This window comes from Fistularia commersonii, chromosome 8, assembly GCF_037954325.1.
Source record: "Fistularia commersonii isolate RoL2024-O1a breed Wild chromosome 8, RoL_Fcom_v1.0, whole genome shotgun sequence".
Taxonomy (NCBI): Eukaryota; Metazoa; Chordata; class Actinopteri; order Syngnathiformes; family Fistulariidae; genus Fistularia; species Fistularia commersonii.
This window is the reverse complement of record NC_141291.1, coordinates 9,056,851-9,120,793: the sequence shown is the minus strand read 5'-3', so window position 1 is coordinate 9,120,793 and position 63,943 is coordinate 9,056,851. Positions and strand designations below refer to the sequence as shown.

At 42.2% G+C, this 63,943-nt stretch overlaps 5 protein-coding genes across 18 annotated transcripts; 2 read left to right on the top strand and 3 right to left on the bottom strand.

Annotated features, from left to right (window-relative positions):
• Positions 1 to 5,610: 5,610 nt before the first annotated feature.
• Positions 5,611 to 35,121, bottom strand: myom1b (myomesin 1b). 13 transcript variants are annotated; one of them, XM_086151008.1, is made up of 41 exons: positions 34,972 to 35,117; positions 34,457 to 34,665; positions 32,720 to 32,854; positions 32,450 to 32,624; positions 30,709 to 30,866; positions 30,423 to 30,515; positions 29,843 to 29,931; positions 29,644 to 29,685; positions 27,770 to 27,931; positions 27,513 to 27,674; positions 24,426 to 24,567; positions 23,827 to 24,026; positions 23,553 to 23,606; positions 23,319 to 23,443; positions 23,017 to 23,200; positions 22,738 to 22,912; positions 22,366 to 22,487; positions 20,575 to 20,592; positions 18,849 to 19,045; positions 18,639 to 18,765; positions 18,199 to 18,383; positions 18,009 to 18,123; positions 17,776 to 17,932; positions 17,590 to 17,696; positions 17,462 to 17,506; positions 17,245 to 17,381; positions 17,021 to 17,165; positions 16,442 to 16,501; positions 16,282 to 16,349; positions 15,738 to 15,851; positions 15,378 to 15,440; positions 15,003 to 15,090; positions 14,619 to 14,657; positions 14,427 to 14,532; positions 14,160 to 14,323; positions 13,600 to 13,636; positions 13,367 to 13,389; positions 11,787 to 11,842; positions 11,445 to 11,660; positions 7,113 to 7,254; positions 5,611 to 7,014 (listed from the first exon to the last, which is right to left on the bottom strand). In XM_086151008.1, the coding sequence occupies exons 2-41, from the start codon at positions 34,597 to 34,599 to the stop codon at positions 6,785 to 6,787; spliced, it is 4,800 nt and encodes a 1,599-aa protein (XP_086007134.1). In that variant the 5' UTR covers positions 34,600 to 34,665; positions 34,972 to 35,117; the 3' UTR covers positions 5,611 to 6,784. The 13 variants fall into 13 exon arrangements, with proteins under 13 accessions (XP_086007134.1, XP_086007138.1, XP_086007135.1 ...); XM_086151012.1 differs by lacking the exon at positions 34,457 to 34,665 and having other exon boundaries at positions 34,972 to 35,121; XM_086151009.1 differs by lacking the exon at positions 20,575 to 20,592.
• A 3,630-nt stretch (positions 35,122 to 38,751) lies between these two features.
• Positions 38,752 to 41,363, top strand: myl12.1 (myosin, light chain 12, genome duplicate 1). Its single transcript, XM_086151007.1, has 4 exons — positions 38,752 to 38,884; positions 40,240 to 40,439; positions 40,534 to 40,695; positions 40,806 to 41,363. The coding sequence occupies exons 2-4, from the start codon at positions 40,256 to 40,258 to the stop codon at positions 40,976 to 40,978; spliced, it is 519 nt and encodes a 172-aa protein (XP_086007133.1). The 5' UTR covers positions 38,752 to 38,884; positions 40,240 to 40,255; the 3' UTR covers positions 40,979 to 41,363.
• Positions 41,364 to 42,370: 1,007 nt separating this feature from the next.
• On the top strand, positions 42,371 to 46,043 carry fastkd3 (FAST kinase domains 3). 2 transcript variants are annotated; one of them, XM_086150328.1, is made up of 8 exons: positions 42,371 to 42,443; positions 42,785 to 44,217; positions 44,334 to 44,419; positions 44,933 to 45,107; positions 45,185 to 45,251; positions 45,406 to 45,520; positions 45,697 to 45,828; positions 45,960 to 46,043. In XM_086150328.1, the coding sequence occupies exons 2-7, from the start codon at positions 42,810 to 42,812 to the stop codon at positions 45,793 to 45,795; spliced, it is 1,950 nt and encodes a 649-aa protein (XP_086006454.1). In that variant the 5' UTR covers positions 42,371 to 42,443; positions 42,785 to 42,809; the 3' UTR covers positions 45,796 to 45,828; positions 45,960 to 46,043. The 2 variants fall into 2 exon arrangements, with proteins under 2 accessions (XP_086006454.1, XP_086006453.1); XM_086150327.1 differs by lacking the exon at positions 45,960 to 46,043 and having other exon boundaries at positions 45,697 to 45,944.
• Positions 46,044 to 46,321: 278 nt separating this feature from the next.
• On the bottom strand, positions 46,322 to 48,928 carry chmp5b (charged multivesicular body protein 5b). Its single transcript, XM_086150326.1, has 8 exons — positions 48,755 to 48,928; positions 47,923 to 48,027; positions 47,774 to 47,820; positions 47,595 to 47,688; positions 47,440 to 47,511; positions 47,063 to 47,171; positions 46,741 to 46,856; positions 46,322 to 46,651 (listed from the first exon to the last, which is right to left on the bottom strand). The coding sequence occupies exons 1-8, from the start codon at positions 48,821 to 48,823 to the stop codon at positions 46,601 to 46,603; spliced, it is 663 nt and encodes a 220-aa protein (XP_086006452.1). The 5' UTR covers positions 48,824 to 48,928; the 3' UTR covers positions 46,322 to 46,600.
• Positions 48,929 to 50,421: 1,493 nt separating this feature from the next.
• LOC147231839 (delta-type opioid receptor-like) lies at positions 50,422 to 55,038 on the bottom strand. Its single transcript, XM_086150325.1, has 4 exons — positions 54,830 to 55,038; positions 54,430 to 54,682; positions 51,769 to 52,121; positions 50,422 to 51,496 (listed from the first exon to the last, which is right to left on the bottom strand). The coding sequence occupies exons 2-4, from the start codon at positions 54,669 to 54,671 to the stop codon at positions 50,967 to 50,969; spliced, it is 1,125 nt and encodes a 374-aa protein (XP_086006451.1). The 5' UTR covers positions 54,672 to 54,682; positions 54,830 to 55,038; the 3' UTR covers positions 50,422 to 50,966.
• Between the last annotated feature and the right edge of the window lie 8,905 nt (positions 55,039 to 63,943).

The window sequence follows — 63,943 nt, the reverse complement described above, 5'->3', positions numbered from 1 at the left end:
AAGGGTCACAAAAAGGGGATCTGTAAGTGTATCGTGTGTGTGTGTGTGTGTGTGTGTGTGTGTGTGTGTGTGTGTCACTAAGTAAAGCTGATAAATTTGAACTAAAGCAAAAGGGATAATCAGATGATACAACCAACTTTTGACTGTGGAGTATATTATAAAAATATAAACATTAAAATATATTTTTTTAAATCTATTAAATGCAACTCAGTAAAATAGGGATAAATTAAAGTATTTCTAATTTCAAAGTCATTTCTTGCTGATTTATAGGTAGGTTTGATATATTTCACACCTTATGTTTTCTGCAAAAAAAGATAATTTAATCAAATAAATCAATAAAAATGCTGGTTTTAAATAATAAGATAGATAGCTAAATAAAACAAAACAAAAAATATTAATCAGAACTTCAGTTGAGATTAGCTTTGTCATTAGAACATTGTTGATTTTTAGGCAAACGGCACACTATAAACCAGGTATGGCTAATAAAACTACATCCTATAATAAAGATAAAAATTAGGGTTTATTTTCATGTAGTGTTTGACATGATTATATGCTGGATTATGTATCCGGTCAGAGCGGAGAGCTCCCCTCAGTCTCAGCGCTACAAAATTGCTGCGTGAAAGTTAAGATTTGTTGAACTTCTAACCTCGACTGCTGAAATTATTGTATTTAAAACTTCAGAAATCAGTCTTATTTACAGGAAGTAATAATTCAGTTAAAAGGTAATGTAATGGCATAGTTAACCTCAATTTAAATTATTTACAAAGAAAAATGACAACAAAAATAGAACTGCTATTATACAGTGAGGTACTGCAAATGCAAAATAAGAGCAGTAAATCCTTTGAATATCATATTCCCAAAATGTGTATTGAAAACCTTTTGCTGTTATTATGAAGGGATTTTTACCCAAAATAATTAGTAAAGTCAGTAGAAAATTGCATGTCTCTGCAACATAACCAGATTACATTTATTTTGTATCCTGACACACACTTTTAACATGTTTTGCACCTCCCTAGAAATGTTAAATTGTTGGAGACAAAATTTCATTGACATACTCCTGGGCAAAATAGCTGCTGAGTAATGGCGGGTTTAACAAACTGGGTTGGTGAATCAGAATTGGAACCCGTCGGGATTGAGGTCAGGGTTTAACTAATCCAAATTTTTTAGAAGCCAATGATACTAATTCCTGTGCAAAGATTGGCCACTCAAGAGGGAAAATGCAGTTCTGAGGCTGGATCTCTAACAACTGTTTTATAAACATCATCCAATGGTCGAACTCAGTGGTTTGGTGAGGTCAACCATACACTTCCAACATTCACACATCCCATTCTCCCATGGGTTTTCAGTGTACACCCTCACACCTAGACACAGTCGCAACACAATTGCATTTAAGCCTCGTTTAACATAGCAGAATAAAAAGAGTTAATACAGGACAGAAAAACATCAGTTTGAGTTATCTAATAAACACGAATATTAAGGTTTATTAAGGTGCAGACTCCAGTCCCTTAGCTCTACAGAAAACCTGTGTGAGTGCTCCATGAGAACTCAGCAGCACTGGGGGGGGGGTTCAGCTGGGGTTACGCCGTAAGCTGCAGACCCTCATGCTTCTCTGACTGTGCACGAATACGGAGTTTGAGCCTTAAACCACCAGTTTGTGCCTTCAACAGGTGCTTTGTGTGAACCAAACCCAACCGCTATCCTGTAATGGGAAAGTACATGGAGATCTCACATTGCAGTTTTAACGTCTACGATTTGTTTTGGAACCTATGAACTGTCTATTGTTTGTAACAGGATAAGTGGTAGATGCAGAACAGCCATTGCCAGGATACAGTGTATGCTCACAGTATTTTCTTCAATCCCGTTGGAATGCAGTAACCACACAAGAGTATGAATTTACTGTATATCCAGCCATTTAGTTGTTTGTTTGCGAGAGGATCCCTAAGTGTACACGATGGTGTACTGTGTCTGCTGGTTTTGCCCCCAGTGAACCGCACCTCATTGTAGAGTGAAAATACAAAGCTCATATGACGGACAAAGGAGACCTTTCTAGATGAAAGCCATCGGCTAGGATTGTGGCTGATGCGAGGCTACGTCTCCCCAATGAGCTGACTGCTCTATCTGCATGATGTGTGCTTCAGCTCTCACAGCACTTCAGTGTGAGCTCTCTTCTCTGGAGCTTTCAGCCATGTCTGATAATGATTGCGTGCTTCTTTATTGTAATCCACAGAGTGTGGTGTACCATGAATAGTTGCATATTAGCACAATATTACAAAACTGACATTTTGGGTTTGTGTGTGTGTGTGTGTGTGTGTGTGTGTGTGTGTGTGTGTGTGTGTGTGTGTGTGTCTGTCTGTCTGTGTGTGTGTGTTGGGTATGAAAAACACCTTTACACACAAAATTTCTATTCAGGGTTGTGAAATTAATCATGCCACATCAATCAGAGGAGCAGAAAAAGAAAATCAGTGGTTTGTTTTTGTTTGCTTGTTCATTTCCAACACTCAATCAGTGTATTCAAAATACATTAGCACATAATTGTATATGAATCCATTCAGAAAGTTTGATCTATTTTCCATGAAAGGGAATTAATGGCAAAGAAACGATAAATATGAGCATTAATTGAGACTTCTGGTGTTATTTCAAGATTTCACAACACTTTAATTTCTACACAATAGTAAGATTGCATGGAGGATCTTCGGGCTCATATTAAACAGTAATCCACCCATGTTCTGGGATACAGTCTGGTTAGAATAAGCCGTGTCACTCTGTGGGGTGAGATCTTAAGAAGTGTTAATCCTGTTTACGAGATTAGCTTTCCACGTCTTTGCATGTTTGTCTTCGCTCACTGCGTCCAAGCTTCCAACATGATCCTGCGTTCGCCAGCATTTCTTTACGGCAGCATGGGATTTCCAGGGTTTCACCACTTGCTTATTTAGCCTTAATAAGGAAGGCGAAAGTTGCATGGGCATCCTTATTATATCTTGAGTCAGCTATATTGTCCTTGCTTTAGCATAGAGAGGAACATCTGAAAGCAACACAACAGACTTCCTCAATACGTCCTGTATCATCTTTCTATTAGTGTTCTATTGCACTAAGTGTATCTATATTTTGAAACATGCAGTTGTGTGTCTGGAGCTTCAGATTTCACTTTTCGTTATTACACCTGCATTATTCACAATGCGGGTCGTCATCAATGTATTTTAATTCTAAAATAGAAACTATAATCCGATGCAGACTTTGCGTCAGGCCGCTGAGGATCCCTTTAACTTAGGAATTTTCCAGTAAACGCGGACACTGGCTGGCAATTCGGAAAACACGGGATATTTATCACATAAAAGTCAAAATTAAATGTCTTTTAAACGACGTGAGCATTCAAATCCTTTGGCGTGACTAACTTTAGTGCTTAAAGGCGCTTGGAAGCAATATTACTAAAAAAAAAATATTCATGTTTATTTTTTTCAAGAATATTAACAATAACTTTATAGCTGTATCCCTAACGATATTTGATGTCAACCGGGTTCTCGCGAGATCACCAAGTTAGCAAAGACATGAGACGTGAAGAAACACCGATGCGACCTGTTTCATTTTTTTTTTCCTCCCTTTTTCGAACATTCTGGATGGAGCGGAGGCACCGTACCTTCCTGCCGGAGGATCCCAGCTCGTCCGCAGTCTTTCACCCTGTCGGCTGCTTCTCCTCCTTCTTCTGCCCGTCTTCCTCCTCTCCTCCTCTCCTCCTCCTCCTCTTCTGCCGCCGCCGCTGCCACCGCTGCCGCTCATCGAGCGGGTCACGTGATCCGGCTGAGCCGAAACCCTACGTCACTGCAGCGCACGCGGGCGCTCGGCGCTTTCGACTGTTCCATTTATTGGGAGAAACTTTATTTAAAAAAAAAAAAAAAAAACATTTTAATGAAGGATTACATTTATTTATTTTTCTGCTTCGTCATTTCTTCTTATTCTTCCGCAACATTTTTACTCATTCACCAAATGTATTATTATTTCAGATTTAATTTTTTTTCCCAGGCATTTTATTGCATTACTATGAACAGGTTAGTAGTAATTATCAAATTAAGCAAGTGTTTTCTGATTTGATTTCAATGCTTAATGACATAGTCTTCCATAAAAGATGCTGTGTAACTGTTTTTTTTTTCTTTTTTAGACAAGATGTTATCTTATTAAGTCTTTCATAAAACTTCAACTGTACGCTCACACTCACCTGCTTTTGCAACCAAGATTGGCTTTTCTCAAGGCACAAATCTCCTTCCAGGTGCATGTTAAACTGCAGAAAACATCTCAGGGGCATGAAAAATACCCTTTGACTCCAGGGGGGGCAAAGACAGTTCTCTTGTGTTCACCTTCCTCCCAGCTGACTGGAGATGTTAAGTCATAAATCCATTATGATCCATGCTGAATTTCAAAACCTCAAAATAGGTTATTATTAGTTGCACTCAAAACAAAATGTTCTCCTTCTGGGTGGATCTTGTGCTTGTGAGTTATGGCACTATAATGTTACCAAGGCCCGCTGTGCAAATCGGAAATGTCTCGAGGTTAAGTTCTTCTTTGGTGATGAGGCTACACCAAGCAACATCACTAATTATGAGACACCCCTGAGATATTTTTCCTCAAATCATTAGTTCATCAACAAATGAATATACCCATGAAATAGCCCCAATGAGGTCAAACGCCACATGTTGGTGTTTTTTGTTTAATGTAAATCTATCCCAGTGTTAAAGTGATGCTGTAGGTTTGCAGGGTGAAAGAGTGAAACGGTTGGGTTAACCCTCATATTATGTTAAGGGTCAATTTGACCCTTTGGGTCAATGGGTGAAATGGGTCAAATTGACCCTTAACATAATATGAGGGTTAAGGATGCATCAGGCCTAAACAATCAGAAATTTGGGAAAAATAAAACCAGCCAAGTGTAGGTTACACTTGCAGTTAGCAGGCTGGCGGAGACCTGTAGGTGATGATGTCTGAACCTAACGAAGCCTTGCAGCAAACAAATAAACAAATGACCAAAAGGTCTGTTTTCCATTTATCTGGGTAATTTATGCCAGTTTAATTCATAGGTTCCCTTCTTTCCTTAAGATGTAATTGTTTATCTCACAGAAAATGTGTGAGGTCAGAAACCTGCTTTATATCAAGACAGATCATCTCGTGAGAAGAGGATAGGTATCCGTTCTGCAGGAACACAGAACATTGGTGTAATCACTTAAAAAGACATGTGTTCTCATAGCTAACAGAACATTCATGTAGACATTGGGAAAGTTCAATTAATTATGCTTTGTGATATATTCATGACTAGAAACAGGCTCTGGAGTGAAACGTGCCCTCATTAATCTTGTAATTTACTGTTTTACCTCCCTGTTCATCCATCTGGCTGTCAGATAAGAGCAACATCCCAGCAGGTGGGTGAGGATTTCAGCGGATTTGCCTCCAGGTCAGTTCAATAGGCCTGTTATTGGGGCGAGACTGAATCTGTGTCCTGCGCAGGAGGGCAATGGGCTAACAGGGAGTCTTACAAACTGACAGGGAAAAGAAATCCATTTTCAATCCTCGGAAATCGAAGATGATATTACAAAAAATAGAAGTAAGGGGACAGAATCAGCCTCACACTGCTATTGAACAGCGTATTAATCAACAGTGATATAATACAATACCCACAAATTCACCGTTAGATCAGGAGTTGTTCTAGCGGTGCACCGACTGTGTCTCCTCTCTGCTGTCCTCAGTGGACTCGTAAAAACTTCTTAACTTTAATCATTTCTGCCTGATTTCTCTCCAAGAATGTCTCCCCGTCTCCTCCCACTCACCCCTCTGATCGCTGTCAACCTTTTTAAAAACACATATCTTGTCTTTAATCAGAGAGAGATGAAAGAGATGCACGCGGTAAGGAAAACAGCAAAACAACAAAGAGGCCATAAAATATAAACTGTGATTTTGAACAGTTAACACGCGGTTAACAAGTTATTTAATTTGTAGGAGAAGTAGTAAAAAGTGTAATGTCAGTACACAGGACTGTCTCAGAAAATTCAAATATTGTGATAAAGTTCTTCTGTACTGCAATTACAAAAACACAAAAATGTCATACATTCTTGATTCATTACAAATCAAGTGAAATATTGCAAGCCTTTTATTATTTTGATATTGCTGATTATGGCTTACATCATAAGAAAACTCAAAAATCCTATCTCAAAATATTAGAATATTGTGAAAAAGTAATTTTTGTTTTTTTTAATTGCATTACAGAAGATAAAATAACTTTATCACAATATTGTAATTTTTTGAGACAGTCCTGTATATGACTTGTAATTGACCATCAACAGTGAGCAGATCTGACTGTTACATAAGTCTACTAAAAAATGTCCCCGTTTCTATAAAAATCCTATCTCAAAATATCAGATTATCATGAAAAAGTATTTTTTGTTTATTTAATTGCATTACAGAAGATAAAATAACTTTATAACAATATTCTAATTTTCTGAGTCAGTCCTGTATATGACTTGTAGTTGACCATCAACAGTGAGCAGATCTGACTGTTACATAAGGCCACTAAAAATGTCTCAGTTTCTATAAAAGTTAAAATATAAAGAAAACTAAATGACCGGCAGGCAAGTAGTACGCCGAGAAGTGAGAGTCTGTATTTGACAACCAGCCTGATGTCTCTACAGCAGGTGAGGAGACGTGTCTGCACGTCCGTGATTCTACACTCTAAATCAGAACCACCATCTATATATCAGAGTAAATCTTATAACCCCACGCTTTTCTGCAAAATTCCATCAGGCAATGCTTAGTTTTGCTGCGTCGTTTCTGTCTCCGCATTCGGTGCAGGTTGCTGCGGCGCCTCAGTCTGCGGCTCCACCGATTTCTCATCTGCTGGCTGTTCAGCAGCTCCTCCAGCTTCATCCTGTGACACTTCACCTTTACCCACAAGCTTTTCATCCATCACCTCCTCACTTTCCTCCTTCTTCTCCTGAGTTTCTGCCATCTTTTCTGAGGAATTTATTCTAGCTTCAGATGCTGCAAACAAGTACAAGACAAAGTCACGGGGATGATGATGATGATTTTGATGTTTTTTATATATATATATATATATATATATATATATATATATATACCTTTTCTCTTGTTTTTTGCAGTTCCAGTGACTGCCGATTTTGTCTTTTCTTTTGGGCTCTTTGAACCGTAGACAACGTTTCCCTCCGCATCAGTCAAATATGAAGTCACTCCTGAGTCAGGTGTCTCCTCTATGACCTCCAACTGAGATGGAAAAAAAGAAAATAAACACGCCATCAGATTGTATCAGCTCCGAAATCAGAATTATCAGAGGGAAGCCTGCTACTTACCCAGGTGTTAAAAGGGGTCACAACTAACAGTTAATGCCAAAGCAGTCCAGTTGACTGCAACATTATAAAAGTAGAATTAACTAAAATGCCTCCATTTCATCTAAATCTGGATTAATCAGGGCATTTCTTCCTGAAATTGCTGGAAGGGCATGCGTGTTATTCCCTTTTATAACTGCTCATTTTACTGCTTTGGAGGTGAAGGCTAGCAGTACAAGATGGCTTCCATATATGAAATTAATATTCTTTACCTTTTGGCTGCTCCCAACCTCCTTCACCCAACCCTGTTGTCTGGATCCTCTTCTCTCACACCAACTACCGGTAACTCGTTCACTACATCCATAAATCTACTCTCTGGTCTTCCTCTTGACCCCTTGCTTCGCTGTTCCAACCCTTGCATCCTTCTAACAATGTATTCACCATCCCTCCTCTGCACATGACCGAACCATCTCAGTCTGGCGGCTCTGTGCTTATCTCCGAATCTAATATGTGCTGGCCCTCTGATGAAGTTATTCCTGATTCTTGTTACTCCCAAAAACACAATCAACATCTTTATGTCTGCTACCTCCTGCTCTCCTTCCTTTCTTTTCCTCCGTGCCTCTGTCTCCAAAGCATACAGCATTGCTGGTCTCACCACTGTCTTGTACACCTTTCCTTTTCATCCTGGCTGATGCTCTTTTACCACTCCGGACACTTTTCTTCACCCGTTCCAACCCACTTGAACATGTTTCTTCACCTCTTCTCCACCCTCACCACTGCTCTGGACTGTTGACCCCAAGTCCCTGAAATCCTCCAACTTCTTGATCCCCACTCCCTGGAGCCTCACCGTTCCACCTGAGTCGCTCTCATTGACACACATATACTCTGTCTTTCTGTGACTAACTTTCATTCCACTCTTTCCAGCGCATACCTCCACCTCTCTAGAGTTTCCTCAACCTGTTCTCTGCTCTCACGACGGATCAGAATGTTATCTGCAAACATCATGGTCCATGGAGATTCCTGTCTAATCTCATCTGTCAGCCTGTCCATCACCACTGCAAACAAGAAGGGGCTCAGAGCTGATCCCTGATGGAGTCCCACCTCCTTCTTGAACTTCTCTGTTACCCCTACAGCACACTGCACCACTGTCTCACAGCGAGCATACATGTCCTGCACCAGTCTAACATACTCTGCAACTCCAGATTTCTTCATACAATACCAGAGCTCCTCTCTTGGCACCCTGTCATATGCCTTTTCTAGGTCTACAAAATACAATGCAGCTCCCTCTGGCCTTCTCTGTACTTCCCTATTAGCATTCTCATAGCACATACTGCATCTGTAGTAGTCTTTCTAGGCATGAAGCCATACTGCTGTTCAAAAATGCTGACTTCGGCTCTGAGTCTAGTTTCCACTACTCTTCCGCTTCTTTATTTCCTCTCCCTGTAGCCTCACTGTTTCACTTGGGTTCCTCTCATTCACACATGTGTATTCTATCTTGCTGCAACCCTCATCTCTCTCCTTTCCAGAGCTAACCTCCACCTCTCTTGATTTTCCTCCACCTGCTCCCTGCTCACACTATAGATCACGTCATCTGCAAACATCATGGTCTATGGAGGTTCCTGTCTAACCTCATCTGTCAGCCTGTCCATCACCACTGCAAACAAGAAGAGGCTCAGAGGCGACCCCTAGAGTAGTCGCACCTCCATCTTGAACTTCTCTATCACACCTCACCACTGTCTCACAGATGGCATACATGTCCTGGACCAGCCTAATATAGTCCTCTGCGCATCCCCCCCTCATACAGTTCCATCGTCCATTTATCTGCACCATTTCGTATCCTTTTTTCTAGATCTACAAAGGCACAGTGCAGCTCCCTCCTTCTCTCTACTTCTCTACGAGCATTCTTATAGCAAATACTGTATCTGCAGTATGTGATACATTATTACATAATTGTACCACATCATATATAAAAGAGACTCCTCTGCTCCAAATGATTAGAATGATTGTGTGTATATATATATGTTCATTATAACATATATATAATCACACAATTGATTAATGTCATCTAAATTTAATAAATTAAATATATTAATGAATTGTTCACGTAAAATGTTGCTGTTTTATTACAGGGCCTGTCTTAAACTGTCTCTCATTGACTCTTTTAGGGGGCGTGCAGCTAAGACATCCTGTAGCCACTGAATTGCTGTTAACGCAATGTTCACTTTGACCTTTTAACTCTCAGTTTGATTGTAAACAGGCAAGAATATAAAGACGTGTGCGCCCATTTGCAGAGATCGTCATCCACTGCGGTCAGGAAGTCCAAACATCTGTGGAACACGCCCAGAGATAGATGGCCTCCATTGTCCCAAAGGTGTTCTAATGCTATTAATAGTTAAATGTAACATTTCAATCCCTTTTAGTAAAAACTTACTGTTTCCTTCCTTAGACACATCCCATCTTGGATTTATCAGTCATCCGTAAATGGTCGTTCATCACCCCCTGTCTCACTTTCCAAAGTGTGACCAAGAGGTTAACACCACTTTCTTGCAATCCTCGTCCTGAGGAGGCCTCATGTGGTTTGATGAAACTGTGACCGAGTATCTGGTTCCCTCACACCACATGATTCAACCTGATACAATCTTTTGTTGATGCCTCAAACCAAAGCTGTGAAGGAGACACACTGTTCGGGCCGGACCCGAGTGCCTGCTCTCATAATTAGTCAGGACTTTGTCTCTTTAAATCTCAGCTTGCTCCAAAAAAAACATGCTTGGCCCTATGTCATTCATACTTTCCAGTCAGTGAACCTGAATAGAGATGTGGACCTGCTGATCCACATGCTCTTAACAGGATTTAGCGTGCATGTAAAATTGCCCGCAAGCATGATCCATACAGCGTATCCGAGGAGCAGGAAGATAAGAAGCCCATTTCGTTCTTGATTCTCCATTTAGAACCCGAAAGGTGGAAGTCATGTTATTGCTATTCTGTCTGCTCTCTGGGACACCGAAAAATACGACTGGCTTCAGGTGCTGGTATTAAGGAAGTGCTGGGATTGCGGTTGGGGTTCAGCAGAGATGTCGTATCCATGCAGTGGTGGGTCTTCAGGGGGTCCAAGTGTACAGAAACCAGGATTGGGAGTAAAATTAAAAAAAGGGGGACAAAGTAACTGTAAAGAGAGTGGATAAAGGAGAAGGTCATGGGTGGAGGGTTCAAACCAAAGTGAGACAACTCAGTGAGGAAGTGGAGGAAGTCCATGCTTGTTTTTATTAGTCTCCAGACACAGGGGATAAGAAGTGATGCATCAAGTGACTTTACAATCTTCCACTTAAGTGACATTGTTATTATTATCGTCATCACAGGTAGAGGCTACATCCGGAACAGACGACAACAGAAACCGTAACCATGGTGATCAATGCGGACGCGACAACATGGAGAGGGAGGGAGGCAGTGGATGTCATTCCACAGTTATAGCATTCACGGAAAAAAAAAACAAGACCGCGTTTTACCTCATTTTCTACAATTTTCAGACTCATGCCAGGTTTCTATACCCAGCTGTGTGGTTTTATTGTTTTGTTAATATTGGTCATCTAACACCAGGAAAGGCAGTCTCGGGTTTTCGTGGAGAAAATGTAACTACGGGCTGTTGATTCTTAAAACGGGCGTCTCAATGGCATGATACAGAAGCAAGAGAAGATTAAATTTGCCGATCTTAACATCGTGCTTTTGACCATGACAGGGGTCATTGCTGGAGAAAATGGGATAAGACGCATGTGGATAATAGAGACGTCCAAATCCACCGGGAGATCTCCCTCAGGGTTTGTCCCGCTGCATTTGGCATGGCTCTTTACATGACACTTTCTTTGTTGCTCTTTGAAAATGGGAAATCAGATTGAGTTATAGCTGATAGCACCCTGCTTAATTGCCTTTTAGCCTTACTTAGACTGTTTAGCACCGCTTTAGTTGGCTAATCCCTATGCAAACAAACGTCCCCAAATCTTTTCTTCCGCAACTTTAACCGTCCTCAGTGTTTTTTTTTTTGTCTTTTTTTTCCCTTTATACATATTTACTAAGAGAGTTGGCCCGCTTTTACTTTTTCTTGCCGCCCGCCTCTTCAGGGTTGAAGACACTTACGGTGAAGTCCCCGCTCTCCGTCCCGTACTTGTTCTTCACGAAGATGCTGTACTTGCCGGTGTCCGAGGCGTTCACGGCGGTGATGGTGAAGCTGGCGAACTTGCCCGAGGCGAACTTCAGGATGCAGTGATCGTCGGACGTGAGCTCCTTGTCGTTCTTCAGCCAGGTGACCTCTGGCACGGGGTCACCCGAAATATTGCAGGTGAGATTGAGAGCCTGAAATCCGTCACATGTGTAATTATCAAACAAAAGCAGGGATATAATACAGCTAAGTGTTCTCGTGAGGAACATTTAAGGGGACGCGTTCTTTCTTTCATGCTAGCGTTGGTTGCGATAGTTCACCTTGCCATCCTGTATGGTCACAACATCTGGCAGACCTCCAGCCACCCGAGCGCGACCTGAAACAGAAGGGAAAGGTGGATGCAAAAAGGAAATCAAAGAAAAAAAATATGTATATAGATCACACATTTTACTTGTTTTTGAGTCTTGGTGGAGATAAATGGATTTTTAATATAAAAGTCTGTGTGTGGAAGAAAGTCAATACATTTCCATCTCTATCCTTAATCATCCAGACCTGTTGTACATCCTTTCCATAATTATCTCTCTGTTTCGCCAACCTGTATAGATCGTTTTCTCCCTCCTTAGTGTCCAGCCGAGCATACAAGTCATTGTTCACCCTTTTTTTTTGCCTTTGCTACTTCTATCTTTGCCTTACATTGTATCTTACTGTACTCCTGCCTGTTCTCAGTATCCCACTTCTTTTTTGCTAACTGCTTACTCTGTATATACTACTACACTTCCTTATTCCACCTCCAGGTCTCCTTATCTACTTTTGTTCCAGATGATGCACCAAGTACTCTCCTACCTGTCTCCCTAATAACACTAGCTGTTGTTGTCCAATCATGTGGAAGCTCTTCCTGACCACCCAGAGCCTTTCTCAATTCCACCCTGAAAACTATACAACCCTCCTCCCTTTTCAGCTTCCACCACTTTGTCCTCTGCTCTGCCTTTGTCCTCTTGATCTTCCTTGTCACCAGACTTGTCCTACAAACCACCATCCTATGCTGTCTGGCTACACTCTCACCTACAACTACTTTGCAGTCACTGATCTCTTTCAGGTTACCTCGTCTATACAAGACGTAGTCTACCTTTGTGGTCCTACCTCTGCTCTTATAAGTGATCCTATGTTCCTTTTTTTTTCTGGAAAAAGGTGATCACTACAGCCATTTCCACCCTCTTTACAAAATCTACCACCATCTGTCCCTCTGCATTCCTATCCTGTATACCAAATCTGCCTATGACTTCTTCATCTCCTCTATTGCCTTCACCATGTCCATTGAAGGCTGAACCAATTACTATTCTCTCATCTCTGGTGATATTCTGCATCACTTCATCTAACTCATTCCAGAACTCCTCCTTCTCTTCAAACTCACATCCCACCTGTGGGGCATAGCCACTAACAACATTGAGCATCACACCTTCAATTTCCAATTTCAGACTCACAAGTCTATCTGGCATTCTTTTCCCCTCAAGAACATTACCTAACAAACTCCTCCTTTAAGATAACTCGTACTGTACTCCATTTCTTCTCTTGTCAGTACCATGATAGTACAACTTAAATCCTGCTCCTAAGCTTCTAGCCTTACTACCTTTCCACCTGGACTCCTGGACACACACTATATCCACCTTCCTTCTCTGCATCATGTCGACCAACTCTCTACCTTTTCCTTTCATAGTCCCAATATTCAAAGTCCCTACTCTCAGTCCCAGACTCTTGCATTTCCACCTCCTCTCCTTCTTTGACATGCAGTGCTTAGTAATAGATAAAAATTAAAAAAAAAAAAAAAAAAATCAAACAAGGGTTTCTGTCATGTTGCATCCACACCAGAGCCTGGGGACACTATTAAACATCTGTTACTCACTTCTCTCTGCGATCGCAGCGGCTCTGAGGATCAAAAAGGGGAAACGAAAGTTAAAATAAGAAGCAAAACACTCGACCCCCTTGTTTCCCCTCTCGTAAGACAAACAACAAATTGAAAGGTTGTTTATTTGAGACAATGACACAGTGCTGTGGGAGTGATGGTTTCCGTGGCTGCCACTGAGATTGTGGACAACTGAAGTAAATAACAATAAGCCCTGATGGCCGGTAACTTACTTGAGTCTTTGGAATTCTGCGAAAGCGTCGTCATACGCTGAAAAACAAGAGGAAAACATCTGTGAGGGGCTTGAACAACAACATGTCCAATAGGTGAGAGTGGAACATTTTAGAAATTAAACATTACAAATGAACTTTTGAATAAATTTAAAAAAAAATCAGAAATGTCAGCTGGAAATGATTCTGATGATATCAAGTTATTAACAAAGAATTAGCATAATAATGATAAGAAGAAGAAAAGAAAAGACTTTACAAAGAAATAAATCCGTAAGCCTGTGATACTAAAGTAGAATTATGTATTTCAAGTACCTTGTGCATGAAAACCGACAGACGACACCAGTTTTCACAAGCACTTGTTCATTCATCCATCCATCCATTCATCCATCCATCCATCCATCCATCCATCCATCCATCCATTCATTCATTCATTCATTCATTCATTCATTCACACACCTAGGCAATTTGAAGAAACTTAGAGGTGCCCAGGTGTTCCATGACCCCCACCCATCCCGTACCCTCTGGAGAGCTCTCCGGTATTCACAGGAACCCCATCATCTCACCTTGACCGGCGAGCTCCACCGTCCTCCTCAAGCCGCCCTTTCCATCGTTGAACTCAATGGCGTACTTGCCCATGTCCTTCTCCGTGGGATCCGTGATCTGCAGCCACAGCTGCTCTCCCACCACACCGCTCTTCAGGCGGTCGGAGAAGGCGATGGCCGAGTCCCTGTCGGGAACGTTGCAATTTAAACACGTCGGCATGATCTGCATTATAATTGCAATGGTATGAGAATTGCATACACATGTTAATATATTGATCGGGGGCGTACTTGTAATGCCATGTTACTTGGAGCAAATCATTGTAGTAGCTGACAAAGGTGTAGATTCGTATTCCTTCCTCGGTGCTTGTGATCTTGAGCGGGGTCGAGGAATTGGCTGCCATCGCACACACAGACGTCAGCGAATAAGAACGATAAAATCAAGCACTTGGAATAGCACTGTCCTGGTTTCATTTTCCTTACCGATGAAGCCAAACACCTCGTTCATCAGATCTTTGAAACCTTCAAGAGAGAGTTGATTTAACAACAGTGAACATCTTCGTACTCCATGCCATAACCCATGAAAACACACTTTGATCATTAACTGCGCTACTGACTTCACATTGCGACATTGCCACTTTGCACATTGCTTTTATTTCCTACTGTATTTTAAGTAAATATATAGACATTTTTAGATGACACATTTATACTTACAGATTTTATTTTATTTTATTTTATTTTATTTTATTTTATTTTATTTTATTTTATTTTATTTCATTTCATTTTATTTTGTCACTGTCTGTTCTTTGTATGTTATGCTGCTGCTGCCATATAATTTCCAAAACCTGGGATCTCCTAGCGGGTCACCTTGATCAATCAAGCTCAGCGTGGAAGTGTCCTTTCCCCTGTCGTCCTTCAGAACCACCTCGTACACGCCGGCATCTTTCTTGGAAATCTGACGGAAAGAACATCCATCAAATACGACGGCCAAGATTGTCCAGACGTCACCCACATCATGTCTAAAAGTATGAATTGTACACAGTACGTCCGAAAAGGCAGAGCTTTTCTATTCTGCTATGGGTGCTGCAGAGGACACACATACATATGTATACATATATACCACAAAAGCAAAAAAAAAAAAAAAAATCCAACAACGTAAACAAGCAGACGCTGATAGAAAAAAAAATAGCATTCGCAGGCAAAACTGGACACTTATGCTGGCAACTGATAACTGATCCCAACTTTTACGGCTCTCCAGCTCTCCGCATCGTGGGCCGTGACCGCTGTGTCTGCGGGTGAGCTGCGCTGAAATGGGACACATGTGACAACACGTTTATTTGTTATCGGAGCGGCCCGGTGGCTGTGAGTTGGCGCCGCCGAGACAGACGACAACGGCGACGTGAGAGGTGACAAGACACTAAAGAGACAAGGAACAGACGGAAAGAGCTAGGAAGGGTGATGCGACAATGTTTTGGGAGTGCAGATGTTATGAGAGCTGAGTGAGGACAAAAGAATACAGAGATAGAGTAAACACATAAAGGTACATATATACACATATGATCAACTTGTATATGCTGTTTTTTTTCCTTCTTCCTTTCACACCTCAGCTATTTCCAGTTTCAGAACTCCCTCTGTGAAGCCCAGGTGCTCATCCGCCTTGATCTCGTGTCCGTCCTTGTACCAAACTGCTGAGGTTTCCTTCTTCATGTTTCCAACCTACAACGCAAAAAAAACAAGAGGAGTACTTAAAATATTCATTTGTTCATTACCTATATCGGAGCTGTCATTGGATGAGGTTGACCTTGGACTGGTCACCGGTCCGTCACATGGAGACAAACAACTATTTACTCATTCATTCACTCATCATATAGACATAATTAACCATTCACTCACTCATTCACTTGCACATTTAGCCAAATAACCATTCACTCACTCATTCACACATCTTGGCAATTTCTCCAATTCCTCTGCTGTATGTTGATTGGAAATTGGACAACATGGGGTTGGAAGAAGCTCAGAGGTCGCTGGATGTCCCACGAACTCCATCAATCCCACACGTTGTGTAGAGACATACAACTATTCACTCACTCTTTCACCTCATGCCAAAAAACAAACAAAAAAAAACCAAAACAAAGGTTGGGCTCACCTTACACTTAAGCACAACACAGCACTCTGGTGTCACCTCATAGCCCAAATATTCAATGAAGTGGGGACCTGATGGAGATGTGGCTGTTAGGAACTGAGACACATCCTGAAAAATGAACATTCAATGTAAAATCTGAACACCCTGTGAAGAAATGCAATACCTTGTTTTCTGAACCATTCTTTCCTCTGGAACTCTGATTCCTTCTGCAGGTTTTTAAACACTGCCAAAAAAAAAAAAAAAAAAAAGAGGAGTGACGATGAACTTTACTCGTATCACGTTTGATATCAATACACCTGAAAACATGTGAGGATAATGTTAATGTAATGCTGACTAGCTTTCAGATTAATGGATCATTCATTCAGTCATTCATTTTTTACACCTCTTATCCTGCACAAAGGGTGACCGGGGTCCTGGAGACATGCAACCATCTGCTGTCAATCATACATCATAAAGAGACATATAGCCATTCAACCTTTCAGTCAAAAGTCTGGACAATTCAGGGTCTCCAATGAACCTCCTGCATGTTTTTGGACCATGGAAGGAAACAGGAGAACCTGGAGGAACCCCATGCAGAACATAGAGACTCCACACAGCAAGGCCCCCTTGTAGGAAGCCAACCAGAGACCCATTATTGGATCATTGGAAGGTTTATTCCCAATAAGGGTATTTTATATTGGATTTAATTACCCTAAATGATAGATGCATCAAATTAAATCAATATATCTTTGAGAAGAAATACCATCCCCAATGAGGACCAAGCTGGATTGGTTTGTTGCTTTCCCATCCTGAAGTTGGAAGGTGAAGGTGCCTTCATCAGATGCGGTCAGAGACTCCATAACCATCTCTATCACACCGGTGTTGTTGTCAAAGCTCATCTTGTATTTCTTCAAAATAAAAGCAGAAATGAAATTTACAAAAAAACCCAATCAAACCTGGGTTTCATTTCTTGTGTTGTTCACTAACCTCCCCTTGAGAGAGAACGTTGTCATTGAAGACATAGTCAATTTTGCCGTTGGAGGTCATTTTCTCCGCCTGCAGCCAAAAACGAACTCTGCCCTTCTCCAGTAGCTCCACCGCCAAGTCAGACTTTAGGGGAATAACTGATGTACAGCAAAGAGAGAGCGAGCGTCAAGTCCTGGATTTGACGGATTTGATCTCGACTCGCCGCTGATATACTTACTGGGGAATTTGTGATCGTGGCTTATTACCAGGAGCTTCTTCAGTTCTGTGAAAGAGAGGTTTTCAAAGTAGAATCTTATCCTGGAAACAAGTTTTCATTTTAATCCTTCGTGTTGGGATTTTTTTTACCTTCTTCAGAGAGCGTGTAGCTTGAGGAAGCGCCATCGGTGTGTGTGACAAAGCAAGAGTATATCCCAATGTCCTCTTCCCCGGGAGAGTTGAAAACGACCTTTGACCTGCAGGGGAGAACATTGTTTTGAGGTAACTGGTTAAAGATACAGAGAGTCAGCAAGGAGAATTCTACTGGAATCGTACTTGTTCCCCTTTGTCTCCATAGTCACGCGAGATGAATCTGGAATCTCCTCGTAATTCTTAGACCACACGAATTTGGAGTCAGGGGTAAGATCGGCGCACTCGAAGTTGAGGGAGATGACCCCGTCATCATCCACGTCCACGACAATCTCCTTGGTGCCTCGAAAACAAACAAAAAAAAAAAGGTATTGCAATGAAGTTTGATCTGAACTCCTCTCATTTCTTCTCCCTCCTACCAGGTTTGGTCAGCGCCTGGACCGGCTCTGTGACATCTGAGCTTTTTCCAACGCCGGCCTGATTCTGAGCGCGCACACGGAACACGAACGTCTGCCCCTCCTTCAGGTTCTTAATCTGCATCGCGGCAGAAATCCTTCATTACAAGTGCTGTCATCGCGTTTGGAAACGTCGAGCGCAAACGTCGCTGACCTTGAAGAACGTGTTCTCGGTCGCCATGGTGTTGACCCCTCGCCATGATTCCGTCGGCGCATCCGCCTCCTTCATGTCAACGTAGAACCCGTTGACAGGATCCCGGCCCTGGTACACCGGTGTTTTCCACAGCAGCACCACGGAGTCACTGCGCACTTCTCTGATCTGGAGATCGTGAGGAGGCCCTGGGGTGCAGAGCAGGTGTCCAGAAATTTTGCAGAAATGAATGAGCCTCAAATTAGATGATTGGGAAAATAATCCATTGGTCGCATTGATTTCATTTATCATTCAACCCAGAATGGAAATATATTTTTGGCACTTTTTGCCAAGACTGGCAATTGTGGCTACACGTTATTTCCTCCACACATCACACGGCCATCGAGTTTCATTCACACGGATTAATTTGTTGATGCACACATTCAGCTTTTTGAAAATCTTACCGGGAACCGCAATCGTCCACTCCTCGCACAGGAAGGTGTCGCTCGGCAGGGATGGGATGCCAACCCCTGCCATATTGGCTGCTCGCACCTGGAACTGGTACTTCTTGTTTTCCCTCAGGTCAGACACCTGGAGAGCAAAGAAGAAGAAGATGACGATTCGTAGAAAGCGCGATGGACTTGCATTGAGGACCACATCGGATATGAGCTCACCCGGTAGGCCCTCTCCGTGACAGCTCTAATGTTGGCCTCATGCCACTTTCCGGGCACTCCGTCAATGACCTCGCGGTAATCTACAAAGTATCCGGTGATATCGGCGCCGCCGATGAATGTTGGCTGCTTCCAGGCCAGCACCATAGAGTCGCGCACGCACTCCAAGACGCTGATACCATAGGGTGGAGCGGGGGAGGCTGATGGGGGACAAAATGTAAATGACCACCATGTATCTCAGCAGGGAAACCTGCAATGTGATGAGGTGCTACAACGAAGAGTCGCCAATTCCCAATAATCCGATTTGATTAGCACATTTTTAAAAAAAATTTAAATGTGTTTGGTTCTAGAGGAACCAGAAAGTGGCAGCAACATGCACCTGCAATGGCGACTACATTTAACTTCAGTGTAAGTACTTTTGCAAAGTATTATATGCTGTATTCGAATTAAACCTTTAACAACAAGTTGCCAATTTTACAATTTTACATTAACTAGGTCAATGTGTTTTCAAACAGACTCATCATTTCCTCGCGGATTGAGCCGGGGTTAGCTACCACCTATTTCTCCAGTCCACTAAGGTAGGCTAATGACAAAATCATTTCTGAGATTTGGTGGACAGGCACACTTTGAGATTTCTCGAGAAAAAAAAAACAGGGGGCGTGCAGCACGGTGATCATAAAACGGGGTGTTGTTTACAAAACCTGAGAATGTGACACCCTCTGATATTTGGACTGAGGAGCAGGTCCAAGATGGAAATGTTAGAAGTGCACAGTCTACTACAAAAAGGTCAAAGGTCATCTCCTCCCTGTTCCAGCACTCGGAATCAAATAAACGGGCTAGTTCAGTGTTCACTGCGGGCCAGGTTAACAGATTATAATATATGTCCCCGCCATGCTTCCTCCAAAATAATATGTTGAAACATACTGGTTTGAGAATTTGGTCATGAAAATCTTTGAACACAAGCGACTTTCACGCTTGGACATTGTGCTCTGGTGTCGAGTGGACGACCTCCCCCAAGATCCTGTGAGTCTACTTGTTAAAGGCCAGTGTGCACCAAGAGTGGACCGACACCACACCTTGAGTGAGGAGGTTGTGTTGAGCCGAGGGCGCATCTACGCGTGTCAAGTTAAATCCCAGTTAGGAGGTGATTCAGTGTCTTACCTGAGACCGCATTTCCAGTATGGTTGAGCCTTGCGGGACATGTACATTAATTTTACCATGTTTCTTTATATTACATGTTGACCGGTTTAAGGAGTTTAAGGGGATAATGTGGTAGGTGGTGTTTCATTTCTTTTTTTTTTTAAATGGTGCTCACCTGTGGACTCTCTCCCGAGCCTCGCTGTCTCCTGTTTAGTAGAAGCATCTACAGAGAGCTCGCATGCTTGCCTGACCTCAGGCTCATCGGCTGCCTCTGCAACCTGAACCGCGGCACAGGCCGGATCTATGTTTGCATTTGGGACTATGTCAGTAAGTGAATCGGTCTCTGAGACGAGGTCTTTTGCCAGGTTAAGGGCACAGGATACACTGCCTCTCTTGCCCCCTTTGTTTTTACTGTCTGCGAGGCCAGAGCTAGTGTTCCTGGCCCCCTCCTCTCTGACTTCAGTGTCAGTCTGAGCTTGTTGCAAAGTGTCAGGGGAGGACTGGACAGTTTCATGCTTGTCCGTCCAGTGTGGCCTGTGCACGGTTAGTTGGCCCAAGTTACCCCCCGGACCCGTCTCCGGCAACACACCGTGAGGGATGCCGCCCCCTATAGGAGTTAGCAGAGAAAGGCAAAAGAGCTTTTTAAAAGAGGCAAAACATAAAAGCGACGCACACTAATCTCAGTCAGACATCATCTAGACATAAAAAATAAAAATAAAGCAGATGAAAATTTGCATTTTAAGTATTCATTTAAAAATACCTTCAGGTAAACCGTGTGGAAATGAAGACAAATGGCCGACATCCAAGTGAGGGCGCAAGCATATGAGCTGATTGAAAACATGCAGGCTTTTAGAATCAGTGAGTTTATGTGAGCAGGCTTTGTTCCAACCCTTTATTTTTAAAATGAATTTACACATTAAAAAAACACTGTGATGAAGTATTTACACCAGTGTATGTTTATCTCCAGAACTTGGGTTTGAATTGCATCTGTGCAAATATAAATTGTCTTATCTGCATGAATATATATATATATATATATATATATGTATATATACTGTATATCCAGTGTCTCCATCACGCCTTAGAAATTTGAATGTAAAATATGTAAGATACCTTTAGGTTTTCCAAGACTGCCCAATAAGACATTGGTACTTTTACCACTTCTGTTCAGTATAAGTTCAGGGTTTGGCACAAAGCCGGCCAGAGGAAGGTGCAAACTTTGCAATGAGTTTTTTTTAATGACTTGTAGGAAGAACATGCTGCTGAGCAGAAAGAGCGTATTTAGCAGACTTTAGTGTGGCACCAGTCTGTGTTTATAGTACGTGAGCATTGTAAAACAGATAAGCTGCATTGCTTATTTACGTTTGTGTAAGCGTTTTGTAACTGAGGATATTTTACATCATAAATCTGCACTAAATAAATATATTTTAGATTTTTTTCTCTAAATCTGATGTAATTCCATGAATAAACCCACAATTCATTGTGCTTAAAATTAGTCCCCCGTAATAGATATTCCTATCCACGATCCTGGATTGTCAATCAATATCACTGATTATTGGGAAAAAATACACTGATTATTGGAAATCCACCATAATCTGGTCACCTGTGTTTTAGTGAGACATTGATTTTTTTTTCAAAGATTGATTTTGTCCTAATTTTAAATTGAGCATCTGGATTTAAATCTGTTTAACATTTTTGAGAGAACAATAATGATGTTGTTATTTCGAATGCAGACTATTTTTTCTCACAACATTGTCAATCACTCTTGACGCTATGGCTCTCAAGGCTTTGCTGAGAATCCATGGAACCCTTCAGAAGGCCCAATGTAAAGACATTTTGAACAGGACAATACCACAGCGCTGTTAGTTGCCGGGAGAGGTTAAGGAACCGCAGGGTACCAGTGAGATGGGGAGAGGCCTATTGGAGGAGGTACCTTGAACACCATGTGGGGTTGCCGACACATCTTGTGCCCGGAAGTGGTGAGAGAAATGGAGGGGAGGGTGGTGGTGGTGGTGTGTGATACTGGCCTGGTTTGCAACAACCACTGAATTGGATCACGCTGACCCAAATTAGAGGAAGTGTACAAGTCCTGACCCTGAATCGGGCTGTGCAGGGGGGAGGAAGGAGTTGTGGGGGTTGAGGTGGCTGAACGGAGTGGTGGGTAGGTGGAGCATACAACAGTACAGAACAATGTGACAGGGTGGCAGAGGGGAACCATGATGTAGAAAAGGTGGAGGTGCAGATGCTGGCAATATAAACAACTGAAGGTTTATAGCAGTATAGAAATTTCTAGGCAAAATAAAACTCAAATCTACTTCTCTTACACAGCCGTCAGTCGTTTGATTATGTGCTTTGTGTCAGAAATCAATAGTTTCCTCACCAATCGCGGCCTTCACTTCCACGGGCTCTGATTCTGGGGAGAACTGGCTAAGTCCAGCAGCATTTACAGCTCTCACCCTGAACACATACTTCTCTCCTGTGACCAAACCATGGCAGATGAACCTAAAAGTAGGGAGTGAAACTATTACATTGCATTCATAATATTTTCAACATACTGCATCCATTTTCTGTCCTATACACGGCATTGCAGGAAGTTAGAAACCAGCCTTAAGAGATTCAACGAAGGAGGACTGCTTGTTGATCTCTTTATCCTTCAAAGGTACTGCCAGTCTGGACTCAGCAGTTATGCTAACCACATATTTTTGGTCCTTACGAGGAACAAAACAAGCACAGAGCCACAAAATCACATTACCTACTGCCCTTTACAGGTTTATTATTGCAGGGCTCCCAGACATTGCTGCCAACAATGGTGCCTTCAATGTAGTAACCAACCAGCTCTTTGGCACCGTGGGATCCTTCCCAAGACACAACGACTGATGTGTCCGTGTTCCTAGTTGGGACAACTTTGCTTGGAGCGGGTGGAGTGTCTGTGGGCGAGAGAATTTGACATCTCTGTGGTTATAGATTCTTTGGATTCTTGCGAGTTCTGGTAATGCAAGTATACAATATTTTCTAAAGTGCAGCTTCTTACCAAGCTTGTCACCAACTGTGATGGCTTCAGTGGGGTCCGAAGGCTCGCCGACACCTGCGGCATTGCAGCAGCGAACGCGGAAGGAGTAGGACTTCCCCTCGGCGAGATCAAACAGTGCAAAGCGAGGAGATTTGACCGGGATTTCTGTGTTCACGCGTTGCCAGCTGTCTGTACCGGAGACACACTGGCAAAAAAAGACGTGAGAGAAAACATCATCTAAGAGGCATCTTTAATTCAGACGCTAAAATGTTTTTGCTCATCAAAGGTCCGTGGAGAATTGTGATGTCAACAAGTCGTCATACCTTCTCCACATAGTACATGACCCCTTCAAGTCCTTTCTCTCCAGGCGGCTTCCAGCTCAGCACCACATAGTTCTTGGTTGATTCTGTGACTTGCAGCTCCAGAGGTCTGCCAGGAACGACACCCTCTGGTGGCCAAAAGACCAAAATTCATTTGTGACACGAAAGCAAAATATTAAAACGTGACCATGGCGCTCTTTGAGGCATAAGTTGTGAAACTTTGTGAGAAGTTTCTACCTGCAGGCTCCTCCTCTGTGACAATAATTTGGCCAGTCCAGGGAGCAGAGGTGCCTGAAGACAAGAGAAAGGTCAGTTATCGGAGATTTCTCACATTATTATCTAAAAAGTTGAAAAAACAAAACACATTGTGCCCGAGCTTATCCAAATCTGAGCGTCTTCATTGTAGTCCATTTACTGCGTCTAGTAGCCATATGTCAACAATGTTTCCTACAGACATGATTTAACCAATCCCTTGTTTATACGGTGTGGCGGCAAATGAGAGCCGCAGTACCTCTTATACGCGCACGGTCAGCCGGGTCCATGGCAGCTACTGGCTCAGACACTCTGGACGGGCGGCTCATGCCGCTCTTGTTGACTGCTCGCACGCGGAAGGTGTAGGACCGCCCTTCGACCAGGCCGGTGACGGGGAAACGGGCAAACTTAACCGGGATGTCATTGCACTGGATCCAGCGGTTGGTTCCAACTTCACATCTGCATCCATATTCCAACGAAACTGACTTTTATTTAGTCATTGTGAAGTGAAATATTAACGGTCATGAGTTTTTCAAGGCAGTTGAAATGCTTGTTTGTCATCCGATACATCCCAATGTGTTGCCATGTATTAGTAACAATACATAAGATTTTAATGGTAAATATGAACTGTAAATCAAGAGCTTGATTTTCAAATTGGTGGTTGTATCTAATATTGCTATCAGATCGTGAACTATTTTCATAATTACAATTTCCTTACACCAAAGTAAGTAATCAATGCAAATTACGTTTTCATTGGGCCCCTTATATTTTCATGAACTTGTTAAAATCAGCTGACACTAAAACATGGTAAATTCGTGCAAAAGCTGAAGGCAGCAGATGTTGAATGTAATGTCAGACCTGTCCACGAAGTATCCCAGGATTGTGTCTCCGCCATCGACAGCTGGCTGCTTCCACGTCACGATGATGTAGTCTTTATTGGCGTCCAGGCAGCAGACATCCAGAGGGGCCCCCGGAGCCCCCTCCACCTCGGCGTCAGCATCTGACACAGCAACATGAAGCATTAGCTGGCCAACCGCTTGCCTCCTTCCTGTCTGCTTCATTCTAAACAGTTTTTATGTCATTTTATGGCATATTTACTTATAAAGATTCATTTAGTAGCTAGTTATTTACCAAATGAGCTGCGCCCCATCATGAACGACAGAACTTGATTGCAGAAATATAAGTGATCCCGAAGCTAAACACATTTGCAATTTGTCAATCATAATAATTCAATGTCATATTATATGTCAGTATTATAATTTTATGAGTATATAATACCAGCTATATTTAAATAGGTATAATCCCGTAAATATAATACTATTTTACTAATTAGATATAGATGAAATGTGTAAGATATGTAAATAGTTGAATGTGTCTCTTTATTATTTGTGTGATGAAAAGTGCTGTATGAATATCATTATTATTTATTGATTGATTGATTGATTGATTGATCTGTATCATCATTATTATTATTGATTATATCAGGGGTCCCCAATCCCTGGTCCCCGGTCCCAAATGATCCGGGGACAGGTACCAGTCCCCAAAGACAATCTGTCTTGGTGCAAATTATTGTTTTTTTATTAGACCTTCCAGATCTCATTTTGAAAATCGGCATCGCCTTTCTGCCGCGCTTAAAAGTGTCACGCCATTTCACACAACATCTACCACAAGCTAGCCCTAGACAAAACTTAGCCAAAAACAAAAGTTGTTGGAGAGCTTTTTCAGACAGAAACAAGCAAAGGATAAGCATCGCAGACTGCCAGCAAAAAGAAAGCAGCATTTAAGTTACGGGCTCATCGCAACAGGTGATACACAAGCTCTGCACTCGCTGTGCATTACTTGCATGAATGGGTAGCTAATGATGTTATGAAACCCTCAAAACGTTTTCTTTATTTATTTTGTTATCTATTTATTATCCTTATTCTAGTGCAAAATTATTGTAACTCCCTGATATAAAGTGTAATCATTGTCTTCTTAAAATCTTCTATTTGGTCTTCCTCTAGACCTCCTGCCTGGCAGCTCCTCAAGTACCTAAAATCCTCCAACTTCTTGACCACCACTCCCTGTAGCCTCACCATTTCACCGGGGTTCCTCTCATTCACACACATGTACTCTGTCTTGGAGCAGCTAACCGTCATTCCACTCTTTCCAGCACATACCTCCACCTTTCTAGATTTTCCTCAGCCTTTTCTCTGCTCTCACTACAGATCACAATGTCATCTGCAAACATCATGGTCCATGGAGATTCTTGTCTAACCTCATCCGTCAGCCTGTCCAACCCCACTGCAAACAAGAAGGGGCTTAGAGCTGATCCCTGATGGAGTCCCACCTCCATCTTGGACTTCTCTGTTACTCCTACAGCACACCTCACCACTGTCTCACAACTAGCATACATGTCCTGCACCAGTCTAACATACTTCTCTGCTACTCCAGAATTCAACATACAATACCTCTCTTGGCACCCTATCATATGCTTTTTCTAGGTCTACAAAAACGCAATGCAGCTCCCTCTGGCCTCCTCTGTACTTCTGTATTAGTCTTCTCAAAGCAAACACTGCATCTGTGGTACTCTTTGCATCTGTAGTACTCTTGTAAAGTGTAATCGCTGTATTCAGATTAAATACAGTGAACTGGCATAAGTTTTTATTATTTGAACTCCCATTCCTCTAACCAATCTACGGAAACATTTTCATGCATAAAACTGGTCCCTTGTACAAAAAAGGTTGAGGACCACCGGATTATATGATTATATTACAGTTTTTAAATGTCATTAAGGTCCTCTTTGGCCCCTAATGATAAGTAAATACAGCACTGTAATTTCATTACTGGCCTCTTTGGCCCCGCTGCACGTAAGCTGGAGGTAATCGCTCAAGCATAGATAAATATTGTGGAATAATATGTTGTCAGACTTCAAGGGGGGAAGACCTACAAGGAAACCATGCTTCGCATTGTTTGTCCATCAAGAAAATCCATAAGGTGGGCTTTTGTGCCAGACCTCATTCCACAGTTGAGCTGGCTGAAAATAGCGCGGCCTCAGCCGGGCTCACACAGTCTTTTGTCACGGAGACACTGACGCCGCGCTGTTATCTCTACCGGGTAACCCTGAGTTGGTAATGGAAGAACAACAAGGTCAGCTTTCCAGAATGGCCATTCCCACCGTGTTTCCACCAGAGGAGTGAGTGCCGTCCCGGAAAGAATGTCTCGGCAGCCGGCAAAGATAAGCTCCGCTGATTGCTTTTTTTAAACAACAGCCCGTGAGGTGCCTCTTGTGGGTTTTTTATTAGAACGATCCTATTTTAAACCACTAACTCATATTCAAACGCTTGAACTACAGTAGTGAATGTTAGGCACCAGAGGACATTGTGGTGTGTCTTTAACCTTTTGATTTAGTGACACATCAGCGAGTGGAAACATCTGCGGGTGCTCGTCTTACATCTAGGTAATAACGTTTACAAACTATAGTGCAATTTGACCGCACTGTGAAATAACAGCATATTTTTGTTGTGTTTACATATTTTTAGTTTTAGTTTATATACAATAAACTGCTCAAGTACAGGATATAATATTTTTCAGTTTTTTTTTTTTTGTTTTTTTTTTTTTAATGAATATATACGTTCATGATAATCTTACTTTAAGCATGGCTTTAGGGGGTCGGACTCCACCAAAAGTCATGTGATCTTTAATCGCCATCTCTGCTTTACTGGGTTTCTGAGCCTGATTTTCAAGCACGGGAAACGATCCATGTTTGAACCTGTGCAACAAAATCCATACTCTTTGCGTCTCGGTTGTTTCTTGATTACTGACAGATTTAACGTGAGGATACTGTGACATCTTAGTCAATGTAAAAACCAACTAATAATCAATGTGTGACACCTAAAGTATCAATTCAAGCGTTTTGAAGGGTTTGAAGGGCCTCCTTGAAATATCCATCGAGGTCGCATTCACCTCTGACGAAGACGTAGGCAGAGTAGGTCTCGTATCCGGACTTAGTGGTGACGCGCAGGGTGTAGAGCCCCTCGTCCTCCTTGTTCAGGTGTGTGAGAGTCAGCGTGGCCCTGTCACCGCTCCAGTGCATGTGTGTCCACTTGGTTGGAGCCAGAAGAACATCTAGAACAAGAAGAGAGCGGATCGCATTTAGATTAACATGGATTTCCAGATGAGAGGAGTGATTTAATCCAGTTATCAAGGAAAGGTGTACTCGCCATCTCTGTACCACTGGATTTCCGGCTGGTAGCGGTGAAGGGCCGGGTAGATGATGACCGTGCATCCCAAGCTCATCGTCTCTCCCTCTCGCCCGAACGACACACCGAACTGGTCCACGATGTGTGTCTTAAAGTTGATGCCGTACTCCGAAACGGGGCCGACTGCAGGCAGGGTTACATTATTGCCATGTTTTGTTTTTTTTTAGAGTGGTGAAATGAGTTCAAATAAAATAACTTGTCTAAAAAAAAAATACTGTAGACGTAGAAATTGTATAATTCCAGTCAAATTGTGTGGAAAAGAAATAAAAACATGACATGAATGCTTAACTTGATCTAACATGGCAGGAGATGGATTAGATGTTTGCATTAACAATGAATAAAGTGACACTAAATCTATTTTATAGTGCAGTCATGAATTATAGTCATGCAGCAATCACAACTAACCTACTTGATTGGCCATGAACCAGAAGGCGTGATTTGTTGTGGTTTTAATAATTCAACATAAAGTATCAATATAACCTTGTGCTTGAATTTTTTTTTATTTATTCATTCATCATCTGTACCATTTATCCTGCAGTCCGGCAACTAGGGTCTATCCCAGCTGTCACTGTGCAAGAGGCAGGGGAGGAATTCCTATATTATTATTACTATATTTAATTGCCTCCACAAATTATATTTGAAATGTCTCTGAAAACCTCCATGTCTTGAAACTCTTTGGTCCTGCAGTCTGAATCACACGGAATAGTACCCTTCAGAAGAAGCGTAGCATCAGGTGAATATTGTCTAATGGCACAAGCGGGAGGTGATGAAATTTACAGTTAGAATATGGTGAATTCTACATCCCTGAACAGACAACTGTGGGCATGCAGAGACACTCGGTGGATGTGAGTCAACCACATTCTACGACCCTGTTACCTTTAGTAACAGCTGCGGCATTGGCGCAGACGCATCGGGAGAACAAAAAAAAATTGTTAATGCAGAGCCCCGTCATCCACGAGGATTTGATATCAACAAACCCAACAAAAATATCAATATATCTCCAGCAAAATGCAAAGATCCAATAAGAAGCCTGAAAGATCAACTTGGACTTCAAATTCTGTAATCCTAATATTTCTAGCTTCATGTCAAAGTTGTTACTCATCTCAGAGGGTTCAGTGGGGAGTTTGCGGTACATTCCTGCTGGGGTCGGGGTTGGACACTGGTCAAAGATGGAAGGGTTTGGTATGTTTATTAGTTTTTGTACAGCATTGGGTTGAATGGTGCTGCTATGTTAGCGTGTTGTGTGTGTGTGTGTGTCACTTGGGGGACAAAAGTATGGATTGGGGGTAAAGTCACCTTAGTTGGAATATGGCGAATGTTTCGATTGTGCGATTGTGCGGGCCTGGCTTGGGTTGTTGATCTCTCCAGGTGGGTTCACATGTTGCAGATGTATCTGATGTGTGCGTGTTGATCTCAGCATGTGCTGTATGCAGGTGAAAGGTTGTGTCGAAGCGCCCTTTTTCTGCTCCATGACGGTTGAAGATGGGCTCTTTGTCTCTCAAACACCCGCCCTTGCTGGACAGAAGGTGGACATTATAATCGCCTGTTCGGACTCCAACTCGGGTGAGTTCCCCGATTTCTTACCCGTGTTCCCTAAATGACTCACTCGCTAACACAACGAACGCTCGCAACTTAGACTGGCAACCCAATGGCGACCCTAGCAGGAATATACCAGACACTCTCCACAATCTGTGTGCACTTTAAGGAGCCTCTTGGAACGTCTTCACATCCAGTTATCAGATAGATGCCTAGCTAATAGATACGGTGGGTGGGTTTATTTTATTTCACACAGTGAATTTAGTAACAAATCATGAGCCAGATTAGCCGAAACTTACGTCGAGGTGACGGCAGGGACTCGTCAACTTCACCTTTGAACCCTGAAGCATAACAGAGTCAAGTTTGAGTAACGTGACAGGTGTTACATTTCATATAAAGGGGCGTGGCTGAGTTATTATGATAGCTTAATTGTAAGTCAGAAATATTATGAAAGAAAGTAATAGGATGGCTGTTTTTTTTTTTTCAATGATAACCTACTCTTCACAACAACTGAGGCGAATGCAGACAGCTCCCCCTGGGAGTTCATGGCAGAAGCGTGGTACTGCGCCGTGTCGTCGAAATCGCATCTAAAAGATGGAGAACGTGGAGGGATCATGCTGTGCGTTAAGGATTTGCTTGTCCAGTCATCCCCCCTCCCGTCGCCAAGATAAAACCCCAGTCCTCTCAGCCATGTAAATAATACCATCCATGTGAGCCACGACCGTCAGGCATTCGTTAACTCTGCGCCAGGAATACCCTCGCAGTAAATAGACACCGCCGGTGATGTCATTTGCACAAGGTGTTCTTTTGCAGAAAACAAAATGCAGGCTTTGGTATGTAAGTATTACAACATAAATGTATTTGTTAATGTTTATGGCTTTGGGTCTTGGCTGAAACGCCCGTGGCCTTTTAGGCATTTCTTGAAGTTCTTGAAGTTCTCAAAGACTCTTTAAGAATATAAGATTTAGCGTCTCTTCTGTCTAAATAAAATGTATGTATAATCTTCAAAACGCATAAATACGACATAAGATGAAATTAAAAGCCATAAATGACAGACCTTTGCAGAGGCAACACCCACCTGTTGATCTCCAGCGAGTGCACGCTGTATTTGCTCTCCAATTTATACTTGCCAGGGTTGGCAAGGGGGTCAATGGCCACATTGTTTTTGTACCTTTTGTGCGGACGTAAAGAACACGAGGAGAGACCAACACAAAAAAGACAGAACTTGAAAAGAGTCGACAAGAGGGGGAGAATTCATAAACCAGGGGTAGAGCAATGGAATCCACAGGAATAGGCATGATGTCGAAGAGACAGACATGAAGGTTGATCATGCTTATGTGTGTGTGTGTGTGTGTGAGACCTACCAGACGACCCGCGGGTCTGGCCAGCCGCTGACGGTGCAGTGCAGCCGCACACACTGCTTCTCCCATACAGTGTGGGAGCGAGGTTTAATCACAAACTCTGGGGCGTGCATCAGGCTGTCTCTGTTCATTCGCTGAAAGTGCTCCTCGTGTTCATAGATCTACCAGCGGAGTAAGCTTTTGTCAGAAAACGACCTCTTACTGTCACACAAAGCCATGAAAACACACCTCCCGCTATCTCGAAGGTGATGCAGAGTGCATGCTCCATCAGAAAAAAAAAACACACACACACACACAAGAGACTGAAGATACACAAAGTGCAAATGGAGGATGCTTCCCAGTCAGCCGCGTGCTTTTGGTGAGGGTGAATGTTGTCTGTTATATCCTATGATTAGCCGCGGGTTTTGTGGCTGCTTCAAGTTGTGCATCCAGAATCTCAACACATAATATAAAAGACACCCCGGGGACGAGGCCGCCTTGTGTCCGAAGGAACCGGATCGCCTGAGGAATTTATCACCCTGTAGTAAGGCTATCTGGCAGTGAGGACAGATGAATACACAGAGGCTGGGGTCACTGTGCTTTTAATGATGCTCCGTGAATGACTGCGTAATGCCTCGCATAATTACCCGAGGAAACACATACTCCGGCTCCCTTGTGTGCAGAGTGGCAACAACTCTCACTTAGGCACAAATGCTCTGCATTCCTTGGGACTGCTTCACTTCCTTATACAAATGTCGGTGCAATATCGAATTTTTGCTTTTGTTCATGTATCGACTTTTACTACCAATTCTGAGAAAAAGCAAAAATGTGCTGGACTCTAAAGGCTGGTAGGGAAGAGGTAAGGTTAATAGATTGCCTCTGTAAACGCCCAGCCTTACCAACAGCACATATTACGGTAACTTGACGCGAGAATGCGAGAGGATGGTTGGATGTCGCCATATGTGGCTCTGTGATGGAGCGGTCCAGGGTGAACCCTGCCTCTCGCCCAATGACAGCAGGGATAGCCTCCAGTCCTGAGAGCAGGATGAGCAGTATTGAAAACTAATGAATGGAAAAAAAAGTTCTGAAATCGAATATTTATTCACATGTGCCCAGATAGAAATATCAATGTGTCCGAGCAGGGGTTTGTGTTTCAACAGACTCTAAGGTGGGTGGAGATGTGACCTTTGTTTGGAGATGGGGGTGCACACGACGTTTGGGATTCCCTGTAGCGAGACGGCCCCTGAGAACGTTTTTCACTGGCATTTGTTACGACACGCGGTTGCAACGTCTGTCATTTAGAATTTCCTTCACCCACAAAACATTCGTCCGCATGTCGGAGAATAGCCTGTCTTTGTCTTGGGTATGTAGTTTGTATCGGTTTGAACACTTTTTGATAATGTTGATCTGGATTCTTATCATTTTTTCTTTTACAATGTTATGATATGTTTATTCTATACTTTATTTTTATCTTATAGCTGCTGTTAAAATAACCAGTATCGAATTTAACCAGGTTGACAAACATGTAGCGCAGTATCTTATATGCCAAAACATTGTTCATATTCATAATAACGTCTACACTATCATTATTTCTTAGCATTACTTATCTAAACGCACTGCAGACAGCAAAGTAAGACTTTCACTGTACAGGGAAACACGTTTCCACACCGTACATATGACAAAAAAAATTTGAATTTCGAACCTTTGAATCATTTTCTCATCAGTTATTCTCAGTGTATTTTCACGACAGATATCCCCTACTGACCCTTTTGTTGAGGCAGATGCGTTCAGCAGACTCACGCGTGGCCTCCCTCCTGGAGACCTGCTGTGACCTTTCCATCTCCAAGCCACTGGTGAACAGATCCCTGCGGGCAACGTACGTGGAGGTGTCCCTGACCCTCGACTCCATGGTATTGGAAAATCCCAAAGCGGACTCTTGACTAAGAGCCGGCAGAGCAGAGACGGACGTTCAGAGGGAAGCAGAGCATGGAAGCTGAAGCAGATACGGCAAGGACGACCCTGAGGATGTCCATACCTGCCCCCGTAGATAGGCACTACGTAGCCTATGATTTGGTTCTCTTTATCCACAGCCAAGTAAGTAGGTTTGGCTCTCTTTGCCGACGGGCTCAGCCTGCTCTTGTCCAGTCCGGTGTACGAGGACACTTCGAATCTGGCACATACGGAGCACAGTCAGCCGCTCTTGCGACCAAATGATGCAACTTCAACAACATGTGGGGATGGATTCGGTGCTCAGGGGTGGATAAGTCAAATGGTTTAGTGGGAAATGAGTATAAAACGTTTTTTAGTTTTGGTATCCGAGCACGGACCAAGAGACCTTGAAAGAGGAGAGAAAAATCTATTCTGACAAAAACAACCCTGAATATACGCCATACAAACCCGTGTGATACTTGCGGGTTACAGTGCGGTGCCCAAAATCAGCTAAAACAGTTCCACAATGGCATCTTATCAAAATATTCCATCTTTAATCGAGGGAGAGCAGGAAAACGTTTTCTTCTCACACATGTGAAATCCCCACAAAGATGTCCTGGTGAGGGTTTTTCAATGAGTCTGTGTGTGTGTGTGTGTGTGTGTGTGTGTGTGTGTGTGTGTGTGTGTGTGTGTGTGTGTGTGTGTGTGTGCGTGTGTGCATGTGATATAACTATAGGGCCCTGATACGGAGGTGATTACCAGACATTTGACAGGTCAGTCGCCCCAATTCTTCCTCTATCTATCTGGTTCACCATTCCTTTTCTCTGACCACTTATTCCCCTGAGGGTTTTCACCATGTGACCGATAAAACATCTTCTTTCATAACATCCACAATAACAGCCATCACCCTTCATTTCCTTTCTTTTCCATCTCCACACCACAACATGGGCCGGTGTTTGGCATGCTGAATACCAGCCGCTGGGTGTAAAGTCAAAAATCAGTTGGTGTTAGTTGAACCTAAGCCTCCTGACCTGTTCTCACTCCTCACACAAGTGTATTTAAAGATGGCCAGTGTGCTTTAAAAGACAGGATCCCGTGAGGCCGGGTGTTTTGTTTTCCCCCGCGCATTAGTATGGAGGAGCCTTGAGCGACTGACTATTGCCGACATTTACCGTCCAACCCAAACGCATGTTGTTCGGGATACTGAATATTCACTGCTAGGAATGTGATGGAAAATAAAAATAGAAAGTGTCGCTCTCCTTGCAAACAGGATATGCGTGGGTCAAGGTCAATTTCAGTCCGTCCCGTGCCTCGACTTGCCACTTATATAATAGCCGGTGTCATAAATAGAGCGAATACTGGATGAGAAAGACCGGGATCTCTTAGAAATGCAGAGGCGGGCGTGTTAAAGGGAAGAGAGTGTTAGCTTTGACCTGTGCAGGCGGGGTTTCTCTCAGCCGACATGCACGGAGATCAGGGATCATCATGCAGGGTTAAAAGTTTGTTTTTTTAACTTGTAAAGAACAACAATCCTCAGGTGTGTGTGTGTGTGTGTGTGTGTGTGAGGGTTGATCAGGGTGAGAGTTAACTTGGTTGAAGATGATAGTTACTTGGCGAAGACTGGCAATAAGGCAGCAGAGCAGGAAAGGGGATCCTCAAAGCTGTGACAGGGAAAGTGATCCAACAAGGGGCGATGGAGGTGAACTTGATCATTTGGGGCGGGCGGAGGGTGGTGGTGGTGGGGGGATGGATGGTGTTAAGGGGGCAGTAAGGCTTCCCTGTGGCAAAAACGGTGGATTGGTGAATTCCGTCCTCTTTTCCTTAGTTCGTTCCTCCTTCTTACCCCCTGCTCCCTCTGGTGCTGGAGCTGCGGCTGCCAGCAGTGAACCTGCTGCTGGACTGGTACTGGCTTGCTCTGGACTCTGCCTCCCTGCTGCGGCAGCCACGGGCATAGTGGTGATGCTTTTGGTAGTACGATCCAGACATGTCGCAGGCCTCTCCTCTCAAGAGCCCTGAGTGGCAAAGGTCCTTCTTGTCTATCTGTTTGTCTCCCTGATAGGTTAGTGTCCAAGAGCAAGTGGAAGGACTATTATAATAATATAGGTTTGAAAAAGAAAAAGGATAAATACATAAACATTGCTCTCTTTTGCACTGATAGATCGGCCATGCCTGTTTGATTTAGCATGTAAGAGAGACTATTTTAGCTAAAGTCTTAAGAACATTTTTGAAGAAAATTTCAGGAAACCATTGCAGCATCAGCTAATGCAATTCGTACTCAGGCAATCAGGCAACTTTCTGAGCATGCTGACAGAACAACGATCTGACCCCTCACATCTTTGCGGAGGAGTTTCCACTTACCCCTGACCAAAAGCCTGAAAGTGCAAGAAACGAAGGAAAGCCGATGGTTTAATTCCTCAGTCAAAGCCTGATCTCCAACCACAAACCTCCAGGTGGGTGCGTGCAGGGCTGCAGTCTATGCAACAAAAATAATATTGGCCATCGCCAGAGTGTCCAGGCAGCAGTCACAGCCTTTTATGGTGAGGGTGGAGATAAATATAGCCAAGAGGAGAGTGGGGACAGTCGTCTCCCAGTGGTGCGACACATGTATGGATGCACAGTTCGGCCAATGAGCATCCACGACTGATAAGCAGGTAAAGACAAGGCATTTCATTGTTTGTTTGCATCGTTTAGGACTCCGATCTCGATGGCTTTGCGTGAATCCATTTATTCATAAAAGACTTAAAATCTTCATTTTTTTTTAAACGTACACCTGTGTTTACTTTCAATAAAAACTCTAATGTTCAACTCTTTAGAACTTTTAGTAATACAGAGATATTTTTTTTTGACCTTTTCATCTGACAGCCTTAGTCTTGATTGAATATGTTTTCTCTATTTGTAAGTCAAACCCTTACATTTGAAACTACAATGTGCCATTTCAAGTTGGCACCCCGTGCCTTAGCTTTAGACTCGCTTTCGGCTGCAACCGCTTCCAACATTGTATGCGCTATTATTATTATGCTATTGTTGTATGCTACTTCATACATACAACAAATGCCAGTTACCCACTGCCTCATTGTCACTCTCGCTTTCTGTCACTCTCCCGTTCGGGGAAGCACAAAAATACTTCCTCTTGGCTTTTGATGTCATAAATAGCTAATTAGAAAAAGACATAAATCACACCTTTCCCATTCCATCTCGCTGTCACACATCTTTGTGAAAAATGCACCTCATCATAAACACATGGTTAGGTTCCACGATAAGAATAACTCCTTTTGACGCTCTCATCTATCACTGATACACAGGACAGACCAGAAACACAATGTGTCTTACAAAATTGAGATGAAGTTCAATATATTTTTTTGTGCTAAAACGCTAAAAGTGTTCTTTAGGCGATGACAATGGCATTTAGTGTTGTAGAACGACATTTTGGCCACAAGAGGACAACAGTTACAACCCACTCACTAAATCTGTGCTAAATCGCAGCATGTGGCACCTCAAGTATAAATTAGTAATTACAAAAGAATTCTGTCAGACCAGGTTTGAATAAAAGTACATGTATCCAGTTTTATTTTAAAAAGACAACAACAATACAACACAGAAAAGATTAATAAGGTAACAACTCAGACACCTTTTTTCAGTCTTTTCTTTTGCTCAAATAATATTCATGTTATCATTTTACTTGACAGAATGTATTTTTAAGTGTGAAACTTTCAGTGAGTCTCCACGGCAAAGGGATGCTGGTTTTGCCAGTGTATTGATTTTCTTTTGACGCATATTTTGTTACTTGATGATCCTGCTTCTCCATATTCCTGTACAGAATAAAATGACCAGGTTTAAGAATCAGTGGTTCCACCTGCTGGGCATCTCTACAACAGACACTTCCAACAGCCACCCGTCACTGTTGTTTCATTCCTTTCATCGCTGAACTTCTCAGAATGGTGGCGCGGTGGCAAACATGCCAAATGCTCACAAAAGTGAAATAACACCAATATCGATGGTGACACAGATTTGCACCATTAAGTCATTAGTCGTTATTTTCCCCCTCTACACACACTGATAGCGCTTAATCCCTGTTGTTGTTTGAGTATAGCATACTGATTAGTCGATTTAGCAGAATATCCCCAATATTCAGGTTTTGAATTTGTCATTTATAATTTCTTTTTGCCAGACAGTTTTATTATTTATTGTCAGACTGTTTAATTCCATTCAATACAATCTGTATGTGTCTGTGTGAGTGTGTGTGTGTGACTAAGACAATATTATTGACTTTTTTTTTTAATCCAACCAGTCCATGAAACTGTAATTTGTTTATTGATTTTGTCTCTGTTGCGATGAAAGGGGTGAGTGTTAATGTCTCTCTGAGTTCAGCTATTAACGACATCATAATCTATTATATTGAATTTGACTTTCTGTTTTGTATTACTCCTCATTTTCAGGCAGTATGAACAGTGACTTAAACATTACCAAGCTGTCACATAAGCAATTTGCTTATGTGCATTATTATTCAGTGAACAAAAGGTCAATCCAAAGCTAAAGCACGATCAAGAGTTCAATGTCAGGATAGAATGCTGGATAAATAAAGAATTCAAAGGAAGACCCACAGATGACAAGAAGTTGTTTAGACTCTGGATCTAGATCAGACAGCCTGTATGGAAGTAACCTGAGCTGTATAAACAAAGAAACCCATTCATTCATCACCTGTCACTTTGCCTTAACAGCTGGTCACTTATTGACATTCCACAAAACATTTTCCTCGCTGACCTTCTTGCATCTGTTCCTTGTTCCCCATTGATTCATCAGCAGAATGCTTTTATAGCTCACCTCAATCAAATGGGATACTTTAACTTGGAAATCTATGAATCACCAAATTATATTGACCTTCAATGGTCGGTGGTTAAGACATGCCTTTTAATCCCTTTTGCTTATGCATCTGACATATTTTCCTAAAGAAGCCCTGGATGAAAAAAGGCCAAAACTTGTTTGATCAGACTTGTTGGATGTGAAAATGTTTACATACAAGGATTTCTTTTTATTTATTTATTTTTTTGTCCTTGAGAACCCGGATACGACGATGTAACTTGGTTGGATAACAGTAGACTAGACTGCTCCTGTTCTGGGTGCAAAGGTGGGGTTGAATATCAGACAGTTTTATTACCCAGAGCACAAGGTTTTTGGAGATGCAGCTAATAATGAAACTAAAAACAACAATGCTTTATCGACAATTTTTGAAAATGATAATTTTTATTTATTTATTTTTTTTTTTAATTTTTTTTTTTGTGAAGCGTCTTTGAGTGTCATGAAAAGCGCTATAAAAATCCCATGTATTATTATTATTATTATTATAATTTAATGTTTTATGACTTTTATTTTGAACAATGTCTAGTTTTTTCAAGTGGCCTGAATTGTACACATTATCACAATTGGAAAACTCATTTTTTATTAAAATTGAAAATAAATATATTCCTATATACATATGCAGCTTGGTTTAACCTGTGAGTCATCGTGCCATGAAATTCCTGCATGGTGAAGCTTCCCTTTGCACCAGTGACCAGTGGTACCAACAGCTGTCTGACTCACAAATACGTCAGGAACCAAATGTAGTATGAAATTTTACAACCGCAAAATAAAATCATAAAAGAAGCAAATAATGGGACATTAGAGCAATCCAAATAAAACAAAAACGAGGGCAATGTGCTGTATATTAGAGGACAGCCAATTGTTTTAAGCTCTGAAAATCTTGAACACAGAAATAGGGAGATGTCTATACTTTAATTTCATTAATAAAAAACATAATGATATGAATAGAGATAAAGTTTATATATTATCAACTGTGTTTACCTATTTCTCACCGGGATTCTTTGAATTCTACCTGGCCTTAATTGCACAATGGACGGAGTATTATTTCTTCCCATATAAGGACACATCCATGGACGTCAATGAAGGCACGGGAGTTTCGTGAGAGGGGCGCGCTTACTTGAAACGACCGAATACAATGTTATTCTAACATGAAAAAGACTCCCAGAATGTTTCTATCGAATACTTTCAACAAAATATTAGTGTTAAACGGTGAGATACCGAGTTCTTCAAATTAGAAAAAAATAGATAATTCCTGAGGGCTTCGATAACACCCCCTCTGTTTCAACTTGGTTTGTTCTCTTTTTTTTTTTTTTTGTCGGAGGTACATTATTGTCAGGAAGTGAAGGGCACAGCAGGGCGGTGGTTGAGAAAAAGGTTTTCACGGAGCAAGTTCGCTGTATCTGGCTGTCGTTAGGTAAGTATGCGTTTTGAATGTATTTATTATCTGTTTGTCGCAGGAACGAGTACGATACAACATCGTAGACTAAAGACTACCATTGTGAATATTGAACGCTTTTAACCGGTGACAGCGCCGGAGTGCCATTTTGAATGTTTGGTTCACGTCGTTGACGCAACTGTTAGCCGGCTAGCTAACACCGCGGCTTTATTTTTTTGAACGCGCACACGCAAAACCCGGAGAAAACGAATTGGCTATTCCGATATGCACTTAGTGTCCACTATAAACAAGTTAAGGTGCTTCGAGATCACTTTTGCAATTCACTTTATTTGTTATGGTTTTTTCATTACGAGAAGCACAGCATTACGTACACCATTCATGTCCGATAGCGTTGAGGTGAACTCGAACCAGGCCACAAATTATACTTGCTGTACATAGTTTATTTTGGGCCTCTGGTATCACGAACATTGTGGGAAATCAAAGGCGGATTTCGTGTTTTAGCGTTGTTTCCCCTCCATTTTAAACGTGGAAACCGTTGCTTAAGCGAACGCTACCTTAGTAGAAGTGTCGATTGTGACTATGGTTTCCTGGACATACAAGAAGTGCGTTATGATTCCAGATAGAAATGTTCATTTGATAAATGTTCCATAGTTTTGTAGTTTAACATTTTGAACTTAAAGGTGTGTATGCATATGTAGCTACACTGAAATTGAAATTACGCACTGGGACAAAAAGACCTGTGTAAATTTTAAATTAGTAAACACACCTCATGTCTTTTCCCCCATGTATCAAACCTCACGCCTACAAAAAAAAAAAAAACAGTTGTGTGGAATTTGTCATCACTAAAGCCATTCTTGAATAGGGCCCATTCTGTTCTCACATAACTAAATCTCACAAGTGTGGTCCAATCTCCAGACAGCATCATTCAGAATCCGGTCCAACTGGGTTCTCTTTCTGTACACACCTAAATGGCAAAGACAGGGTTTCCAGTGGAGTTGAGACAAATCTGTTTTTAAACATTGCCTGATAAGGGCATCTGTTCTCACATCAGTACTCTCTTCATCTTAATGAAGCCTGTGAGCAAATCAACCCAGAAAGTGGAGGAACACTTCCATTTATAGCTCACCAAGGGACATCGCTCTTGCATTTAACTGCCGGAGAGTTTAATTTCCTTGCACCAAATTTTCAATGCACATTTAACCTGCTTGGCACTGTTCTACAAAGTCATTCTATCAGTTTATGTGATAGAGGTTTCATTCTTTTGCTAAGACAGTATTTGGAATGTACATATAGGTTTGTTATTCAGTGGATTATTAGACTTAATGTTTTGTCAAAGTTTCCAAGATGTATAATCCTTTCTAATACCTTCACAGGAATAATACACTCAAGATGTCGAGCAAAAGGGCAAAGGGAAAGACCACAAAGAAGCGCCCTCAGCGCGCTACCTCCAATGTCTTCGCTATGTTTGACCAGTCTCAGATTCAGGAGTTCAAGGAGGCTTTCAACATGATTGACCAGAACCGTGATGGGTTTGTGGACAAAGAGGACCTTCATGACATGCTCGCTTCGCTGGGTGTGTAGGACAATGTGTGATGCAGGTTAAGGTCATCTTATTTTTTTTCCACAGTTAGTGCATGTGTGAAGTGTACTGTACTTTTCTCATATAGGGAAAAATCCAACCGATGAATATCTTGAGGCTATGATGAATGAAGCCCCTGGTCCCATTAACTTCACTATGTTCCTCACCATGTTTGGAGAAAAGCTGAATGGCACAGACCCTGAAGACGTGATAAGAAATGCATTTGCCTGCTTTGATGAGGAAGGCACAGGTAACCGACAATTGTGACTTGAAAATGACTGTAAGAAAAAAAAAACGAATTCTGTTAACTCTACACAAGAATGTTGTGACTGATTTCTTCTTTCATTTTTGCTCCTGCAGGTTTCATCCAGGAAGATTACCTCAGGGAGTTGCTGACAACAATGGGTGACCGGTTTACAGATGAGGAAGTAGATGAGCTGTTCAGGGAGGCACCCATCGACAAGAAGAGTAACTTCAACTATGTGGAGTTCACACGCATCCTAAAGCATGGCGCCAAGGATAAAGACGATTGAAAAGCCAAACCGCCATGTTCCTTCCAACCTCTTTTGTCAGCTAGACCAGCCTGCTGCATGTCTCAACTCCAGCTAAACCCAGTTGTAAAGCAGACCAAAGCAATAACTTGTCCATTTTTTTTGTGAGCCTCCAGCATTACCAGATTTCCCATCTCAAACGATAAGAAAAAAAAACAACTGTCATTTGTATGTTTTGTGTGTTGTGTTTTTTTTTCCTATCGTTTAAGAAGTGATTGCATGTTGGAAGCTCTAAGGGATATGGCTTTGCAATTTAATTGGGTTTAACTGAATTTTTACATTTTATAATATAAAATTTTTAAATAAAGCCCTCTATCAAGTTGTATCTTGCTGTGTTTCCCTTGCATAAATGACAATTGAAGTGAAAGTTTCTGGATTTTCTTTCTCCTCTTAGCTGAGGCATAAAAGTGCACAATCTCATTCTTTGGGTTCTTGGCAGGCCTGAACAAGTTCTCCCATCTGTATGCCTTCTCCTCTGTTGATGAATCCTGGCAGCTCTCAAGGTTTAGGGAATTAGGGAAATATGAGTGTCTAAATTGGTCCACTCATAACAGGGAAAACTCAGTATATGTCAGATATATTTACTTTTATAACAAATGAGCAGTGATGTTTGCACATCCACCCAGAGCCCAGAACATATGATTGATTGAAATCTTAAAAAAACAAGTTAACTCAACAATGTAACCAACAATTGCCGTGGTCAGTACCTTTGTAAACCAGTCCAAAATTGGTCTATTTAATGTAAGCCAACTTTAAATACCTAAGGTGGCTTATCCACTTAAAGTTTTCACCAAATGCCATGGAATGCTTAGATCTGGCCATTGGGTTTTTCATACTATTTTTTTCTCCCGTTTTTTATTTGAAAGAAAATATCAAAAGGGATTTATAAGTAACAAAATGCTGGCGTTGCTGTGAAAATGTCCACTAGTCAGGTGGATGGAGGGGCCCCTGGAACCACGGGGCAGCCTGATATGAAGACCTTTACTATAAAGTCCTTAATAATTCATTTTTGCATAATCTGAAGTGTTGTCAGGGTATACCTATTTCTTTAATCCTAGATTTAAATGACTAAAAATGACTAAATGTACCAATGAAATTAGGGACGTATCTGTCGTGTTGCATTTGAGGCGTATAGAGTGCCGGAAAAGGTTGCATCTTGGTAAATGGTTTAAAAACTCAATGACAACGTGATAAAACTTCCAATCCCGGATTGGCGTAGAGATCTACCCTTTTTATGATCTATTTAAAACTCCTATTATTGGATATTAAGGTATTTCCAGTACAACAAACTTTTTACATCACACATGAGAAATCCGCTGCGGCGTAGATCGTGTTTTAATTTTCCATGAGGCCCTGAACGCATCACATGCCACCCCTGGATCTACGGTAGCCGGACCGGCAGCTCTTTCTATCCCTACCTCTTTCTTTGCCATTGAAAAAGCTCCAGGTACGAACGCCGTTTTCCTCTTGTTGTTACTTATTTGTTTAATCCATCAAAGGCTAAGTTCCAGTCTTTGTATTTTTTTTGTCATTCAAAACAAACAGAAGTGTGTTTCTAGGTTGTATCCGAAGCTAGCAGCTAATAGGCTAACGTTTGATAACTGCAACCCTCAAGGTTGGACAGAGTCCCGGAGAAGAGAGCTGATTTCTTTATTTCCCTTATAATTATAAACTTGACTTTTATTTGATTTGGTGTTTAATTTATTAAGACTAAAATGACTGTCCACGATTCACCTGTTATTTTCGTCCATGTTTTTTAAAAAAAGTTTTCCTGTGTTTTACTGCTAGATGTGAAGAGTTGTGCTGCGGGGTCATGGCCTTAAAGCTGGTCCAGAGACTAATACCTTCCGGCCCTTTGGGGGTTCGACATGTCTCATCCTTCTCCGTGGGATCCCTGAGAATCAGCTGCACCCCCTGCCTTGTGCGGGGCTGCTGGAGGCTGCATCAGTCCAGAGGGGAAAGGAGTCTGTCCACAATCGTCAGGGAGCCGTTCTTCGTGGCCAGCAGCTCTGTCAGACTCCACAGAGACTCTGTCCCCAGGTTCCGCCTAACCCAGCTGCACCGACCCGCTGCGGCAGAGGAGCGGGCTTTCCAGGAGCGCTTGAGGAGTTGCTCCTCATGCAGGCAGGTCTTCAAACTCCTACGCTCCCAGGAGATCATGTCGGACACCATGGCCGCGGCCGCCCTCCATCGCGTGGCTGACCTGGAGCAGGAAGGCAACGCTCTGAAGAATCCATCGGTGCTAGAGAACGACGTCCTCCGGGCGCTCTGCCTACAGTTGGAGCAGGACTCTGGGCGGGTGACAGATGGAGGGCTGGTGTCTGCTCTCCTGGCTTGCACCCGGCTCTTCTTGGATCCCTGGAGCACTCTGATGGTGCGGCTGGTGTCGGAGAGCCAAGAGAGATTAGACCGGGGGCAGATGAGCGTCGGACAGCTGTGTGACCTTGGCCGGGCAATGCTGGCCATGGAGGGCCCCGGCTGTGTGATGTTGGAGGAGGTGATGCGGCAGATCCAGATGCAAGAGCCTGCTCGCTGGAGCATAGCAGACCTTGTGGATGTTTATAAACTTCTGCAAAATGGCATCGGCGGAGAAGGAAAATACAGAAATCTGTTGAATGCCATGCACATCCATGCCGTGACAGTCACCTCTCACATGGATCCCGCTGCTGTCAGCGGGCTGCTCAGTGCTCTGGTGTCTCTAAATCAGACGCAGGCCATGCCTCTTGTGATTGGTCTGTGTAAGCAAGCAGTCCGCCACGTACCACACTTCACCGATGAGGAGTTAACCCTTGTGCTCGGAGCACTCATGCACTTTGGCCACAGTGATCATTATTTCGTGGAGGCCATGGAGAGGCACGTGCCCACGATGGCCTTCATTTCTCACCCAGAGACAGTGACGAAGGTGATGCAGTTCTTTGGCAGGAGAAACATCCTTTGTCGGCCGGTGTTCGACACAGTGGCGGAGAGCTTCGTGTACCGGGCAGACGACTACAGCACTAGCCAGGTGGCCAGGCAGATCATGTCTTATGGAAAGTTGGGATACCTTCCACCTAACGCGGGGGACGTCTTCCGGAAGGTCGAAACCATCCTGCGCACTCGCTTCTCACACTTTCAGCCTCGGACGCTGCTGAACCTGCTCCACTCCTGCATCTTGGTGGAGAGATTTCCCGTCAATTTTGTGGCAAAGGTTTTCAGCAACTTCTTCATCCAGCAGCTGCAGGGTAAAAACTCCCTGTTAGAAATCTGTTATATCATGATTCATCGCGGGCATTTGGTGATCCACTTAATGACATCGGAATCACTATGTGTGTCTGTGTGTCTTCTGCTGCTGTTTCAGAGCAAGGAACGGGGCTCGACCGCATCACTCTTGCTCAGCTGACGCAGCTCTACATGACCGTGAAGCTGGAGTGCCCTTTCTATGAAGTGAGTTCCTTTACGCACAGGCCAAGGGTGTGATATGGCTGAAGTGAGTTGTGTGTGTTTGTGCACGAACTGGGTTTGCAAAGAATTAAAATTAATTTGAAGCCTGTAACTTTCTTTATCCACAGATGGGTTTCAAGTATTAATATTTACAGTAGGGGTCAGATATGTTCTACATGTTTATATACATAAAAGTTCTAGTTGTGAGTCGCCTGCATGCAAGTGGAAATAATTCTGGGATTATTTCAGTGGGCTGTTGTGATGACCATTTGTTTAGCAACTCCTCCACATTCCTTTTAATTCACAAAAGTAGTTTGACTTGGTCCAAATGGAAACATCCTAGTGGCAAATTTAGTGGTTAGTGGTTTCAAAATGAGTTAAGTGAACACACAAACATGTCCTGAGCTGCTGGTGATTTCAAAAGCTGAAGAAAGCATCGCGGTTTAAAAATCAGTATGAATTCTAAGTGTGGTATTCCTGCTCTCCCATGGTCTAAAATAGCATTTGTCTCTTTAGGGTCCCAAACTTCATCCTAAGTACCGAGTCAAGTCTTTCCTCATGCCAGGACGCTCACTGGAGACACCTGTGGATCCCCATCTGTACAACTCCGTGAAAATGGGGCTGGTGGATTTGCTCGGGGCTCGTTCATACTTTGGATCCAAAGTTCTGACACCATACTGCTACACCCTCGGTAACAATCTGCCATTTGTGTCGTTGATATGTTTGTAGTTTGCCATGACAGGGCTTGATTTTCACATCTTCTCGCAGATGTGGAGATAAAACTGGATGAGGAAGGATACGTGTTGCCTGCCAGCCATGATGATGTGTTCAAGAGGTAAATGCAGCCATCTGTTTTATGGAACCACAACTCATTCTGCACGTGTTAAAAACAACAGTCGTGTTAACTTTCTATTAAAGAAAGAAAACAGTATTAGAATATCTTAAGTTTCTCATCCTGTCTGGTTTAAACCCCTTTTGAACGTCGACAGGATCGCTCTTTGTATCGATGGACAGAAGAGGTTCACCACCAACACCCGGCAACTGCTCGGCAAAGAGGCAATCAAGCAGCGACACCTGAGGCTTCTCGGTTATGAAGTTGTGCAGGTCAGATCCTCATTGGCATTATTTTTTGCCAAATTTCATATTTATGACATTTGACATGGTTTGCCGCATGTTGTTGTATTTTACTATACTGGTATTGAAATCACCAAAATGTGTAATTAATATATATATATATATATATATATATATATATATTTACTTTGTTTATTTTTTTCCAGATCCCTTTTTATGAATTTGAAAATCTGCGAAACAAGAGAAGCGTGGTCGACTATCTCCACCAAAAAATCTTCCCACACAGTTACAGACTAAGCTGGTGATTGCAGGATAAGGGAAAAAAAGGAAAGATAACTGTATGCTTTTTCTTTTTTTTGGCCTGTATGAAACTCACATAATTTATTTTTGCTAAATTTGCCAGAATAATTATTTTGTATCCACTAATAAATGAGTGAAACAACACAGCACAATCCTGTATATTTTGTAGCTCCATCTCAATAAAACAAAACATAGAAGGTCCACAGACATTGCATCGGCAGGTTGCAGTTGTTGGATTTCTACGTCAACATTTCGGGGACAGTTTTCACGGCGACCGAGTGAACTGATGGTCACATAATGTGCAGAGCTTTCCGGTCTACACACCCACAAGGTAATAGTTCCCCTTAACAGTAATATCTTTCTACCTTGCTCCACCAAAATTACTTCTAACAATATTTCCCAAGAATGATTCCACCTAATTACCTGTTTTCCAAAGCAGAGGGATACATTTACCTGTTGGATTCTTACATCTGTGTTGTACAGTGTCATTTCTAAAAATGATTATTTTAAATATAACATCACACAATGAATAGTTTGGAAAATAATTTATTATGTAGTTCAGAACAGTGCTGCAGAAACTTTATAATGACAGGGATCCCTCTTCCTATAGTCACATCATTTTTATTTAACGCTTCACTCAATCCGAATTAAAATAGCTTATTCAAAAAGCTGATATAGTTTCCATCATTTGTTGAACTGCAGAGGCTCTGGGCTTAAGAAATCATGCTCCAAAGCTGGGAGTGTAAGGTGGAAAAAATAGAAAAGAGCTATGATACATGTAAAAACAGCAAAGTTGAACCAACTCCATCTTTATGTAGCAGGGATCTGAGGAAGGCCAAACTCATCCACAAGAATACCATCCTGGAACACAACGGAGAAAGGCATTAATGGATACATAAACAAAGAAAAGCCTCTTTCCTGTCCTGCTGTGCATAGGAAAAGTGAAGTACCCTATTGGTTGTCTTGTCACCAGGCATGCCCTCTGGGATAGAAGGAGCTGTTGCAGCCTCGTCCAGGTAAGAGCTGTCATCATCCAGCAGTAACTCATCGCCCAAGGCATCCAGTTCTGAGTGCAACAAACAGCAAATGTGTCAGCGCCCTGCTCATTAGCTGTGTGCTAGTAGTAAACTTAAAGTTACATTTTTGCAAAAAGTGGGAATGGTGCGCTGGTATCTGCCTGAATAATTATCTGGGACACCCCACCTCACCAGTTTCAAAATATTTCCTAAATATTAACTCTGGGGAGTGCTGGCATGGTAGTACTTCACTGACCTGCTTCCAGGTCATCCTCATCAATTTCAGGTGTGCCGTAGCTTCTTCCAAGTGCCTCCTGGATATCATTAGCATCCTCCATCATGTCTTCCAGTTGATCTTGAATATTCTGAATTTAAAAAATAAAACAATTATAAATGTTAATCTTACAAATTTCTTTTTAAAAGCGGAAGTCATTAACTGATTCATCTAATTCAAATAAAAAAAATCAATTGCCTGCAGTAAAGAGGAATATGTAATTTGTTCAGGAACATGACAATGCTCATTTACACAAAGAATCTAAATTATATTTAGACACTACAGTTATTTGTAAAGTAATTTTCAAATGAAATAGTAGCAATTGGTATTTTGGTAGTTTTAAATTCAAACATGAATACCTCAATCTGATCAATGTTGACTTTCTTGTATGCTTTCTTCATATCTTTCAGGCCAATTTTCATGGCATCAACCTAAAAAAAAAACACAGATGTTAGTCAAGTGTAATTCTATAATTATAAAAGTCACATATGGAGCAAAAACTCATGTTTCTTACGGTAGTTTTAGTGTCTTTAAGACTTTGGATTGTGTAGTTTGCCTGTTCCATGTTGAAGGACTGCTGCATGAGGTTGTCTCTCTGACCTTCATACCTGCAGGATATGAGAAAGACGGCTGTGAGAAAAGAGGGTGGAGCTCCGCTAATCTCAGTGTGCTTTAAAAATGTAAGTGACTTACATTCTCTTCTGCTTCAGTATTCTCATCGCCTTTTGTTTGACCATGTTCTTGTAGATTTAAAAAAGAAATGGGGGAGAATTTAAGGAACAAACACATCAGTTGAGCAAACCTATGTGATGGTATTGTTTGGTGGTAATATTTCATCTCACCTTCGAAGGCCCATCTCTCATCTTTTTCATCTGATCCTTGTATTTTACGAGCTCTGCATCTAATCTGGCAATTTTCTTGTCGACTGACTCTGCCCGACCATCAACCTGAGTGGGAAAATCTAATTGTCAGTCAATCAATCAAACACAGAAGCTCGGGGCGGCGTGGCACAGTTGGTGGAGCAATTGTATTTGTCCTGGTTCGAATCCTGGCCCTAGTGTGTTGAAGTGCTGTTGAGCATTGTTGAACACTGAACCCAAACTGCTCCTCTGGCGCTGATCGACAGACTGCTCATGGTTCATCCATAATGGGTTAATTGCAGGGAACGAATTTCCCCACGGGGATTAATAAAGGATAAATTATTAATATAGATTGCTCCCCGTCAAGCTATACATACACTATACAATCCCAAGTCAGCTTAGAGTGGCCATGCCAGAACAACCAACCTGAATTACCGGTTGTTGACAGCTATTTCCTTACAGACAGTGACTCAGGTTGTTCTGCCTCTGTGTCATTTAGCTGGGCCTCCAGCTTTAAGGGTGAACTCCAGAATCATTGTCCACATACACTGACCCGATTGTTGGACCACCGACATTTATATTTTCAAGACCATGATACCACCGCCTGCTAAGTTACTTTTCTTTTGGTTGTTAGTCATGTTTAGAAAAGGGGGCAAGAACCAGTGCATGACATATGACAAATGTTATACGTCTATTCGACTAGCTCAACATGGCCATGTATGTCTTGAGAAAAGTTAGCTAACTAATTAGCCCAAAGGAGTCCATCTTTGTTTACTTTCACAGCGTTCAAAACACTTCTCAGAAACATACGTACGCTTCCGATGCAGTCCGTGAGGTTCGGCGGCGGGTCCTTGGGTTTTCCTCTGCCAAAAATGCGATTCATTTTTCTTTTTTTTAAACAAAATAACTTTAAAGCGTAAGCAGGAGAAACCAGGAGTTTGCTTGTGCCTTCAGTCCAGCGTCGGCTGGGAGAGACACACCCGGAAGAGACTAGAGTGACGTCAAAGCATCACGTGACATTACTCGGCTGCGCCTGCTCCCAAAAAGCCTTTTCATAAATATTTACATTTTTATTTTATATTTTGTGAGCAATCTCCTTTTGCGGTGTTATTGAACACTGCCCATTATTTTATTTGTGACGAAATGAGTTCCCAATCTCCTTTAAAATTGTTCATTATTGCTAGCATTACAGGTATGTTTTCAAATTCTGATGGGAATAAGCTTGTGGCTGCATCTACCACATAAATTAGCAGATTAATTTTAAAGTTAACATTAACATTAGCTTCAAGTGCCAAGCTTCAGAAGTCTTTGTCTTCGTCTCCAACATTAGACTGATTCAATATTTCCCCCACAGAGGGGAGCTGCAGTCTTAAAAGTAAAACAGAATATTCTTGGAGCAGAAGTGTAAATGCGCATCACATCACATCTTAGATAAGATTGTCCCAAAGTCCAATGAGTCAATGAGTTTTTTGTTTTTTTTTTAAGCTTCATTTAATGTAGAACATTTCATTGACAAGATGTTTCCCCCATGTGACTGACTGCAAACAAGGCCAATATGCAAATAGAGATTATAAAACAAGCATTTAATTCAATAGTGAAGTCTGATTTAAAGAGTCAAAGTGAGATTTCTAAGAATTTTTCTTTGTGAGGAAGTAATAGAACAGCAACACTGAATCTGCTGTTTCCCCAAGTTGTGCTTTGACATAAAGCTTTGCCCCCCCCCCACCAATCCCATCCCCCCAAAAAATTAGATATTACAGACGTTTATGAATTATTTTCATTCCTGTTGGTGGACAACTTCACACACAGCATATATTTGTTTCTACAATACAGAGTCTATTTTCCGTACATTCAGGTGTTGCGTTAAGCTGTTATCACAATGATTGCCGTCATGCTATAAATACAACATAGCCTGTGCTCGTTCTCTTTTCTACCCTTATATCATAAAGTTACTATACGTCGTCAAACAATTTTGATGATATACAATACTAAAGCAGTGAATTAAATTATGTGCACATTTCCTTATGCTTTGATCTTGCCCCAATACAATGGTTACGCTACAGCGTCACTGCTTAGTATATGTTACTAAAGATACATAGTATATCAGATCAAACCCAAGCACAGCACGATTGAATAATTTACTCTAAATATAGTACATATACTACACATTTATCAGACTGGACACGATTACAGTCAACACAGATAGGGAGCCCTCTGACAAATTGTAAAGCATGTTCCCGTCCAGTTTGCACCAATCGCTTTTCTCCTCGATCACAAAATCAAGCAGAACTTGTGTCAACATGTGGCAGGGATTCATGCAAGAACAAATTATGTTTATAAACGTGTGTGTGTGTGTGTGTGTGTGTGTGTGTGTGTGTGTGTGTGTGTGTTTTTGTGGACATTAATGGATATATATATATACATATATATATATATATATATATGTATGGATATACACACATTGTATGTATGATGTGTTGTTTGACCCTTCGACCCGTCAGGGAATCATTCTTAAAAGGATCACTTTCCATCCTGGACTGTTAAAGGCACGTTTGGCAAAACAAAGAAACAAGTCAGTGAGAGAAAAGTGTGAATACTGAATTAAAAGGGAAACCTTTACAGGAGATTTAGTGAAAGGAAAAGAATAGACACATGCAAAAATTATAATGTTTGAAACTTGATTTTTTTTCTCATTCTTCAGATACGCATGAACTATATTGTGGCACTACTTAATGTGCAAATGTTATTAAGCTACTCCAGTATATGCTTTCATCAAGTCACATTTTTTTCTCTCAGTGATATTCAAATTCTGCAGAAATGAAATAGATGTAAAAAAAAAAAAAGGGATCACTTTGAAAAGATGGTTTTGCTTACATAGGGCAGTTGATTTATTGAGAAGGAGGGTTTCCATTTCCATCCCAACAGTCCATTGATAGTGTTTACATTAATGACGTAAAATGGGTCAGTCCCAGGTCAGGCGAGTCTTCCTTCCCGGTGTGAGAAACCGAAGACAGTTCCACAGCTAGTCACGTGGGTCTACTTGTCCTGTCAGGATTCCGCAGGGGAACCTCGGCCTCCTGCGCGATGCCGAGGCCCTTTTTGCGCCCCGAAGCCTTCTCCCCGTTCAGTTTGGCAGAGAGGCAGAAATCCTTGAAGCAGCGTTTAAAGTTCTCGTCCAGGAAAGCATAGAGAACGGGGTTGAGGCTGCTGTTGGTGTAACCGAGAGCCACGCAGAAGAAGTACGCCGCCATGATGGCGGTGGTTTCGGGCACGCTCACCAGTGCCCTGACCAGGATGAAGATGTGAATGGGTGTCCAGCAGATAACAAACACGGCAACCACGACCAGGACCAGGCGCGTGATGCGGCGCAGATTGCGATCCTTCTCCCGCGAGCCGGAGAGCATCCTTACACTTTTCAGCCTCAGGACCATGAGAGAGTAGCACACCGTGATGATGAGCACGGGCACAACGAAGGCAAAGACAAACACGCATATCTTCATCAGAGTGTCCCAGTACACGTACGGCTCCGGGAACTGTAAAGCACATTCAGTTATGTCTGCGGAAGGAGAGAAGGGAAGGGAAACGTTTGTTAAAGGACAAAGTATATTCGCTTTGTCATAAATTAAACGCCATTCGGAGCTTTTCTGCACGCAATTTCTTGCACTCAGTCAGTCAAATGCGGGAAAAGTCGTCGTGGCTAATGGAAGCATTTGTACCGATGGATAGACTTGACAAAAGGCGGTTCTGCTCTCGAGCTATTATCGTTAAAAGCGGAAAGTGCATATGAGGGAATCTTGGCAACTTCGCCGGAGCACGACCCTTTCTTACCGCTGTTTGTTTGAGTGCCGCCGAGAACGAAAGCGGGTATCCCAGCTGCCGACGACAGAATCCAGATGCAGACGTTGATCATCTTGGCTTTGACGGGGGTGCGGAAGTCCAGGGCTTTCACAGGGTGGCACACCGCCACGTAGCGATCCACGCTCATCATGGTGAGCGTGAAGATGCTGGTGAACATGTTGTAGTAGTCGATGGAGATGAAGACCTTGCAGACCACCTCGCCAAAGGGCCAGGTGTTCAGGAGGTAATCTGTACTTTGGAAGGGCATCGTCGTTGTGACGAGGGCGTCGGCGAGCGCCAGGTTGAAAATGTAAATGTTGGTGGCGGTCTTCATCTTGGTGTACCTGTTAAATATGCAGAGCATAAGCTGTGTCCTGGAATATTAGGGAATTGAGGCCAGACTATTTGATCACGCTGCTATTACGGATTGGATGACAGGGTAGGAGAGCTTTCTTCTCGACTCATTATGAATTATAAGTTTGCCGCAGGTCAGGCAGCCTCCATGAATCTATAATGCAATCTCTCTGACTCCCAGTTCTTTGTTATGTATAGTATTTCTGCTCAATGTAACCATCGGGCCAAATCCAATCATCCACCGTGACTGGATATGGCTCAACTAGGGGTGGCAATAACTTCCAACAATGACCGATTTAAATTGGATTTAAAGTCTTTTTTTCTTTTTTTAAACCCCTGCATTTTGATTTTGTATTGTATTAATTCATAGATACATCTGGCATTGTGACAGATTGATGCAATTATGTTCTATACTTACTGTAAAAATAAAAATCCAGTTACTCTGATCATCAAAACATTAAAAAAAAAAAAAGAATCATTACTCAGAATCATGCTCTTTCCATTTGGGAAATATTTGATTATAACTATAGGGCTTCCTTGTCTTGGAAATGTCTTTTTTAAATTTATTTAATTTAAGTTAAATTCTACTATATTTTTACGGTGCCAACACAATTAAATGCGGGGAACTCCAAGTGCTCCCAAATCGAAGTAAAACGCATTTTAAAACATTTCACGGCTCACAAAGTGCAATCGAAAGTTGGGTAAAGGTTGGCATCGTCATCCATTTCATAGACAGATTAAAAGTACTCCAATAACCAGCCTTAGGAGCAAGAACAAGATTTACTATTTTCCATACTTGTAGGATATTCAAAGGAAATATCAAGACGATTAGAAACAGGGCTGACATGACGAGTTGTATGTCCAACGCAAATCCTTCACATGGTTATTGATGATGCGGAACAAGTAACCCGGTTGTGCAAGCAGGTTAACAACATCTGCCGAAAGTACCTGTTTTATTTCCGCATTTACTTCCCATTCATGGCTCTTGAGAAAACAAAGTGTCTGAGAAATGCCGTTTTTCCAGGCTAATATGCCGCAGGTTAGAAAAGCAGATCGGCTTACTTTGCTTTAACTCGGGGCAAATAGGTCTGCTTCCAACATTTTAGGCGGTTTTACAAACACAGATTGATGGATGATGTAATATTTTTCCTTTTTTTGAGATCTATTTAATATCATTCATCATCATCAGAGCTCTGTGTCAACCCTGGCCGCAACCTTGAAACCATGTGTTGGTTTGAATTTCACCGGTCGAGTAAGGAAACAGACGGGACACTAATTGCCTGAGGGGTTTATCGGTGCAAGCGGCGGTTTGCACATACAAACACTCATTAGATCCATTTTCGATTATAAATATTTATCAGAGTAGCTTAAACAATCAGAGCCGTGCACGTTGAGAGCCGTTGGGCCGGTGCTGTTAAATTGCGAATCGACTCAGAAGAACAATCGGATGAGAGAGCCTTTTTTTTTTTAAATGAAGTAATAAAACTTGCCTCCGGCCAAGCCGACCGGAGGTGATTGTTTTCCGTGATTTGACGTCTTCCTGGTGGCGCTGCCACGTTTTACTGCGCGCCCTCGGAGAAAAATGCCTCGCTCTCTGGGGCCATAAATAATGGCAAATGAGGTGCACGCGGACTTCCTGGCCTGATGAATCACAGATGGATTCTGCTGCAATTAATATCCCCCCCCCGGCACGGCACTGATTTGTAGAACGTGACTATTTTGATGTACTCTCTGTGAGTGACAGGGTGAATAGCGGTTTATCTCCTTGTCAATGGTCGTGCGCCTCCATATGACGCGTAAATGAGAGGGTGAATTATGTTTTTTCTCATATGAATGATAGTGTGAATGATATGTATCATATAACACAATAATACTTTATTGATCCCTATTGGGGAAATCCGGGTGTTACAGCAGAGGACAGGTACCAGAAGACATTAGGGTTAATAAATAGACAATAGATAGAGACATTAGAAACGACAGAGACAAAATCGATAAAATAAAACAGGTAAAAATAGGTACACTGCTACGAATGGGAGGGTGAATGGTTGTTTGTCCTTTTTTTTTTCTCTCTGAACGACAAACATCATCAATTTGAAATCCCTCTTCAACGTCCTGCAGTTTTCGGCCTCTTTGACGCATCCGTGAGTGAAAGCAGGTTGGAGATGTGACACATAGCAGTGACCCCAAAGGTGCTGGGATCTCCACCGGCACCAACATTTATATTTTCCCTGCAGGAACACACACTTCTAAGGAACCGACCCCCCCCCCCCCATGATAGACCCAGGACCCCCCCCTTACCTGATGATGACATACATGACGAGGCAGTTCCCCAGCAAGCCCACCACGAAGACTAGGGAGTACACGGCGGTGATGAAGGGGATGAGTGGGGACATGCTTTCCACACCCTCGACGCCGTGGGTCGTGTTGCGGCTCCACGCGTATCCGGAGCCCCACAGCGTGGTGTTAGGCGCGCATTCCCCCGGTGGCGTGGGGGCGCACCTGGTATCCTCTTTGAAAATTTCCACCGGCGTGCTCTCCATCTCGAGTCAACCTAGAGATTTAGAAATATGTGCAAAAAAAAAAAAAAAAAAATAGTACTGTTACCATTGGCAACGAGGAAAAAACTGGGAACCAAACTTGGAAACTTCATGCCTAAGCGGGAGCGTATTTTGCATTAAAAAAAACCCGCAGGACTCACCTCGGATCCCCCGCAGAGTGTGCCGGACGAAGCCCCCTCCTCCTCCCCGGTCCGGGAGCACCGCGTCCAGGCGTGCGGTCCCTGCGTTAACCGCAGAGAATTCCAACTTGGTTTGGAGAGAACGGCGGGTTGCACGCACAGTGCGAGCAGGAGCGTGCGTGCGTGTGTGTGTGTGTGTCGCTGGAGAGACGAATGCTGGCTGATGCAGCTCCAGGTGTCCTCCAAGACGCCGTACTCACTTCCACGCAGCCATGGGGGTTGGATTTATCGTCCAACCCTGCACTTGTTCCAGTGTCTGATCCCCTTTCCTTTGCTTTCCCATGTTCACATCCCACCTTCTCTTCTGTGACAAGGCTTGGGTTCTTTCCAGGAGCTCCTAAAGCTGCTACCAAGCAGACGTCATTTATCCGTCCTGCAATCCTGCCTCCAGCCCAGTCTCAATTTCCAAGTCTTTTGAAGCATATTAATGGTATAACACCCAAGTGCACGGCGCTTGCCGTCAATATTTTCTCTCCCCCTGGTAAAAAGATGCAATGAGAAACAGGACTGAGGCTTTGGGTTCAGGAGGGGATCTTGTTTTAAGTGTCTGTTCAACTCACTTCTAACCAGAACTGCATTGACTAGGTTGCCACTTCACTCGATGCTTCATTACAGTTTATATGTACATTTATAGCCTCCCTTGTATATCACACCGAGCGTACTTTTATACATTTCATGATTTCGGGCGAATTTTAATGAGAACCGTTTATAAATATATCTCCAACACATGTGAAGGCACGGCTCCAGATTGTGTCGACGCCTCTACCTGCAGACGTACGGTTCTTCAAATGCCATCAGTGGCGGCTACAAATGTGTTTAATATGATTCAGCGGAACACTGGCTGTTAGTTCTGCTTTTACAAATATACTCGGTTCCGGTTGACACTGTCGGCGAGGTAGGAATTGAGCTACATTGGTTTCGCAGCTTGTAGTTGTCTCAAACTGTACTGCATTATATCAATGGACATTTGCTTATATGGAGCTTTTGACTTTGTCAAGACAACCGTTCATACAAGCCCCGGGGAAACGCTGGTATTGACTTGATGTGAAAAAGTATGGAGAAGTGTAGTCATTCAAGAAAACAAATATATGACTTCATGGCAGATACACTGCTGCTGAAAAAACAATTAAAGAATCAGACTTTTTTTATTATTCGACTGCACAGCACACACAGGAATTTATCCTGGTGCAACAGTAATTTAAAAATGATCAAATAATTTATGAGAAAGAAGAAAAAGTTAACTTAGCAACAAAAAAATATATATATGAGCTGTCCTTTTGAGAATACAGTATATGAAAGAACTGATGAGTAGTTTGTAGTTTCACAAAAAATGGTCTTGTGGGACTGGCTGAATGACTTAATATATGATATTAATCAGTATATATATCAATATTATGTTAATTCATAAAATTTGTAATGTTGACATTCATGTAGTATTCATTTATACATTCATTCATTCATTCATTCATGTATTCGTTATTCACATGGCTCAGGGTCCCAGGGCCACATATGCACATGTAACCATTCACTCTCTCGTTCACAGATCTGCACAATTCAAGCTTCCAGTGAACCTCCTGTAGGTTTTTGGACTGTGAGAGGAACCCTGGAGAACCAGGAAGAACCCCACGCAGACGCTGGGAGAACACCGAGGCTCCAAGCAGAGAGACCCCCTGTTGAGGAGATCCAACCCTGGACTTTCTTGCTGTGAAGCAGAAGTCAAAACTGATGTTGTGTTTTGCATGAGTATTCAAAGTGCATCACATTATGAGGTGGAGCCGCTGTCTGAGGAAGTAAAACCCGCTCATCTGTTGATTTCTCCAGGCCTTCTTGGAGTTCTAGGTCTGTGAGCTTTCACCCGCAGCTGCTGTCACCCTAAGAAGAAAAGCGGTGGGAAGCCAAGAGTCGTTATTACTGTGAAATGAAATATTTAAATACTTCTGACTGCAAGTAAGTAATGGATGAGTTAATCACGCCTCCATCACTTTGCTACTTTCCCATATTTGAAATCCACCCACAAGTCAAAAACTTTCGTAGTCAAATTAGGATAGAGAAACTTAACACACACACACACACACACGTGCAAGCTCACACACATGCACGTTTGGATATGAGTAGAAAATAAGGCTGCAATTTGCAAACGCAAATGTAGAAATTAGAAAACAAACCCATGACAAATTAGTTGTTTTTTTCATTTGTGGCTACCAGAGGATATCGTGCAAATGGTGTGCACATTGTGCAATGAAAGCTGGAAAAGGCTCCGGACCCCCTGTAACCCTGAACACAGGATAATTGATTCCATAATAATTGACTTCCTGATATTTGTTTTGTTTTTTGTAGTTTTTTTCACCCATTCCTTTTTGGAGCTGGAGTTTTTCTATCTTGAGAATATAAGGAAAAGCCATCTTCTTTCCCTCTTTCCACCTTTGCCATTGGTGAGGCTCAATCATTGATGCACATGCTGTGTCTATTTTGTCATGTTGGGATGTTATTATGTCGCTTCCCCAGCGGGATATACTGCTGTATTGATTATGCAGATATGCAAACATCCACGCCATAATACATTCAAATCTCAAGACCAGACTGAACTCTCCTGGGAGGAGAGCGGCAGAGTGCACAGATGAATTTTTGATAAAGCTCCACTGGGTGGGTCGGCAGAATCCTTCTGAGTAATGAAAATTAGCCTGGAATTCTCTCCCGTATTCAGCGCCCCTTGGAATGTAGCTTTTACGGCGGGTTCTCCAGAAAGCAATTTAATCAGCTTTCATCAATAGGAAACAAACCAAGAGGTCTTTTAAATTGGTGGGTAAAATGTATGCTAACATCAAATACAGAAAATTGATTTCAAAGCAAAATCTGTAAATACATGTTATGTTGTGAATATTTGATGAAAATGGGGTTCAGACACTTGGAGTTAAGGCGTCAAAAGAACAAAACGAGGTTTAATTATTAAGATGATTAACCGAGCCATGAGGTGGCTCGAAAGCAACGAAAAGGCTAAAGCTACCTGAGCATCAGAAGTCTTTGAAAAGATTTGGAAAAGACTCTTTGAAAACTATCATCTCACACCTGCTTACGTCTAAAGAGGAGTTTTTAGAGTTTATAGTCGCAGTCTCAGCCATTTTACAAAGACTGTGAATCCTACAGGGTCACTATTTACAAGACTGCAACTCGATTCTTTCAGTGATTTTTTTTCCCCGCCATGCAATATTTTCAGCGGGTGTTTGGCCCTGCCGTTTCACTCCGTCGCTTTTCTTTCTCCGCTCGATGGTGATACATTGGAGAGTTGTTATCAAACCGATCTGTTCCACCCACGGCTCCACCATCCTCTCCTCTTTCTGGATGCTTTAGACTGATAGGGACGTCCTTCGCTGTTTCTCGCTCATCCAAATACCGTTGCCACCGCCAATACCGCTCTGGTGATTGTAAAGCGCTGTTGCATATGTAACATCGCTAATACTATCTCAAGCTAGCTGTTTTTCATATACAGTGATCCCTCGCGATAACGCGGTTTACTTTTCACGGTTTCGCTACTTCACGGATTTGCATCGTGCATTGTGTTCTGCATTCTGATTGGCTAAATAGTCACTCCGCTTCTTCTCTACCTGTGCGTCAATACCGTTGCAGTTTAATATGTACACGTACGTAAAACAGCTTGCCAAATTTACATTACGTACGTGCAAATTCTCTTGCAATTTCGAGTTTTTCTAAAACCCATAATGTTGACAAAACGCTCTGGACCGACAAAAGCACCTGTGGCAGGGCCCAAAAGGCAGCGGAAGATGCTATCTATCGCAGATAAAGTTAAACTTCTGGACATGCTAAGTGAAGGTAAAAGCTATGCGGCTGTAGGTTGGCATTACGGAATTAATGAATCTTCCGTTCGTACCATAAAGAAGGAAGAAAAAACATAAGAACGATAGCAGCAATGTATAATAGAGTATTTAATTGTATAATAATTGTAAAAAAAAATAAAGGTTTCTACTTAACGGATTTTGCCTATCACGGGTTCTTTTTGGAACGTAACCCCCCGCGAAAAACGAGGGTATACTGTATCCAAACTAACTATTTTGTTTCCTTCTAAGACTTGAGACCTTTATTTTTGTAACGTCCTCGCCCCTTTACCTAAATCAGCCGTCTTTAGCGCATCTTTGTCCTTCAGGATTGTATGGATTGTTTACTTAGCCATGTTATAGTGCCTGCCAAGATCCATAACACCAACACCATTCTCACATTTACCTATAATTTCCTTCTTCAGATCAACTTCAATTCTTACCATCTTCTTCCCACCACTAACATCTTTAACTTTTTCAAGAGCCATAATGCAGGCTAACTTACCAAAAAAAGCGTTGTAATAGGAAAACACGATGGTGAACAATGTAAATAATACGGACCCACGTGCATGACTGTCGCTACGCAACAACGCCACACCACGGAAAGCCCGTATGTTGTTTGTTTGTGTGTTCGTGCACCGAGGCTTGTTTGCAGCTCGATTCAAAATTTAATGGTGAACCGCTCGAAGACCGATTTGTTCGTGATTACGGGCAATCGGGGTACATAACCATCGAGATGATGGATGGAGTGCACTGCGACTCCAGTATCACAAAATTTCCTTCTCGCTTTCAGTTTTCAGTCTGTGATCATGAACATCTTTTGGTGTAAGTCCAGCATAAAGGAAACGAGCTTGCTAATTTATAAGAGACATTAAGGTTTAATTAGAAATATCTCAAACTTTCCCTTCCAAGTAACCTTTCCAAAGGGGCCCAAAAAACATTCATCACATTAATGAGACAAAGCGAGAAGGAGGGCAAAATTAACCTAAAAGCTTTGATTTGCACTTCCTGTTTCTGATTGTTTGATGGGAGGTTGGTCGATCCATTGGTCGATCTTCTACCAATTCAAACGTCGGCTATGAAAGTTCTCGGTCATCCAGGTTCTGGTCATTCATTGAATCTTTTGGCATAAACCGGCCTTGGTTTCTCTCCTTGGGTTCCTCCTCTTGTCCCAGAAGCTTCTTCGGTTCCGATGGCGGTTTCCGGTATATTTCTGCTGGGGTCGGGCGTCAGGCGTCGGTCCACCTTGAGAGGATTCGTCATGTTAACAAGTGAGTTGTTTCCAAGTCATCTGAGTTGGAATCTGAGCAGGAGGATGTGAGGAATGATTTGTTTGACTCAGACCTGCTGTTAGCCATTGTTGTCCTTGTCCTGCAGGTGTAAGTGTACCGATGACCCCAGAGCCATGCATGCTCCGTGGTAACAATTTGAGTCGTTTTTATGTGGATTCGAATACTTTCAACCCCAGGGGTTCAGGAGTCCTTTGAACACTGTTTGTTGTGTTAAGCTAACAATAGATGGGTGCTTGTCTGTCTCCCATCTGAGCACACAGACATGAGAAAGGGTTTTGATTTCCAATAATGCTGTGTTGATTTAATCAAGATTTCGAATATCTCATATCATCAGCGCGATTCTTGCAACATCGCTCACGCTGCCCCCAGCTCACTTTGAAATGGACTGTGTGGTGTCAGTCATCACTATCCTATCCATCCATCCATCCACCCATCCATCCATCCATCCATCCATCCCTGCCATGTTAAGTGGCGAGCTCTAAATCTCCCCTCAGGGATGAACAATGTGTTATCTTGATTGGCACTTCTGCGGTCGCATCTGTTGACTGACGCTCACCATTTATCAGAAATTCACAGTATTCATTGTCAAAATGTTCACGTCAAAACAACTGTGTCTCATCACCATGGCGACTGAGTGCCAGATCCATTTATGGTAATATGAACTTCAGGTTATTTCAGTGTATGCACAGAGACACATACCTGGACTATTGGATGTGTCGGTCATTCATTCATTAATTCATTCATCATTCATTGTTTTCACCGCTTATTCTGTGCACAGGGTTGCAGCGTGCTGGAGTCAATCCCTGCTATCAGTTTGCGAGAGTCGGAGTTCACCCTGGACCGATGGCCAGTGATGCAGACGTACAACCATTTCCCCTCTCTTTCACATGTCATATAGAATTAGTAATTTATTTGAAGCCACTTAAATGTTGTTTTTATGGTTCAGATAATATGGTAAGAAGAAATTAGAACACCGCCCCCACTGCCCCGCCCCAGCACGCAAGCTTTTGATTTTTGTCATATTCAACATTTGCCCCATTGATTTGCAACTAAATTTCGATGCTGTCATATATAATACATTTATATTTGTAATTGATGTCATATAAAGCAGGATCATCCTGGAAAGCATAGGCAGGGACTGCAGTGCACTGTGTATGCTGGGTGGGGATTCAGCTGTGCATGTAGTTTTTGATTTACGGTGCAGGGGAACAGCTGATCTTCTGCAGAAACGCTGAGTGAGCATGTTAGAGAGTGGGACTCCCTCAATCAATGGATGACGGACTGCACCGCACACAGAATCTCTCCAACATCAGCCCGGAGGGGCAAAGTTGGAGGATTTAGCATGGCGTTTTTACTACTTTCCAACACGATGAGAACTGTGATGGTAAATCCACCCGCTGGTTTCACTGATTTCATTACCAAGATTGTTTTTTTGAGACCCCTCTGGCTTCACCCGAAGGTTAATGTTGATAAACGGTGACACGACGGTAATTTGTTGAAACAGAAGCACCTGTGACTGGCTTTTTTGTTGCGATGTAGGTTTGTTTAAGCTTGCTACTCTGCCACAGCATCACCAACCTATGGGCAATTATTGGAAATGTACAGAGAGTGAGAACAAATGCCAGGGCCATCTTTTCCCTCAGATTCTATCAGAGGGTAATACAATCATCCCAAAAGCCCATCATCTTTAATTTATCTTTTCTTTTTCTCGGCTTTGCGACATTTGGAGTTGCAAGGCAACTACAGGACTGTCTCAGAAAATGAGAATATTGTGATAAAGTTCTTTATCTTTTGTAATGGAATTACAAAAACAAAAATGTCATACATTCTGGATTTATTGTAAATCAACTGAAATATTGCAAGCCTTTTATTATTTTGATATTGCTGATTATGGCTTACATCTTAGGAAAACTCAAAAAACCTATCTCAAAATATTAGAATATCATGAAAAAGTAATTTTTGTTTTTTTAATTGCATTACAGAAGATAAAGACCTTTATCACAATATTCTAATTTTCGGAGACAGTCCTGTATATTCCCCATTCTCTGCAAAGACCGACATTACGGCGCTTTCATAATTTAGGGTTGGAAAGGTGGTGCGGGGGCCGGCAGTGGTCAGCCTTCTCGCAAGAAAGTCCGTTTGGATTCGGACAGGCGGCTTTTCTGTACGGACTTTCCAATATTCTATATTGCCCAGACATGTAAATGAGAGGGTGAACGGTTGTATGTTTCCATCTGACATTTGAAATGTTGTGTGTCTTTATATGATGGCGGAGGATCGTCCCAATCTCAAGGTCTGCCGTGCTCTCTGTTGTCGATTCACAAACACAACATTAAATATTCACGCGCTCATACATGTATAATTTTCATCCCTTCTTTTGTAAAGAGTTAAGTTTTCAGTGTGAAACATGCCGGCTGCAGCAGACCGAGCCCCGCTCTGCCATCATTCACCAGCGGCAGATGGCAGACAGCTTTTTTTTTTTTTTCTGATGGATGCCCATGACTTAATGAGAAGTGAGACTTGTCAATAGACACGATCAATAGGAGCTTAAATGCATATTTCATCAACTCCGCTTACACAGACGTGCAACCGTCCTTGCATAACTGTACCACCCCCGTGCAAATGAGCGCACGTATCCAATTCACACGGATGCTCTCGATGCTCGGTTCTTAACACGCCTGGCCTTGATTTTTCTGAAGCCGAATACATTCGCATCTTTTTCTTTCACAATGAAGCCCCCGTCTAATGTCTCACCGCGGGGAAAGGGGGCGTCCAGGGCCACAATTACTCAGCAGCATCTGGATTAAGGTGTGCTGCACTTTCGTCAAGAGGGTGGAACATCTCCTCTTTTCTCTCTCAAGCTATCGACCACGCAGGTTCCCGGTGCAAACCGTCAAAATGACTTCTGTGACAAATGAGTCATTACCCAGGCAATGTACTTTTTATTGAAACAAGATTGTTTTCTTATGTTTCATGCAAGCAAACAAGTGATGTTCCTGAGTTATAGTGAGGAGCGTGGTGAAAAAATGGTTGAAAAAATTTCAATTTCCTGTGTCCGCGCTGGGGCGAAACATTTCCTGGCCCACCTGCATCCATTACTGCAACTGCTTGAGCAAACTGAAAACATTATTCATCAATATAAATTATAATGTTTTCATTTGCATCCCAAGCTTTTGCAGAGTTTTTTTTCATAAGTCCAAATATCTACCCAACCTCCAATGATTAAAGCACTTTGTGAAATTTTAATGTGACATTTTTTCCCCGGTACCCAAACACAGCCTATATTATGAATATCATAAATCACATTATATCGAGATAGTATTAGTTATATAAATGTGCTTTATTGTGTGTGAGCTAAAGAAATAAACCAAATGAATGGAGAATGCTGGGACCCAAGTCAGGTCTACAAAAATTGATGATTTAATTTGATTTAATTTTATAATCCTATTCTATTTTAATTTATATTATTTACTCTTACTATTATATTAACAACACTTCTGGCGTAGTCGTAGATGTCAAGCCTCAAGTTTTGCAACGTCACGTTGTGATTTATTTGTTTCCAACCAAACGAAAATAACATATCTGGAAATAGAAGAACTCTGTCTGCAGTTGGATACATTCAACCCTTTATACAACAGACTGTGCATGACTCATTTGCTGCTCTGATGCATCCATGTTTCCCTGGCAACCATGGAATCGTAGTTGCAATGAAGTGAGTGGTGACCTTTGTTTGAGCTTTTTTGAAATGAATTAAATACTTAAAAGATATTAGAGCCGTTAAATGTAAATTATCGTCTATTCCCATTATATGTTGTTTGGTGATTCCATGACTGCACAATGCTGCCACCTGATTTGTTTTTACCTTTTCATTTGCGCCAGGGGGGTGTTTGGCTGACATTCGTAATAATCTTTGCTGGCGTGAAGGTTTTTTTTCACCTGCCATGTGAGACGAT

Bases quoted from the DNA above. Each gene is read 5' to 3' on its own strand.
- myom1b (XM_086151008.1), bottom strand. From the start codon at position 34,599: ATGTCTGGATCGTACTACCAAAAGCATCACCACTATGCCCGTGGCTGC. The intron at 14,658-15,002 runs GTGACCCGCTAG...TCTCTCTTGAAG, and splicing joins GCTGAGCTTGATTGATCAAG to GTTTCAAAGATCTGATGAAC. The intron at 7,255-11,444 runs GTAAGTGTCTTC...TTTCCATCTCAG, and splicing joins CGGAGAGCGGGGACTTCACC to TTGGAGGTCATAGAGGAGAC.
- myl12.1 (XM_086151007.1), top strand. From the start codon at position 40,256: ATGTCGAGCAAAAGGGCAAAGGGAAAGACCACAAAGAAGCGCCCTCAG. The intron at 40,440-40,533 runs GTGTGTAGGACA...TTTCTCATATAG, and splicing joins TGACATGCTCGCTTCGCTGG to GGAAAAATCCAACCGATGAA. The intron at 40,696-40,805 runs GTAACCGACAAT...TTGCTCCTGCAG, and splicing joins CTTTGATGAGGAAGGCACAG to GTTTCATCCAGGAAGATTAC.
- fastkd3 (XM_086150328.1), top strand. From the start codon at position 42,810: ATGGCCTTAAAGCTGGTCCAGAGACTAATACCTTCCGGCCCTTTGGGG. The intron at 45,108-45,184 runs GTAACAATCTGC...ATCTTCTCGCAG, and splicing joins ACCATACTGCTACACCCTCG to ATGTGGAGATAAAACTGGAT. The intron at 45,252-45,405 runs GTAAATGCAGCC...GAACGTCGACAG, and splicing joins CATGATGATGTGTTCAAGAG to GATCGCTCTTTGTATCGATG.
- chmp5b (XM_086150326.1), bottom strand. From the start codon at position 48,823: ATGAATCGCATTTTTGGCAGAGGAAAACCCAAGGACCCGCCGCCGAAC. The intron at 47,689-47,773 runs GTAAGTCACTTA...CATATCCTGCAG, and splicing joins ATACTGAAGCAGAAGAGAAT to GTATGAAGGTCAGAGAGACA. The intron at 47,172-47,439 runs GTATTCATGTTT...TTTTAAATTCAG, and splicing joins TCAACATTGATCAGATTGAG to AATATTCAAGATCAACTGGA.
- LOC147231839 (XM_086150325.1), bottom strand. From the start codon at position 54,671: ATGGAGAGCACGCCGGTGGAAATTTTCAAAGAGGATACCAGGTGCGCC. The intron at 52,122-54,429 runs GTAAGGGGGGGG...CATATTTAACAG, and splicing joins GTCATGTATGTCATCATCAG to GTACACCAAGATGAAGACCG. The intron at 51,497-51,768 runs GTAAGAAAGGGT...CTCCTTCCGCAG, and splicing joins CGGCACTCAAACAAACAGCG to ACATAACTGAATGTGCTTTA.